The sequence below is a fragment of the Solanum lycopersicum genome, chromosome 10 (genome assembly GCF_036512215.1).
Source record: "Solanum lycopersicum chromosome 10, SLM_r2.1".
Classification (NCBI taxonomy): Eukaryota; Viridiplantae; Streptophyta; class Magnoliopsida; order Solanales; family Solanaceae; genus Solanum; species Solanum lycopersicum.
Window position 1 is genome coordinate 20657603 of NC_090809.1, and position 72089 is coordinate 20729691.

General features: G+C 36.7%; 1 protein-coding gene and 1 long non-coding RNA gene across 26 annotated transcripts; both read right to left on the bottom strand.

Annotated features, from left to right (window-relative positions):
• Positions 1 to 7265: 7265 nt before the first annotated feature.
• LOC138339011 (uncharacterized) lies at positions 7266 to 9635 on the bottom strand. Its single transcript, XR_011211979.1, has 2 exons — positions 9497 to 9635; positions 7266 to 7557 (listed from the first exon to the last, which is right to left on the bottom strand). It is a non-coding gene; the product is annotated as an uncharacterized lncRNA (long non-coding RNA).
• A 4714-nt stretch (positions 9636 to 14349) lies between these two features.
• LOC101253835 (uncharacterized) lies at positions 14350 to 58777 on the bottom strand. 25 transcript variants are annotated; one of them, XM_069290582.1, is made up of 21 exons: positions 58637 to 58777; positions 58195 to 58376; positions 57901 to 57960; positions 57746 to 57827; positions 57581 to 57658; positions 57410 to 57469; positions 57222 to 57326; positions 56817 to 56927; positions 55765 to 55806; positions 46762 to 46875; positions 46463 to 46647; positions 42824 to 42960; positions 42643 to 42752; positions 42495 to 42537; positions 42253 to 42344; positions 36423 to 36471; positions 36232 to 36302; positions 25618 to 25737; positions 21649 to 21737; positions 20657 to 20702; positions 14350 to 14715 (listed from the first exon to the last, which is right to left on the bottom strand). In XM_069290582.1, the coding sequence occupies exons 4-21, from the start codon at positions 57812 to 57814 to the stop codon at positions 14683 to 14685; spliced, it is 1554 nt and encodes a 517-aa protein (XP_069146683.1). In that variant the 5' UTR covers positions 57815 to 57827; positions 57901 to 57960; positions 58195 to 58376; positions 58637 to 58777; the 3' UTR covers positions 14350 to 14682. The 25 variants fall into 25 exon arrangements, with proteins under 25 accessions (XP_069146683.1, XP_069146685.1, XP_069146676.1 ...); XM_069290584.1 differs by having other exon boundaries at positions 20623 to 20702; XM_069290575.1 differs by having other exon boundaries at positions 57901 to 58101.
• Between the last annotated feature and the right edge of the window lie 13312 nt (positions 58778 to 72089).

The window sequence follows — 72089 nt, forward strand, 5'->3', positions numbered from 1 at the left end:
GACATTTGGCAACGAAATCAACAATGTCGCGCTTCATTCTACTCCACCAAAAGTGTTGCTTTAGGTCACGGTACATCTTGGTTGCACCAGGATGTATACACGGGGCACACATACCCTTCCCTTAATTCTCAAAACACCTTCTTCATCCATTATTGCTTCTTTAGCCTCTCCTCGCAACACCATATCCCGAATTCCGCTTAGTTTCTCATCGTCGAACTGTTTTCCCTTGATCTTGTCAAGAAAAGAAGATCTCGCCTCCACACTGGCCAGAAATCCTCCCTTCTCATTTACTTCTAACCTCATAAAGTCGTTAGCCAGAGTCTGAATCTCTCTAGCCAATGGGCGCCTAGAAACTTGTAAGTGGGCTAAACTACCCATACTCCCCGCTTTTCTACTTAAGGCGTCTGCCACAACATTAGCCTTTCCCGGATGATACAAAATAGTGATGTCGTAGTCCTTCAGTAGTTCCATCCATCTCCTCTGTCTCAAGTTCAAATCTTTCTGAGTAAAGGCGTACTCTAGGCTACGATGATCCGTGTAGACTTTACACTTAACCCCATATAAATAATGTCTCCATTGCTTTAATGCAAACACTACCGCAGCCAACTCCAAATCATGGGTCGGATAGTTACGTTCATGCACCTTTAATTGCCTCGAAGCATAAGCAATTACATTCTTCTCTTGCATTAGTACTGCACCTAAACCCGAATAGGATGCATCACAATAGACAATGAAATTCTTACCTTCCACGGGCAAGGTGAGAATTGGTGCAGTAGTCAACAAAGTCTTGAGCTTCTGAAAGCTTTCTTCACACTCGTCCGACCATACGAATGGAACATTCTGTTTAGTCAAGCTTGTCAATTGGGAAGCAATAGAAGAGAACCCCTTGACAAATCGGCGGTAGTAGCTAGCTAAACCAACAAAGCTCCTTACTTCTGACACATTAGTAGGTCTTACCCAACTCCTCACTGTTTCAATCTTAGATGGATCCACCATCACTCCATCCTTAGAAACCACGTGTCCCAAGAAGGACACTGAATCTAGCCAAAACTCACACTTGGAGAATTTGGCATAAAGCTTTTTCTCCTTCAACATTTCCAACACAATTCTCAAATGCTCCTCATGTTCCTTCTTACTCTTGGAGCATATCAGTATATCATAAATAAATACGATCACAAAGAGGTCCAAATACGGCTTAAAAATCCCATTCATCAAGCTCATGAAAGCAGCAGGGGCATTCATAAGCCCAAAAGACATCACTAAGAACTCATAATGTCCATACCTGGTCCGGAAAGCAGTCTTGGGCACATCCGTTGCCCGTATTTTCAATTGATGGTAACCGGACCTCAAATCAATTTTTGAGAAGGTACAAGCACCTTGTAACTGATCGAATAAGTCATCAATGCGAGGAAGAGGATACTTGTTCTTAACAGTTACCTTGTTCAACTGCCGGTAGTCTATGCACATCCGAAAACTCCCATCCTTCTTCTTCACAAATAACACCGGAGCACCCCAAGGAGATGCACTTGGCCTAATGAAGCCCTTTCCTAACAATTCTTAAAGTTGAGCCTTTAACTCTCTCAACTCCGCAGGAGCCATTCTATAAGGGGGTATAGAAATGGGGCGAGTACCCGGTTCAAGATCAATGCAGAAGTCAATATCTCTATCCGGTGGCATACCAGGAAGGTCTGCGGGAAACACATCTAGAAACTCACGAACTATCAAAACCTACTCGATTGAAGGTACCTGGGTAGTGTCATCCCTGAGATGTGCCAAGAAAGCTAAACACCCCTTACTAACCATTCTCTTAGCACGAAGAAAGGAGAAGATACGAACCGGAGTGGAAGTGTAGTCGCCCTCCCACACTAACGGATCTGCCCCAGGCTTGGCTAACGTCACAATTTTAGCATTACAATCCAAGATCGCAAAATTCAGAGAAAGCCAAGTCATACCCAGAATTACATCAAAATCAACCATTTCTAAGATAACCAAGTCTACATAAGTATTGCTCCCCACAAAAGTCACCGGACCAGACCTATATACTTTTTCAACTATCACAGACTCACCCACCGGAGTAGAAACACGAATAGGCATGTCAAGCAATTCACAATGTAAATTAAGACCATTAGCAAATGAGGAAGATACATAAGAAAATGTGGATTCAGGATCAAACAATACAGAAGTCATACAATCACAAACCAAAATATTACCTGTGATAACAGCATCTGATGTCTCCGCTTCCGACCGCCCAGGAAAAGCATAACAATGGGCCCTATCACCTGTCTGCCCGTTGCCCCTACCATGTTGTGCTGTAGTGGCTCTAGTTTGCCCGTTACCCCGACCGTTTAGGTAACCACCATTACCTCGGCCACCGCGTTCTCCAGAATAACGGCCTCTACCATGACCGTCTCTACCTCTAGCTATTGGGGGTCTATAACTCTGTTTTGGACAATTCCTCCTAATATGTCCAGTCTCCTCACATCCATAACACTCCCTGGAGTCAAGCATAGGTCTCTCAGAGAAGTGTTGACTGGTCTGAGGTGGACCCCCAACTACAGTCTGTAGTGAAGACTGAATTGGTCGGACTGATTAACCTCCTAAACCCTGTCCTCTAGAGTAAGAACCATTAAACTCACCTCCCTTTCGAAACCTTTTTGATGTCGATGCCATGGTGAAGTCATTTGGCTTCACTCCTTCCACCTCTATCACGAAGTCTACCACTTCTTGAAAGGATTTTGCCGTAGCCGCTACCTGTAAGGCTGAAATCCGCAATTCTGACCTCAACCCCTTCACAAAACGGCGAATCCGCTCTTGTGGACTGAAACAAAGTTGGGTGGCATACCTGGATAAGGCACGAAACATTGCCTCATATGCCGTAACCGACATCCTACCTTGCTCTAGGCTCAAGAATTCATCTCTTTTCCTATCCCTCAAAGTCCGGGAAATATACTTCTCCATAAACAAGCTAGAGAATGATGCCCAAGTCATAGGTGGTGCCTCTGTTGGTTGACACTCAACATGTGACCGCCACCACATTTTGGCGTTCCCTTGAAACTGATAAGTCACAAACTCAACACCAAACCGTTCTACTATACCCATCTTGTGTAGTAGCTCATGACAGTCAACCAGAAAATTGTAGGCATCCTCAGATTCAGCACCCTTGAAGACTGGAGGTTTCAATTTCAAGAACTTACTGAAAAGTTCATGCTGATCATTTGTCATTATAGGTCCTGTAGTCAGACGAGGAAACGTGCCTATTTCCAATGAGGCATCCATGCGGGGAGCCACAGTAGTCGCATGTTGTACCTCCGGAACCTGAGGTGGAGCTTGGCCTTGATCAGATAACCCGCTAAGATAAGCAAGAACCTGATTGATCATCTCTGGGGTAGGTTGGGGTGGTAATTCCTCATTCTGTACTTGCTCATCTTCCCCATCCTCCCCTTCTCTTACTACTTCCTCAGTCGGTGGAGGAGTCACCGCCCTAGTACTAGATGGGCCAGGCGTTCGTCCTCTTCCTCTAGAGGACGTCCTCCCGCGACCTCTACCGCGGCCTCTTGCCACTGCTCCTCTTTTAGCTACAGTCTCAGTGGCAAGCTCAGATGCATCTTGTCTTGCCGATGTTGATGTTGGCATGGCTGTTGCTCTAGTTCTAACCATCTGCGAAATAGAGTGAAGATGGTCAGATACCAATTTGTATCACCTAGATACCAATTGGATCCAAGTAATAGCACGAAAGAAAGAATGAAAGAATGGAATTTTCCTAAAGTCTTATAGACTCTCAAAGAAAAGTAAAGGCGTCCCCCTACCGTTCCTTAAGACTCTACTAGACTCGTTCTTGTGTGATGAGACCAGCGAACCTAATGCTCTGATACCAAGTTTGTCACGACCCAAATCGAGCCGTGAGTGGCACCCACATTTATCCTCCTATGTGAGCGAACCAACCAATCTAAACCCCATCATTTCAAACATAATGAACTAAATACATTGCGGAAGACTTAAAACTCATTAACAAAATAAATCAAATAACTTCTAAAAACTCAAACACTTATTATTATCCCCAAAATCTGGAAGTCATCTTCACAAGAACATCTATCCTCAAATTACTAATCTAAGAGTATCGAAGAAGCTAAAATAAGTAAAAAGCTAGTCCATGCCGGAAGTTCAAGGCATCAAGACATGAAGAGGAAGATCCAGTCCAAGCTAGAAGCATTAGCTCACCCTAAAATCCGGTGTAATGAAGACTGGTTAGAGTTGCGGTTGAGTTGAAGACGACGGCACATTTGCTGCACTCCACAATTAAATCAAGAAAACAAATACAAGTAGGGGTCAGTACAAGGCACAAGTACTGAGTAGGTATCATCGGCCAACTCAAAATAGAAAATAGTATATATCAGATCATATCATAAATCAACTACAATACTCAATCTATAGCATCAACATGTACAAGAATCATTGATAAATAACGTCAAGTACACTCATGAGGACTCAAGCCTCCATATCATACTCATTTGGGAAATAGGTTCTTTTCATTCGAATTTATTAACATAATTTCAAGATTCATTATCTTTATTCCTCTTGTGTCGGCACGTGACACTCCACTCCCCTACTACTATGTGTCGGAACGTGACACTCCGATCCCCTAATTCTACGTGTTGGTTCGTGACACCCGATCCCCTAATTCTACGTATCGGTTCGTGACACCCGATCCCCTAATTCTACGTATCGGTTCGTGACACCCGATCCCCTAATTCTACGTGTTGGTTCGTGACACCCGCTCCACTAATCTCATCTGTTAATTCATCAATCCTTCTTTTATACCAAGGCATCATCAATCTCATTACTTTAGTTCATCAAGCCTTCTCTTATACTAAGGCATCATCAATGTCATTACTTTAGTTCATCAAGCCTTTTTTTATACCAAGGCATCATCATTAACAAGAGGTTTTCAAGATTTAGATTCAATAGCTTCATCATGCTTATTTCATCACAATTATATCATCACATCATGCAAACACACAATTAAGCATATAGAAGGGTTTTACAATACTACCCAATACATATCATTCGCTATTAAGAGTTTACTATGAAAAGCATAAAAACCATAACCTACCTCCACCGAAGAATTTTGATCAAGCAAGCAATTTCCCAAACCTTTGTTCTTCTTCTCGTTTCTCCTCTTTCTTGTTCGACTCTCTCTCTCTCTTTGTTCTTTCTATTTTTCTTATTCCAAACCCTCTTTCTTTTACCCTAATTAGCATATAATTGAGTATAAAAGATGGCAATAGTAACCCACTAATTAACTCAGGGCTACCTCTTTTAACCCCCAAGTAATTGAGTTATTAATACTAAACCACTAACTTTATAATTAAAAGCCGGAAGAGTCCAAAACGCCCCTTAAAATAATTACAGAAATCCGACCCAGCCTGGGATTACGCAGCCTGTGACGGCCCGTCGTGCCTGCGACGGTCCGTCCTGCTGCTCCGTCACACAGTTCAGAGACTCCATTTCATTAAAGGGTCTGTGACGGTCCGTCGTGCCCACGACGGTTCGTCCTGCCATTCCGTTACGAAATTCAGAGAGTCGATTTCAGTACCCAAATTTTCAGAATTCTAAGTGTTTTGGAACGAGACCCCCTCGACGGTCCGTCGTGCCCATGACGGTCCGTCGTGCCCAAGACGGTCCGTCGTGGGATCCATCGTCTCATCCAGTTTTTCCAGAAATAAAATCTGCTGCTCAAAACGACTAAACAGGTCGTTACAGAATGAGACCTTTTAGTGATTTTGGCTTTACTACATGTCTCACACTTTTCAAATTCGTTTTAATCGTTGAGATTAATCTTAAACTACTCATTGTTCCAATATAACTATCATTACTATGAAACAAATGAGCATGCCAAAAATTAGTAGAAGAAAGCATCTAAATAGAAGTAGAAGTTTTATCACTTATACATTCAATTTGAACATCCCATCACAAGCATACCCCTTTCCCACAAAAATATCCTTCTTCACAATTACATATTGATCAGATTCAATAATTTGTTTAAAGCCTGTTTTATTAAGAAGAAAATTACACATAAAAATTTTTTTCTCATGGAAGGAGTATAGAGTACATATTCCAAAGTTAATACCCTTCCAGAAGTAAAACACAATTTGATATCTCCCGTTCCAAGCACTTGATTTTATGAGAATCACCAAGCATGATGGTTTTGGGATCCTCAAAATAATTATATTTTTTAAATCAGTCTTTGTCATAATAGACATGACTGTGTGCACCAAAATCAACCCACCATCCATCAACACTTTCAACCATGTTAATGTTAGTAATCACCGTCACAAAAGGTTCTTCGACAACGTTTGTCTAAGGGTTAGAACCACATTCGGAATCTGTAAATTCAAGCAATATGTCCACTCTTGCCACAACAAAGCATATTCCCTTAACCTCAACTTGTTGATTTTGTGCTTGGTTATTTTCACCATTATTTTTCTTACATTCTTTCTTCTTAGGCTTCAAAGAAGTATTTTTTTGAGCTATAAGAGTAGAATTATTTGAAGTAATTAAATTTACACAATGTTCTTCACCATTGTACTTTTCCACTTTTTCATGATGAGAAATAAGTTCATCCTCATCCATGGAGGTGTCATCAATTTTATTAGGATTCTTCTCAGTTAACACATAAGAAACATTGAGAAGACTTAAGTAGAAAAGTATTTTACCCTTCCATCTTTTGAAATGGTTGCCATTGAACCGAAATGGCTTGTTAAGTTCTCCCATCTTGACATCCCAGGTTTTTTCAACTGTAGTCATTCTGATTCTCTTTAAAATTGTTAGTGAAAAACTTATTACAAGATAATAAAATTACAAGATTACAATTGAAAATAAAAGTGAAGAAGTAAAATCTAAGGCTGAGAAGCGGATATCTCACTCTCTTCAAAGAGATTCAAGCCCACTGCAGCAAATGTTTTTCACGGCTCCAACAGTAGTCCTCTTGACTTGTTCCCTTCATAATACAACAACCTAATCACAAAATATAACTCAACAACTCTGGACAAGAGTTGTGTCACGATCGAGGAGCACCCCTAGGCGTAACCGACATCGTCGTCTTCAAAGAGGTCTTGGACAAGCCCTTAGCATTCGTTATAACATATCATAGGTCAAATGCGAAAAATTTAAAACTTTTACATAGTGAGATATACATAGACCTCTCACATATCATATATGGAGTTTACATAGACTCCTCGCTTAGTGAAGCTTACATAGACTTCTCGTTTAGACAACATAATCAATACATAAAAATTATTTTGATAACATCGTCTCACATTAAACCACCTAAAAGGAGTAGAACATTGGACATAACCGTTAGAAATTCAATATGCCATTATAGGCTTACATAAATGATCTCAAATAATGAAGGAATGAAATAGTGTCTTAGACATAACAACTTCATAGATAGAATAGAGAAATAGTAACATCTCTGAACATTGACTACCTACGAATAACTTGGAGAAAAGTGTCCAAGTCTTCTTGCAATTAGTCTCAAAGTACTTCAACGGCCCGAACCTACATTATTTGGGAAAAGAAAAAGAATATGGTTTAGTAAAACCACTTGTACAATGTATGGATACATGCAAATAAACCATTAGAAGACATGCATAAAAAGGACCATTTCTTTAGAAATATGCTAAGTCATTTGAAAAGCCTTTACGCACTCACAAAAGAGCATATACAGGACAAGTATCACAACAACATAAGACATATTTATAAACAGGGACAACATCATCATAAAATCATATTAATATATCATGTTCATTAGTTCATATCATCAACATACAAGACCCTTACCAGTAACCCCATCCCAAGCCTACAAGTGCAATGCTAATGTGAAGCATCATAACTCCATATAATTAAGTAAACAAGAACAGGAATTATAAGTTATTCCTTGCTTTATATAACATAATAATCATGTGTAAACATATCCATATGTAGAATATTACACCATTATCATATTCATCAATGTAACCAACATCATATAAGAGCAATATCATATAGAACGAGCATTTATACATTTCATGATATCGTAAGAGCATAATATTATAGGAACAACCTCCTAGGATTTCTGTCAAGGAAAACTTGTGAAATGTATAGATAGAGTCCCATATCCCTAACTTTACTAACTAAAACCCCTTAAGTCACCCTAGTTAGTGTTCAACTTCATTCATTCATTTTTACTGTTGAAAATAATTGTCTTAATTGACATAGACCATGTGAGCTAAACATAGAATTCGGTGTGATGAAATCCTACACCGAAAGAAGGTGCTCTACTTGTCAAGGTAGAACTAAAACATGAACATAGATTTCTAGGTGGATCCACTAGCTAGTCTTCCTATGGGGACAACATACTTAAGGAACTAGGATATATATCTAGAACCATCTACACGCCCATTAACATTGGATTCCTCATATAATGAGAAACCATAGGGTGAATCTCCCTCCAAGGGGACTCAACACCTCATGTGGAACTATAGGGTGAATCTCCCTTTAAGGGAGTCAACACCTCTCATTGTCAAGTTTACTCGGTGTTAAGCTAAAGTCCCTTTTTGAAATGTCTTTAAGCCTTTCTGAATCATCATATCTTAGTATAGGCCATAGGATACTAACACCTTGTATATTCATAGTCATTAGATCATTAGGTATTGCATGAGAATTTCCTTTCATAACAACCCTTCATTCGTGAGATCAACATATCATAGTCATATCATAAGTGATTCATATTCAACATTGTATCATCAACCATTAACATGATCTCACAATCCACATAGTCTAGACATTTCATCACATTCATCATATCATCATTTCGTTAATCTAATCACATATAATACTTCAATTGAATATCATCATCAAGAATACACCATCATTATTGAAGTAGAGAGCTCATAGTCACAAGAAGTCTTACCAATAGCTTCCAAGACCTTCTTCAAGATCATACCCTCAATTCATCACAATTATGCAATGATCCACTCATCATCATAATATCGTGAATTTAACAATATCATAATCAATTATAACAACCCTAATCATGTACAAGTCCAATTCATAGCTAGGGTTAGGGAAAAGGGTTCAATCATGAATTCTTCAAGACATAGATCCAATCCCAACAATACATCACCCTAGACAATCCATTAATGAACTACAATAGTTAAAACAAGTCTAACAATCAATACATTCATCAATTCCCGTCAATTCATATGCAAGATCCAAGATTTAGGGAAATTCGGGAAAGGACATGAACCACACAAAAATCCCATTGATAAACATCAATTACTCAATAATCTACACTTAATTATCCATAGATAATCATAATTCGTCATAATCAATCATCAATTTCAAGTTTAGAAGAAAACCCATTTTGTAGAGAAAAATCCTTGAAATTGGGTAATTTAGAAATCAACTTTGAATGACCACTTGGGGAAAGGGATCTCAAGAGTAAAAAAATTCATACCTTATGAAATCTTAATCGATAAAATTTGAGTAGAAACTTGGGGAATTAGATTTTCTTCAATGGAGGTTGAATATAAAGAGAAAGTAGAGAGAGGTGAGAGCTTTTGGGTTTTGATTTGGTTATTTGATTTGAGTGAGTGAATGTGAGGTAAAACTGATTGAAAATCAATATGTAACCCTCCCATAAATACCCAAAAGACCCCTCACTTAATTTGACCTTCTAGTAAAGTCAAACTCGATTTCTAAATTTCAGATTTTCATCGGGAAATAAGTTCGCATCACGGAGCTGTTATCGCAAGATTTCCGAATTTAATTTTGGAGACAGTGGACGTTTTCACCCTATAAACATGATTTTACCTATTTAAAGTGATTTTACAAGTTTTAGACTTCATACAATACTCCCAAACCTTCACAAAACCTAAGGACGTTTACTAGTTCAAATGCACTAGTTTTCGGACGTCTTGGTCGTCTCATAACGTTTAAGCTCTACTTCCTACTTAGTTTCAATACATTAGTTTAGATTAGAAACATTGTTTTAAGGTTTGGTTCATCATGTGAGGCTCTAGACTAAGTCATGAACTTTTGAAGTGTTACAAGTTGAGTCCAAAACTCTACAAAAAGAACACATCTCTTCAACTAATAAGAACTTTCTTTTTTGAATAACTTTTATGCACTCTTGTGTGTAGTAAAACTAAATGAAGATCACCACTATTTATACTAGAAAAAGTCTTCCTAACAATAAATAGAAAGATAATAGTGTAATAAATAGTGAAGATAATGATCTTATGAACTACATAGGTTACATGAATAATGGAGTAAAGAATGAAATAAAGTTGAGGACACTACATGCAGATGCCAACGTTCCATTGACAACGTTCAGAAAGCAATATGCCTTATGCCTCTGGTCATTAATTGACCATGAGTAATTAGACACAAATGCCATACATTTTAGCAAAGACTTATATGAATATGTACAATATATTTGTATAATATTAAAATGGTCACACCAACATAATATCAACAGAAAATATAAACTTCTAATCAAAAACAAAAATGTATGGTTTAATATTTTATTTTAATTTTTCACTCACTATATTAGTTTGACTAAATTTAAATTCACATTTAAAAGTTTCACATCTAAGGTAAAGAGCTTCTTAACACATCTAAAAGTTTCACATTGAGGATAAAGAGCTTCCTCACAAAGACAACTTCATATCCTAACATTTTGATAATCGATTAGTAGACATTGTACTCTTCTTTTAATTAGAGTATATATTTTTGGTCAAAATTTGGATTAAGAAATAACATTTCCATGTCCCTTTTTAGGTACAAAATGTAAGCAAAAGTGTATCTTTGATGAACAAGCCAAAAACTTTTCTTTTAAGTAAGAATATAAGAGAAACTAAAAAACTCTTTTCTCCTCATTTTCGAAGTTCTTTTTCTAGGTGAAACTTTTATTTTATTTATATTCTTGTTTTTATTATGAAATTATAAAAGGTATAAGAATATTAGAGCATATAAGACACAATTATTTTTTATTTTATTTTATTCTAACTTTTTGATAAGTCGTCATTTCTTATCTTGTGGAATTAATTTTTATTTATTATTTTTTATTACAAAATTGAGACTGCACTTAAATTTGTGATAATTTCTAAGTTCTTTGATAACTGGATGTTAATACAAACTCATATTTCTAAAGTTAATTCTTATGAAAGTATTCTTATTTTTTATTAAATTCATTTATAGAATTCAATTTGTATGTACAAACATGAAAAATCATTAATTCCCTTCTATCTAAACTAAATCTATAATAACAAAAAGAATATTTCAATAATTAACTTATGTTATTTATGCAGAGTATGAAGCATGAAAATATATAAGCTAATTTAAGAATAGGTTGATCTAAGAGCAGGTCAATTGAGTAAATTAAAAGACGTCATATATGTGATGTGACTTATTTGATAGAATATTCTCCGATGGATGTAACATATGATCTAATTTCTCAATTTTAAAAATTGAATTTGCATACTCAACAACTTTTTCTCTTTTATTAGGTATAATGTAATAAATATATATGCATTTTGTAAGTGCTCTTTTTTGTTTGGTTTTAACTTTGGGAGTTTAAAAATTTGTAAGTACTAAATCGATATACCCTAAATTAGTTACTTTAAATTATTCGTCCACTCTCTCTATCTCTTAAATACAAATCTTTTAAGTAATTTGTAAATCTATTAACTTCAAAAACATATTTTTAAATTTTAATTAATTTTATCAAGTACAGTTAATAATAAGATGCACAAATGATAACATTTTTATTGATATTTTGATAATTAAATTTTGAATAACGTATATTTATTTATAAGAAATAAAAACATAATTAACTTTTAATAGGTTAGTTAACTCATTCATTTTGAAACTTGTGGGATGTTTCACGTATAAAAATCATACTATAACAATCAAAGTGACTTGAAATTTTCATATTAATTTTGTAAGTAGAATTATGAATTTTTTTTATTTAAATTGAATAGATATGGTGAGTTAAGAATATATACCAAAAGTAGTTAATAGCATTTATATATTACTATAAAGTCCAGTAAATACTATTTTAGTGCTTGCATTGAATATTTTTTTTCCTCATAAATTTGTTTAGTTTGTATATCTAAAATGAGATAAAAAGACAATAAAAAGGAGAAATATTAATGCCGGTGACCTCACCTCTTTTATTTCTAGCTATACTATTATATAAAGATTTTATAGAAATTAAGTTTTAGGTTTTTGAAATTTTTGAGGAAATTATAGAATCATTAAATGTTAAATAAAATGAATGAAGAGTTAAAATTAAATATATTTTCAATTTTCACGTATAAAAATTATTTTGTAAATTTATTGAGATATCTCGTAACAGCTTTCGCGCAACCTTTTTCACTAGTTATATTGATAAGGTTAGGTTAGTCGATATTGTTGAGTACACATTTTTCATACTCACTTTATTACACCTTTTAAGAGCAGGTTTTGTTTTAAGTGGCTATAGTAATTAGTAGGTGAGTTACAGTTTGTTGGATCTTTATTGGAGTGTTTGAGATAACTGGCTCTTTATTGGAGTGTTTGAGATAACTGGCTCCAAACTCCTTTCTATCTTTTATATATTTATGTTTTTTTCGACCGTTATTGTATTACTCCAATACTTATAGTGGTATTCTAGAAGCTATTAGATTTTTGACGCCTTATTTTGAAATTATTGCTTAATATATTCGAAGTTCAAATGGGGTGAGTGGAAAGGATGAATTAAGGGGAAGGCGTGGGTGCTCCAACTCCTAAAAAGGTGTGATCACACACCCCTTATAATAAAATTGTTAACATGTCGTCAACTTTCTATTGTTAGGCGTGGTGCACCCAACACCTTTACCCATTTTGGTTTCTTTCTAATTTTTGTTATCTTTTTGGAAATTTTGATTAAAAATATGCAACTTTAGGCTTCGGAGTCTCAAAACCACACATTTTTTAAAACAAAAACCTGAATTCTTTACCGCTATACGATATACAAGATGAGTCATAAGTGAACTACTTTTCTAACGTAGATAATATATATATATATATATATATATATATATATTAGATCATAGTAGTCAAGTATTTCTTTTATGCTTTTCTTTTTCACTCCACAAATGCTCTACACCATGCTTAGGGGAACCATGACATTAATAACTCATTTCATTTGCGAAACAAAGCAATACAAATATGATCCGATATTAGGGGCGTCAAATGAAATGATTGGATTGAAATTAAAGATACTAAAATGGATTGAAATACAAAATCAGGTTGAGTTTTGACACATCCATACTTATTTTGGGCTCAAATGAGCTTTAAAATGAGTTGCATCCTCACCAGCCGAACTGGACTAGCTTAATTTCAATAATTTAATATATTTTTGTTTAAATTTTATAGCCACAATTGAATTTTAAATAGATAAGTTTTAAAGTAGATAGCAATTCATATATTCATTATATGAACATACATTACATCATTGCAAATAAAGATTTTTAAATGGGTAGAAATTGAATTTAATTGATGGTTCTTTTAAAATGAATTAACGCTTGAATGTGTTAAAATTGACCCCAATTCAAATTATCTTAAGTCATCTATCTTAAGTCAACCCGAGCGACTTTAAGACATGCTTTGTCACTTTTCCCAACATGCAAAGTGAACAAATCATGTAGGTAGACCACCCCACCTCCACAAATTCATAGACTATTCACCAGTACAACTGTGTCTACAAAAGTTTAGTTTAATCAAATGGTATGTACTCTTTGAATGTTGCACTCCTATTTGCCTAAAACGATTTCAAAAGGGCTCATTTTTATTGCAGACGACTTGTGCAGATTGTAACAAAACTGCATAATATCTAACAATGCAACCCAATTCTGTTGACTTGCTGACACGTAGGGCCTCAAATATTCTTTCAACAAGTGATTAATCCTTTCCATTTGTCCATCTGTTTTCTGCCGCATAGTGTCACTCAGCCTATTTCACTCACGTTTTTTACCAAGTATAGAAAGACTTAAAGACAACAAACTTGAACAATGAACAAACGCTTTACAGGAACTCTTCCTAACCTTTATTAATCATAAAATCATTACAAGGAAAAATACCAGAATTTCAACTCAGGCATTAGTTAGTTTGTCTTCACCAGATGACCACTTATACAGGAGAACAACATAATCATATTTTCTTGGAATCAATAGCATAGAGCCTCTTGAGTGCTCATGATGGGTGAAAATTTTCAAATCTACATGGTTGTATAAATTCAACAATGCCCTCACATTAAACATTCATTAGTAACTTTGACAAAAGATATTAGCACAACTATTGATTTTGATATGATTGATTTAATTAATTAATAAAATCAACCAGCCACTGATTTTGATTTCTCACAAGTACAACAACGGATACAATTCACGACAAAGGGGCAAATATAATACAATGATACAACACATTGTGCAAAGATAAGCACCGTATAGAGTTACAAGTTTACAACTACAAAATTTAGAAAGGAAAAAAAAACAGAGTATCTTTCTTCCTAGTTGCTCAAAAACTTGCTGCTTATTGTTAACTTTTTTATTGGTTCGTACTAAAGAGAATGTCAATGGCCATAAATAATGCACCTATAGCGAAAGTAAAGGTTTATATTTATATTTTTCCCTTTCTCTTCTCATCCAATGCCTGCAAAAAAGTGGGGTACAACTTAGGCATCAATTTCATGAATCTGTAGCACCATATACAAGTCACTAAGAAAGTTAGGTTCACCTTAACCTATAAAATTGTAAGAAAAATATCAGACATCTTTTCTATGGTAAAGTAATCAATATATCAAATTTTATTACTTCAAGCTGAATCATAAGAGTAAAATATGATCACCACACTATAAAATCTTGGTCAGTCAATACTCATGTTTTTTATGTATGCAAGCTTTTATATAGTACTTCCTCCCTTCCCTTTACTTTTTACATTATGCTAACTACTCCTTCAGTCCCTAATTATTTGTCAACTTTTCAATTGACACACCTATTAAGCAAACAATAATTGACATAGTGAGTTTACCATATTACCCGCATTAATTATCAAGTAGGTGAACTAAAAATTTAAGATTTTCAAGAAGTTCTACCTTTTTCAAAATAATTAATTGATGGTATAATAGGTAAAAAAAAATGTCCTTTCTTGGTTTATCAAAATGGGACAAGTAATTAGGGACAACTAAAAAACAAAAAGTGGACAAGTAATTAGGAACAGAGTGGGAATAAAAAATTTCTTGTTACTTGTCCATTTTAGTAAACCAAGAGACAACAAATTATACTTCTAATTTTACCCTTATCTTTAAGTGACTATTTCACAAATTTATTGGAGTACTAGTAGTCAAATTTAATTTTCAAAGAATAGTTAATACTGCCTCCATTCACTCTTACTTGTCACTTTTGATATATCAAGAAAAAACAATAATTTTTTCCATGTTTTAACTCAACATTAGATACTTATTTTCCAAATCATTTTTTTAAGACGTCATTTTATATGGGGGTTATTTGATAAAATACCTATATCATAAATATTTTCTTAATGAGTGTGCCAAGTAAAACTGTGACAAGTACAGTAAACACAAGAAGTAAGAGTAACTTAATAAAACAAAAAGTTAATTAATAACTTTTTTAAAGGAATGCAAAATGCATACGAAGCAAGTAAAACGGAACTAGGAGAGTACAATCCAATAGAAAAAACACACTTAAAACATTCGGTGCATGCTTTAGACATAATTTATCAAAGTTTGTTGAATTTTGCAACAATTCTATCTATAAGCTTAAATTGATGAGAGAGAACACTTATATTTTACTTGAAATGTAATGATCCGAAAGGTAATTTTTGGAAGTTTTCTAAAACAATTACCATTTCCCCATCCTGATAGTTTCCCTGACTCATTTCTGATCAGTTTGTGAAGTTGATTTTCAAATTTGAGTAAAAGATTGTTATTTTTGCAGTTTTGAAGTAATCGATTTCAAATTTGTATTTTTTCATAGACTTAAATTGGAAGTTGATGTGATTTTAGTCCTTTAGTTGACTTTGGTCAACATTTGGAGTTCGGATGCTCAGATCAGATTTTCGACGGTTCAATTGGATGCGGAGGATGATTTTAGGCGTAAGAGAGATCTTGGTTGAATTTTCAGAGGTCTCAAATTTTAGGCGTTATGCCAGTTATCTGCAACAGTCTTCTCAAATTTTAGGCATTATGATCCCTCGCCTCGCCTCGTCGTCAAAGGCGAAAGGTGAGTGCCTTTCATAACATTGGTTGAATACAACTCTGTTTTCGAAATGGTTTTCACCCGTAGTTTCCAAATGTTTCGGTTAACAAAATTTTATATTAAATTTTGTATTTACCCCTCATTTTCAAAATCGTGTTTTTGGGTCAATTTTACCTGGTTTTCCAAAGTAATTGATATGGGTGTTGTTGGATTCAAATTCTTATTTTGATTCCATTATTGAATAAACTTTATTGATTTGGAAACCCAATGAAGAGCAAAGGATCAAATGCCATAGTGATTGTTTGACTAAATTGAGGCAAGTGTTCTTCTAAACTTTTGTTAAGTATGTAGAATCTTGTATTTCCTTATTATGTGTATTGGGGAATAATAGGAATTGGCTATGAGTTTGACTTTTTCATATTGAATGATCCTAATGATTATAAAAGGGGTGATAAAAAGGCCATTTGATTACATATATTGATGTGTGTAGTGTTGTTGATGATTTGATTGGTGATATTGACTCATTATAGACAATGTGTCATGATTGTGTTGATATGAATTGTGTGTTGCTATGGACATCATACTCTCATGAATTGTGTGAACATGCCTCTTTTGCATTGGTCTAGAGCGTTGAGATGAGATCTATTCTGATAATTATATGGCAAGGGGAAATGGTTCCGACTGATATATGGGTTGTGTGCATCCGACATGGGTTTCAATCTGAGCCTCAACAAATATGTATCGTTAGGAAAGACTTGCATCACCTTACTTGGCATTTCATTGCACATCATTTATCATTTCTGAACTTATGAGTACTCCTTTTGTTACCTTGTGATTGATGAACTTCAGGTTGATGTTAATGATTTGTACCATTGGAGTGTTGCTATTGGGCTATGGGTTACGTGCATTGTGAACTATTAGGTTGGGCAAATATATGTGTAGGTTGTAGTTTCAAAGGTTTGGTTGGATAGGAGTACATGCATTCGATATTGCTTTACCTGGTGTTTCGTAGTTTGCTTGCAGTATCATGTTCTGGTACTCACTCCTTGTTCCTACACTAGTGTCAGATTACAAGCGCTGATTTTATTCTACTCAACAAACAATGTCATTTAAGACTTGCATATTCTTCACCTTTATTGCAATACATTAGTGACTTGTTCACGTGACGAACATGTTTTTTTGGGAATACTATTAGTTTGATTAAGTTATATGCATGTTTTGTTATATTGAGATTTCATTTTGCTTTATTTCTGAGTTTATTTATTTAATCAGGGTTTAGGCAAACTTGACTTGGCAGCACAAGGCAAGTGCAATCACATCCATTTTTGGGTCGTGACAAATGGTATCAAAACCCATGTTTGTAGGTCTCACGTGTATATGAGTCATGTCTAAATAGAGTCTCGAGGATCAATACAGAGACATTTGTACTTATCTTTGGGAGGCTATGAAGGTTGTTTGGAAACTTCCTTTTTATTCATTCTTTCTTATCGTGTGCTTAGCTATTTCTGAGGTGTGGCACATTCTTTCGGCATATGGTGAGGACTAGAGCTACTATTGCTGGTGGTAAAGGGGAGGAATGTTGAGACCCCAACAAGGTTGGGGTTAGGTACTGGTGTTTATTTAAAAATAGGACAGCTAAAAGAATTGATTGAAATATCTCAAAATGGATTGAAATGACTTTCAACAGTTTTCAAAAAACTTAGTTAGCATCTAGGGGCTTTAAATAGCCAAACATAAAACACATAATTTGCATAATTTAAAACTTAAAACAATATAAAATATCTCAACAACTGAAACAACCTAACTAAAATTCAAAATTTAAATTATCTTAAACTAAACAACTGATTTTGATAAAAACAATTACAGTAACTTAAAGAGAATCTCAACCCTCCTCCTTTGCTTTAGTTACTGCAATTTTTAAAACTGCTCCTCAATTTTTGATCTAGCAATTGATGCTGAATTTCTCTTGAATAGTATTGAACTTGCATATTTTCTGGATATCGATGATCTTTCTCTCTTTCTTTTTTCTTCTTTTCATTTTGATCTTCAAAAACAACTTCCATGACATTGTGGTTTTATTTGGACAATTGTAGGATTCTCAAAGTATTATTGTTAACCTATTTTTCTTCCACAACAACACATAAGATATAGGCTATAAAATATGATTTCATTTTCATTAACCAAATCTTATAGTTTGTCCGTGAAACTTCTTTGGGCATTCAAAGAAAGACTACTGCTTGCCCTTTTTTTAGGTTAAAAAAACCTTGCGCTAGAAAAGAATACCAATTGAAAATGGTAGCCCTACAGGTTAAAATGGGTAGCCCTAACTAGTTAAAAAGATAGCCTTTGCAGGTTAAAGGAGTAGTCCTTACGCGTTGAAAATTTGGTAGTTCTTTGGAAGATTTCACAAATCCAGTAAGATCATGGGGAAGCAAAAAGAATTGATTGAAATCTCTCAATGGGTTGAAATGACTTTTGATTTCAATAATTTTATTAAGCATTCAAGGTCTTTAAATAGCCAACATAAAACACTTCCTCTCTATCCAGTCTTCATTTAGCGTCGAGAGGTAAGCCCGTATCAACATTCGTGAGGTGGTTCGTCTTCATGGTGTGCCGATTTCCATTTTATCAAATAAGGGTGCTTAGTTTACTTCTAGCTTCTAGACGACTTTCTAGGATGAGTTGGGCACTCGCCTTGACTTTAGCACACTCTCACCCGTAGACTAATGGTCAGTTGAAGCGTACTATCCAGGTCCTTGAGGACATGTTGCGGGCTTGTGTCCTAGAGTTTTGAGGTCAGCTGGACCAATTCTTTCCTTTTGCGAAGTTTGCGTACAACAACTATGATTCTAGCATCTAGATTGCCTCATTTGAGGCTTTATATGGTAGGCGTTATCGCTCTCTAATTAGTCGGTTTGATTCTACAAAGACTAGACCGTATGGTACAAACTTTAATCAGAAGGCTTAAGAGCGGGTGAGGGTGATTCATGATAGACTTCGAACAACTTAGAGCAAGCACAAAAGTTATGTTTGTCATAGGTGACAACCTTTGAGATTTGCAGTTGGTGTTAAGAGTGTTTCTTCAAAAGTCACCCGAGGCGGGGCAAGCTTTCTTGCTTGGTCGGCCTGTGATGCCTATTGAGTACCTTTGTTTTGGTACTTATACTACACTCTACATCTTTTCGTGATGCATGTCCTATTACCATCTACCAGCGGTGATTGTTCGTGCCTTCTTTTGTAGCTTGTGGATATGCTCGACCAGTCTGCCTCCTTCTGTTCATATGTTAGCTTGTCTTTTGCCTTTGAGACAACTTGTTGTGGTCCACTTTTGGGACTTGTATTTATTTTGTTAGACAGCTCTGTACTCGTGAATTCCAGATCTGGGATGGGAGGATATCTACTCGTCGTTCTAGGTATGGGTTAACTCACCTACTAGTGGGTTTATGTGCCATCATGACTAGAGGGATCGGGTCGTGACACAAAATTCGAAAAGATAAAAAAAGTGACCATATTGGTCAAAAGGTGCAAATAGCACAGGTTGAAGATAAACAAGGGAAGATTGCTTCACATGATTTTGTCATGTACAACTTCTCCACTTGTCTATAAATATGATACCATGGCGAGTGAAGATGTTAAAAGAAGACGATGTAGACCTAAAATAAGATGAAGGAAGTCATCTTGGAAGACCTATAGTTTCTTCGAATCCATGCAGCGTTAAGCCACAACTAGAAAAAATATATACATGTGATACCAATTACTTCAGGAAATGGTTATCATGTCAGTACATTCACTTCAAGTCCTAGTGCTTTCTAGTTGTTCTTTTAACCTTATCTCAGAACTTTGTGGCGATCAGCAATATACAACTTCTAATATGATTTTTCTTTATTTTGTATCAAGTTGGTCTAAAATGAATTTATATGGAGAACATGATCATTAGCATTCATATAGAAAACACCAACTTGTGTGGGATTTAAGTGTAATTGTACTTGTATACATTAGAGAAAAAGCTTTAGCAAATAATAAAAAGGGTAGTAGTTTAGTGCAGTCTAGGAAAGCAACACAAGTTTCCATGGACAACAAAGGTTCTAGACTTAAGTAGATTTATGCTAAAAACTGTCAAATTGATGTCAGCATCGGAATACAGTAAGACTCAAACATGTTAACAAAGATTCGATGCCCAATTCCCACACTTCCTAGAATTTTGCCAAGTATCAATATAGAGGAAGCTTCGTAGTTTAAGTTGTACGATACAATTTAGATGTGAAAAATGATTAGTAAATCGAGAAATAGTAGTAAATCATATGAGATAGCTAATTAAAAAGAAAGAATTTAAGTTTCAAACCTCATATTTCAGAATATCGTAAGGAAAACAATACCTTGCTCTGGAAAATTCTCATCGTCAGCACAAGAGAGTCACGCATTCTACAGAGCAATAAGAAAGAAGCAATTTAAATTTCAATAATCAAAGAACAAAGAGAATTAAAATCTGATTCAACAGTAATATAGTAACTAAGGAATATGTTCCCCATACCAAATTCTTAAGTAACAAAAAATAACCCAAGAACGCAGCACCAAAAGTGATAACAGCTGAATCCGCCTTTTTTTTTAAAAAAAAAATGATAAATGAAAAACTGCCTCTCCATGAAGTTTACAACTCAATATACCTTATCCAAAAATAAAAAATAGAGTACACAACTTAATATCAAGAAATTACTAACTATTAGATGAAACCTAGGTGTTTCTAATACTCTAGCTACAGATTATAAGAGAAGGAACAATTAGGTTAAGTGCAGTAGGATTATACATATAGCCGCTGACAAACAACTTACAACCGGAACAATCATTGCAGAGAACCAGATCTGGAACAGCACTTGCAGAATAATTAATAAATGATTATACGGTATGAATATGAGAATTTTTTTTCATTCATTTACATTATACAGAACATATAGGGGGTGCAATTTTACCTACATATTATGTGGGATAAATTATACAGAACATATAGGGGGTGCCATTTTACCTAACATATTATGTGATCCCAAAGCACCTTTAGAAAAGTAACTTAGATGAGATGACAAAATCCTAATCTCTTCAACACAATCTATCAGTGTTCATATATGTTTTGATGTGGATATTACCCCTGAATTAGAAATTCTCCTAAACCAAGAATTTACGATTCAATACCATTTCAATGGCTTTCTTACAACTTACGTTTTGTGTGACTAAGTTGAACCTATTAAGCAAAAAACTTACAAGAAGTTATATGCCCTGTGTCTGATTACATTGTTATAGGACAACAGACAATTTTTAATCTCATGTGATTTCAACCCCCAAAAAAATGGTAAGTTAAAAGGAATAGGTTTAGTACCTTATATCGTTATTTGTACTGAAGGGATGTGAAGACCCATCAGAACATGTGATAACAAACTGTGTTGATAGCCCACTTGGAATTTTGATCTGCACATAGAATATTCTGAATTACACTTAAATGTTTGACAATAGATCAAGTAAATAGTACAAATTTCAACTCTGTAGATTCAAGAACTTTACCACCAAACAGTAAAGCCTGTATTCAATATATTTGCTTCAATTTGTAAGAATTGATCCCCCTCACACCCACCTACTCTAAGAACGAGAAACTTACCCATCCTTTGATCAATAATGGTGTCTTAAACATTTTTAAATTACTAATTATTGCTTCATATGATTTTCACTAGGAAATTCAAGAACAATATGACTCAACCACCATAAATGAGCTTATTACGCTTGCTTCTACTATTATTACTACAGATTCTTCCATTCCTCTTTTTAGTATGAGCCATATTAACTTATCAATTATTAGTTAATGTCCCACAGAACATAATTAGTTGGTTACATCCTCTACAACAAGAAATCATAATATAATGTGTTAATCGCTCCAACTAATGGAATATCACGACACAGCTCGTTGGTTACATCTCCTTCCTCCCTACAACTACAAATCATAAACTAATGGTTAAACGCTCCAACTAATGGACTGGTACGACAGTCAACATCATTGAGCCCCAGCAGGTTATATGATGATTCAATTACTAAAGCTGAGCTTAATTGTGTTATTACATCTTTTCAAGATGTATGAAAGAGAATTAAATTCAGGATGCAACCAATAGCTTCTTTCCAATGGAAATTCGGTGAGCTAACCGGAAGTCAAATGCCAAGATAACAGTCTACCAAGTCTAGAGCTTCACATCTTAAGCCAGTCCCTTTTTTTCCCTATAAGAAAGAAAAAGCCCATTTTGTCTTCCAAAGCTGACAGTGATCACTTCAACAGTATTTGTAAATCTCACTTAGATGAGGCAAAATTAACCCATAAAATATAACCAATAACACTAATTAAAGAATTCTAGATGTTTTTGTTGAATGAGTTGGCAGATTTAGTCATAAACTGCTCCACCATGAGCTGGCAGAATTGATTGTAATCTGCTCTAAATATGTGATTCAAATATATTATTCTAGGAAAATAGTTTAGAATCCCTTGATTCAAGGATTTCCTAAGAATTAGGGATTGTTTAGTTTGTTTGGTCATTGCTTGTTCTTATAAATATTGTACAAACACAACGAATAAAATATACTTTTGCAGTACCTAAACTTCGATGGTATCAGAGCGGGACTTTTTCCCCTAATATCATAGGGATAAAATAGCCTTTCATAGAGAGCATCTTTCTAACTTTCTTCGCTGGAAGCTCCTGCAGAAAATCTCATGACCCAAGGAGGCAATGCTTCTCACATGCCGTTCCAGTTAACTTCTTTTTTGATAAGGAAAAAAAAAGTAGTTAATGGGAAGAACTATCTGGAATGGGCACACAGTCCGTAAAACTGGCAATCGATGGCCGTGGAAACTTGGGGCATCTGACCGAAGAGACGAAAAAGCCAGGAGTTGGAGACCCAAAGATGAACTCCTGGAGATCAGAGAATTCATTCGTGATTGCTTGGTCAATAAGATCCATGAAAGCAGTCATAGCTAAATCTTTTCTCTTTTTGCCACGGCTAAGGATGTGTGGGAAGCACTTAGGGAGACATATTCTAATGTAGAAAACGCCTCTCAAATTTTTGAGTTAAAAATTAAACTATGGCAAGCTAAGGGGGGTGAGAATGAAGTCACTACTTATCATAATGAAATAATGTCCTTGTGGCAGGAGTTAGACCAATGTTACAATGATGAATGAGAGTGCTCTGTGGATAGTGTGGAAGCAAAAAAAAAAAAGGGAAATTTTCTTTTTTGCACTTCCAGACTTGGCAGATTGAAGTATTTTTAGGTATTGAGGTTGCTCAATCTAAATTAGGAATTGTTATTTCTCAACGCAAGTATGCCTTAGATATTCTTGAGGAGACAGGAATGTTGAAATATAGACCTATTGACACTCCTATGGATCCGAATGTCGAACTCCTCCACGGACAAGGGGAGCCACTTAAGTAATTTCGACATCTCTTTCGGTGTGAGTGTTGTTAGTTAGTTTATGACTTCCCCTTGTGATAGTCATTAGGAAGTAGTTGTTTGTATTCAGTGATATACAAAGTCAGTTCCCGGTAAAGGACTACTCTTTGAGGATCAAGGTCATTGGATATACAGACGCTGATTGACAGGATCACCCTATGATAGACGTTCGACATCCGGATATTGTGTTTTAGTAGGAGATAATGTGGTGTCATGGAAGAGTAAGAAACAAAGTATTGTTGCTCGATCTACAAATCAAAATATCGAGCAATGGGGGCATCAACTTGTGAGCTAGTCTGGATCAAACAATTGCTAGGAGAACTAAGCAAAATTGATCAGATGGAACTTGTGTGTGATAATCAATAGACTCTTCATATCGCATCAAATCCAGTGTTTCATGAAAGGACTAAGCACATTGAGATTGATTATCACTTTGTTAGAGAAAAGATACTCTCAGGAGATATTGTTACGAAATTTGTGAAATCAAATGATCAATTTGCAGATATCTTCACCAAGTCCCTCACAAATCCTCGTATTAATTGCATCTGTAACACGCTAGGTACATAGATTTGTATGCACCAGCTTAAGGGGGAGTGTTATAATAGAAATTAGTGTATACATTCCCACTTAGAATAGAAATAGGAATACGAATAAGAATAGGAATAGGAATAGGAATCCTAGTTGGAAAAGGATTCTTATATAGTATCTCCGAATAGGGTCTCAATATAACAATTTAGATACACAATTCAATAATATTTTTCTCATCTATTTCTCACTAAAACCCTACCCTCATTTCCATCCAAAACCACAGCCCAAAAATTCCCCGAACTTGAAGTATCTCTCTCGCACCCAACTAGTCCAGTTCCTGCCATCCTCAAGAAGGGCTAACGGTGTTACGTCAACTCCATGGATATCATTAGAGCCAATAGTTGAACCCAAAATCAACTAAAGAGTGGTATAATTATGAAAATCAGCTCCTTCCCCCATAGAAAAGTTTACATGGAGATATTGCAAGTCCCTGACCATTACCTAGTCCAAAGATACTGATTTTTAGAACAAAAGGCATCATCTGGCTTTTTCGATGTTGCCCAGAGACTTTTCTGGTTGACAGCATGGCTGCCAGAGCATTTCCATCCATATTACTTTTCTGGTGCTGGCATCTTCCTCCTAGGTCCAAGTTGTCCATGGTAAAGCTTTCAAAAAAGACATCTCCCTCTTCCTAGATTCTACAGAAAAGTAGGAGCATCTCTCTAGAAGCCATATTTATAATCTCAATTAGGGGTCATCTGGTAAGGTGTATAAGAATCACGATGATTTGAGTGTATTAGTAATGCATGCATTAGTAATGCTTTCATTAGTTATGTTGAGATTATTTCTTGTACATTGCGATGGTGTATTAAAAAAATGTATTGCATAACTAGTATGAAAATATTTATTTACAAAAACACCCTCCACTCTCTTTAGCTTTGGAATGAGAAATGCCTTGAGAGGTATTTGAGGGGCGTTACGCCATTAATCGATCTACTTCATGTGTTAAAACCTTTGTATTACTAATACATGGAAATCCATGGTATTAGTAATACACACCTCAATACCCAATAGAGTATAACTAATACATAGGCTAAAAAAGAGTACCAAGTACTAACAATACATAAAGCTAATGCATGCATTATTTTTTTTCAAACGCTACCAAATGACCATAGTGTTTAAGACTATGGCTGCATACCTTCACATTATCATATATTTGTATGAAAATGATGAACTCAGCTTCTCTAGACCTATACTAGATGAGTACCAATTACTAAATTCTATTAATAAATAACCGGATTTTAAGTAATTAATCCATCAAAGGTAAGCACATACCGACAATTCTTTGGAAAAATTTTCCACTATAACAACAGCTTGTGTTCTATGAACCTTTACTTGGAAGCTTGATCGCAGCAAAAATATAGTCACTGGTTCCCAGTTCTCAGAAGAGTCGACCTGTTAAGAAAAACCAAAGAAATAGAAGAGATTTTCCTGAGAAATCTCACATCATATTGACAACCATGATGTCTAAGCAAATAATAACATAGTTGACTCAAAATAAAACACTAAACAACACATACATGAATTCCATCCTAACGAAACATTTTATGAATTCAAGTATATCAAAAAAGTCCAAATCATGTTATGCAATTTTATGATATCTTATTCAACCCCTTTAAAAAATCTCCAATTTTTCTATATCCCTGTAACCAACATAATGGCTAATGGAGAAACAATCCACGCTCGTGGACTCCTCTTCTGCGATCTGAGAGCCCAACTTTGAAAAGCGCCTCCTTCAGTGTGCCGGCATTACAATTATACTCCAATCAGTTAAGGGCCAGAAACCACAATTAAGTAGCCACTTTACAATGCAATAGGATATGATTAACATCTCCGCTTGAACATCTGCCCATGAAGAACCAACTAATATAGGTGATCCTCCGATTCCATAGATTTTCGATGGCCAAAATCACTCCCATAGTTGCCAACCACACAAAGAAATGCACCTTCCTAGACACCCTGGAGACCCAATAGAGCAATGAGAAAAAGAAGATTCCGCCCTCCCTAGTAACTTTGGCAATTGGGTTTGATAGTGAACAATTCATCCCTACTAACGACCAGGCTCTGAAGTTCTCCCATCTCCCAATCCCAAATGGACTTCCCCTTAATGATACCTCCAATTGGACTATCAATTCCTTTTGGATGAGTGATGCGACTTTGTATAAATGGGAAAAGTTTTTTTCAACTTGCTCTTCCCACATCATGTGTCTCCTAAAACAAATCCATCTATCATCCTCAAAGTCAAAACTAAAGTAAATATATCCCCTTAAGTCTTCTCACTGCATCTAATACTCCTCTATAAACAACATCTGTACCTATAATGGTACTGATCCTCCATTCCCTCCAAGATATCATATTCCTCTGCTATCACTTCCTTCCACGGAGCATTCTCCTCCACCCAAAGCCTCCAAAATTCACTTCCCTAATTTTGTTGAAAACTCTGAAATCTTTTTTTTAGACAAGTAGCAATTCTATTCAATAAAACCTTAACCACCCTAGAAAATGGTGCAAAGTTGGAGAATTTACATTCATCGAAAAGGTACTAAACCCCTGCCCAAAACCCTATACAATCATATATTGACAATTTAATATACTAACTCTCCTCTTCCCCCCACATATTATGTTTATACTAAAAAAGAACAAGCTAAGACAATTCATCCTAATTTTCTCGATAAAACTGCTAGTGCCTTCAAAATGTCTACCATTCCTTTCGTTCCACACTGTCCAGCAAATGCAAGCAGGAATGATCTTCCAACAATCCGCCTCCCCACCTCTATTCCCAATACTCCACCAATTGTTCAACAATACCAAAGTAGAACCAGGTATTACCCAAGTTATTCCCAAAATACAAAAGAACATGTGCCGCAGATTTAAAGTTGTTCTGCAATGTAGGAATAACTGTTCATTGTTTTCACCCTCCTGTTCATACAAAAAGCATTTTGAACAAATCTGAAGAGCTCTTCTTTGTAGCTTATCTTGAGTTAGGCAAGCTTTCCTAATCACCAACCAGACAAAGAATGACACCTTCATAGGGATATTTACTTTCAAGACTTGTTTCCAAGGCCAATTCACAAGACCTCTTTGATTCAACTACCAGTATACTTATTCCTAAGAAAGCCCCTTTACTGTTTAGTTTCCACTTGAGCCTGACAGTAGAATCTATGCATCCACCAAAAGTTCCCAATATCTGAAGCATTTTCTCTACTTCCCAGTCATTTAGAGCTCTTCTAAAGATTAGATTCCACCCTTGTTGACTCCGCATTTTGTTGATCATGTCATGTTGTTGGAAACATATAGAATAAAGAAGTGGAAACATAGACTTCAGATTTCTTAACCCAATCTAGTGATCGATCCAAAAATCAGTTGTTTTCCCATCACCCACAATAATCCACATTTTCCCAAAAGTCTTGCCATTGGTTTCTGATAGTTCTCCACACACTGCTACCACATTCCTTTGGTGAAGTAACAACTTTTCAATTTACCAGTTGAAACTTTCTTCTTCCCTCCCTAACATTTCCATGGAAGACTTTCCACCTTTATGTCACGCTATCAGGAACCTACAATAGTGACATGAAATGGTAGGTATGCTAAACAGGGTACTTTTTATTAACACTTTCTTTCCCTCCATTCAACAGATACCTCTTTTACAACCCTACTAGCCTCTTTTGATTTCTGTCAATCACTAGATTCCGCACAACAAGATCTTTGTTTGAAGCATGCAAAGGTAAACCCAAATAGGTTGTAGGTAAAGTTCCTACCTTAAAATTAAACACCAATACAAGCTCTTGAATATTATCAACTATGCCTACCAATATACTTTCACATTTCATGAGGTTAATCTTGATGCTAGAGTTAATCTGGAACCACACAAGAGTCTGCTTCAAGTACGACAGATGAGAAGCTTTCGCATCACAGAATATCAAAGTGTCATCTCAAACAAAAGATAAGTGATCGATACTACACCCTCTTAATGAGGCAGCAGAACCTGTAAAAGACCTTCAACAACCGTGTCCATCATTTTACTCAAGACTTCGATCAGCAAAATAAAAAAGCATGGAAGTGGGCCTCAATGTTCAAACCACCTCGAGCTACTGAAGTATCAGCAAGGACTACCATTTCACCATAGTAGAGAATCTAGCGATGGAAATGCACCAATTGATCCATGTACTCCACTTGTCCAAGCGTATTTATCCTATTCCGGAGCAAAGATTTAAAACCTGAATTGTGAGCCACGGGCCAAGACTCCAACTGGAAAGTCATCTTCATCATAAATAAATCAAGAAACCCTCAATTTACATGGTCGTAAATTTTCTTAAGACCCAACTTACATAAACTTACCTTTCTTCTTTAGAGAATCCACCACTTTGTTTGCCACAAGATCCGCATCCAGAATGTGTCTTCCTTCCACAAACGTGTTTTGGGAAGTGGAGACTGTCTCAACCAACACTTTAGGGATTATATCATATATTCCTTAATGTTTGTCGGACCTTCCTTATTCGGTATATGGCAATAAAGGACCCATTAAGGTTTCTCGATCTCCTTGGTTTCTTGGAATACTACAATAGTTTCCTTCAACTCTCCCTTCATTGTCCTCCAATACTGCTAGAATAAAGCTAGACGAGAGTATTGTCTTTGTCATACCCACTGGACTACTTTATTGATAGAACTTAATTTGGAGTAGAATGTATCATTCGCAATGGCATCTAGAGGAGAATTTTGTTGTGCTCACATAACTAGGAGAATTTTCTATTTGGATGATGATGTCCACGTGTTTTATAAGGTTTTTTTTTTATAAGATAAGTGGTATTAATAACAGCATCAAGAAGATGCAAGATTTACAAGACATGGCATTTGAGCTTACAAAAAAATCCCTGGCTAACTATACAAACTATTTAAGCCAATACTAATGAGTTAGTAAGATCCTGAAGTTGTTCTGCATTAACACAGCGGGATACAAGTTGGACCAACTAAACAAATTTGCAATGCACCTAGTCTTCAAAATGCCTAAGGCAGTTGACTCTCCACCAAACCATCTCTTGTTCCTCTCCAACCAAATACACCAAAAAATACAAGCATGTATCATAATCCAAATCTTCTTGATGGCTTTGTCAACTGTCCATAGACTCCAACTCTCATATGCATCCTTTACTGTTAGGGTTGTGGTCCAATTGATGCTAGAGAGACAAAAAAGCATACTCCATAATTTGGAGGCCACCTCACAATGATGAAGAAGATGTCTCGAGGTTTCAGCCTCTTTTTCGCACATACAGCATTTGTTTGGGAACTGGATTTTTCTTTTCTTTATGTTGTCTTGGGTGAGACATGCCTCAGATAGAGTTGTCCAGGCAAGAGAAACTACCTAAGGTGGTAGCTTGGTCCTCCAAATGAGTTTACATGGTCAGTTATCTATCACGGGGTTTCTGTTAGAATAGGAATAAGTATTTCTTACTTAGAATAGGAATTAGAATAGGAATAAGAATAGGAATTCTAGTTGGATAAGGTCTCCAATGTAGTGTCTATAAATAGGTCTTCATGTAACAATTTAGATGTGCAATTCAATAATATTTTCTCCAATATTTCTCACATGGTATCAGAGCAACTGTGAGAAAAAATAATTAAAAAATAATATTTTCCGGTAACGTAGTTGCTGTCCGGATAATTATTATTTTCCGTCACTATTTTCATAAAATTGACGCCACCACTAGCTGCGGAATTTCCCGACGAGCAAAGCCCAATCATCCCCACCAGAAACCAGTGCTACACGGGCCGCCGATAGGATTTTTGAAGGCGAACTGTCAGACCCATGCGCCGGCTCGTGTGACTTTTTCCGACCAGGCTTTTCAACAATTTTTTATCTATCTGAGTCGCCTCTTCATTCCGAGGCTGACTATGTAACTTTTTTTTCTGATTCCGACCAAATTTGATCGCCAGAATTAGGGTTCCGACTACTTTCAGGCTATTTCCGGCAATTTTTTTTCGAGATTTGAATTTTCCGACATTCAGATCTCAATAATCAAGATTTTTTGGTTGTTCCCAAGAAAAATTTAGCATAATGTCTTTTGTATGTGATGTTTTTGGTTCTAAAAATATAGGGATCGGAAATTCTAGCCCTATAATCACTTCAGAACTTCTATTGGGAAGTTCAAGCTATTTATCTTGGGCTTCATCAGTTGAATTGTGGTGCAAGGGTCAAGGTGTGAACGATCACTTAACGAACAAGACTTATGTGGTAGATGTAAAGGCTAAGACTTGTGAGGAAGATGCAAAAGTCAAAGCACATTGGGAGAAAGTAGATGCTCAATTATGTAGTCTCCTATGGCGTTCGATTGATTCCAAATTGATGCCCTTGTTTCACCCATTCCAAACATCTTATACAGTTTGGGAAAAGGCACGTGCTTTATACACTAATGACATCTCTCAATTCTATGATGTGATATCTCAATTGACCAACTTTCAGAAACAAGAATCCAATATGTCTACTTACTTGGGACAGGGATAGGCAATCAAGGAGGAATTCAACACGTTGATGCCAGTAACTACGGATGTGGAAAAACAACAAGAACATAGACAAAAATTGTTTCTAGTTCTTACTCTTGTTGGACTTCCTCCTGATAATGATTCTGTGCGTGATCAGATTTTAGCTAGCCCTACAGTTTCTACAATCGATGAATTATTCTCTCGCCTCCTTCATCTTGCGACACCTACTAGTCACAGAGTCGTTTCATCACCCACTGTTGACTCCTCTATTCTCGCATCTCAAACCTTTAAAAAGCGTACATATCAGTCTACGGAGAATCGGCGAGGCGGAGGACGTTTTGGAAAACCTCGATCAAAGTGTAGTCATTGTCATACACTCGTGACATACGTCATATTTTGCATAGTCCACCACCTAGTTATGATCCTCTTGTTCTAAAGGAATATAATGAGTTCCTTCGACATCGCGCAAGTAAACAATCATCTCCACCAGTAGCATATGGTGCTCAACCTAATCAACCATCCAATAATGCTCATATTGCTCAAATAGAATATGAGTTCTTTCAGTATCGTGCAAATAAGAAAACGTCTCCACAAATAGTTTCAGTTGCACAACCTGATGTGTTTGTCACGAGTAATTCTTTTGATTGTGTGTCGCAATATAGTACTGTTAGAACATTGGTCGTGAACTCTGGGGCTTCTGATCATATTTCTGATAATAAATCATTTTTATCCGATATTGTTTATTCGCAATCTCTTCCAGCTATTACTTTAGCCAATGGGACCAGACAAAACCAAAAGGGGTTGGAAAAGCCAAACCCCTATCTTCTGACACCCTAGACTCTGTTTTTTATGTTCCTATTTCTCCTTTTAATCTAGCATTTGTTAGTCGTTTGACGAAATCCCTACATTGTAGCATAACTTTTTTCGATGATTTTTTTCTCATACAGGACTGCAATACGGGACAGATGATTGGAACAGAACATGAATCACAAGGCCTTTACTATCTTACCTCTTCAAATTCCCTGACAGCATGCTCCATTACAGATTCCCCAAATCTAATTCACAAACTTATGGACATCCGAGTCTATCCAAACTGCAAAAGATGGTGCCTAGTTTGTTTTGTTTATCTACATTAGATTGTGAGTCGTGTCAACTTGGGAAACACACAAGTGCTAAATTTTCTCATAGTATTGAGGGTCATTAAGAGTATATTTTTCATTTGTTCATTCTGATATTTGGGGTCCTAGTAGAGTCAATTCCACCTTAGGATTTCGTTATTTTGTTTGTTTCATTGATGATTATTCAACATGTACTTTATTTTTTCATTAGTTCATTCTGATATTAGGGGTCCTAGTAGAGGCAGTTCCACCTTAGGATTTCGTTGTTTTGTTTGTTTCATTGATGATTATTCAAGATCTACTTTGGTTTTTTTTAAAGAAAGATCGTTCTGAGTTATTTTCTATTTTCAAAAGTTTCTTTGCTGAAATACAAAATCAGTTTCGTGTTTCTATTCGTACTTCCCATAGTGATAATGCCTTAGAATACTTATCATCCCAATTTCAACAATTTATGTCTCACCACGGAATCAATCACCAAACATCTTGTCCATACACTCCTCAACAAAATGGTGTTGCAGAAAGAATAGGCATCTCATAGAGACTGCTCGCACTTTCCTCATTGAATCCCATGATCCGCTGCACTTTTAGGGCGATGCAGTCCTTTCAGCTTGTTATTTAATTAACAGAATGCCCTCTTCGTCTATTCAGAATGAAGTTCCACATTTCATACTGTTTCCTCAGTCACATCTCTATCCTATTCCCCCTCGTGTCTTTGGGAGCACATGATTTGTTCATAATTTAGCCCCAGGGAAAGATAAATTAGCTCCTCGTGCCTTCAAATGTGTCTTTCTTGGTTACTCTAGAGTTCAAAAAAGGTATCATTGTTATTCACATGATCTTCATCGATACGTTATGTCCGCTGATGTTACAGTTTTTGAGTCTCAGCCTTACGATACATCTTCTGATCATACTGACGTCTCTATGGTCTTTACCCATACCTCAGGTTTTACCTGTGCCAACCTTTGAGGGATCTACAATTACGTCTACATCTCCAGTTGCAGTGCCACCACTACTAACTTATCATCGCCGTCCACGTCCAACCCTAGTCCCAGATGATTCATGTCATGCGCCAGACCCTGCTCTTAATGCGGAGTTGCCTCTACCTAAACCACCGCTTGCACTTCAAAAAGGTATACGATCTACTCGAAATACTAACCCGCATTATACCTTCTTAAGTTATCATCGTCTATCATCACCCCATTATGCCTTTGTGTCGTCTTTGTCCTCTGTTTCCATTCCTAAGACTACAGGTGAAACACTTTCTCATTCTGGATGGAGGCAGGCTATGGTTGATGAGATGTCTGCTTTACATAAGAGTGGTACTTGGGAGCTTGTCTCCCTTCCTGCAGGTAAATCTACTGTTGGTTGTCGTTGGGTTTATGCAGTCAAAATCGGTCTAGATGGTCAGGTTGATCGACTTAAGGCTCGCCTTGTCGCCAAAGGGTATACTCAGATATTTGGGCTAGATTATAGTGACACTTTCTCTCCTGTGTCTAAAATAGCATATCTTCGTCTTTTTCTATCTATGGTTGTCGTTCATCATTGGCCTCTTTATCAGTTGGACATAAAGAATGCTTTTTTGCATGGTGATCTTGATGGAGAAGTCTTTATGGTTTTGTTGCTCAGGGGAAGTCTAGTAGCCTTGTATGTCAATTGTGTGGTCACTCTATGGTCTGAAACAGTCTCCTCGAGCTTGGTTTGGGAAGTTTAGCACAGTAATTCAGGAGTTTGGCATGACTCGTAGTGGAGCTGATCACTCTGTGTTCTATCGACATTCTGCACCAAGTCGATGTACTATTTGGTTGTTTATGTTGATGATATTGTTATCACGGGTAACGATCAAGATGGTATCACCGATTTAAAGCAACATCTTTTTAAGCACTTACAGACTAAAGACCTTGGCAGATTCAAGTATTTTCTAGGTATTGAGGTTGCTCAATCTAGATCAGGCATTGTTATCTCTTAACGCAAGTATGCCTTAGACATTCTTGAGGAGACAAGAATGATGGGATATAGACCTATTGACACTCCGATGGATCCGAATATTAAATTTCTTCCGGGACAGAGGGAGAACTTAGTAATCTTGAAAGGTATAGACGACTTGTTGAAAAATTGAATTATCTCACAGTGACTAGGCCTGACATCTCTTTTCCCAGGAGTGTTGTAAGTCAGTTTATGACTTCCCATTGTGATAGTCATTGGGAAGCAGTTGTTCGTATTCTTCGATATATAAAGTCAGCCCCCGACAAACGACTACTCTTTGAGGATCAAGGTTATGAGCATATCACTGGATATACAAACGCTGATTGGGCAGGATCAACCTCTGAAAGACGTTCGACAGCCGGATATTGTGTTTTAGTTGGAGGTCATTTGGTGTCGTGGAAGAGTATGAAACAAAATGTGGTTGCTCAATCTAATGCAGAATCAGAACATCAAGCAATGGCGACAGCAACTTGTGAGTTAGTTTGGCTCAAACAGTTACTGGGAGAACTAAAATTTGGCAAAATTGATCAGATGGAACTTGTGTGTGATAATCAAGCGGCTCTTCATATTGCATCAAATTCAGTGTTTCATGAAAAGACTAAGCACATTGAGATTGACTGTCACTTTGTCAGAGAAAAGATACTCTCAGGAGATATAGTTACAAAATTTTGAAGTCAAATGATCAGCTTGCAGATATGTTCATCAAGTCTCTCACATGACCTCGTATTAATTAGATTTGTAACAAGCTAGGTGCATATGATTTGTATGCACCAGCTTGAGAAGGAGTGTTAGAATAGGAATAAGTATTTCTTATTTAGAATAGGAATTAGAATAGGAATTCTAGTTGGAAAAGGTTTCCAATGTAGTGTAGAAATAGGGTCTTCATGTAACAATTTAGATGCGCAATTCAATAATATTTTCTCCAATATTTCTCATGGTTTCTAGAGCACAACTATTGATACACTTCCTTGATTGTATAAACTCCTTTCTGGTGTCAGTTGTCTGAAGATTAATGTGTCACTGTTGTGGTCTAGCAAGAAGGTCTACCAGATCATTCACTTTCCAATCATGCATATTCCTTCTAAATCTCAGATCCCAATTGATCCCTTCTCTATTAGCAGCAATAACATGATTGGGATCTTGAGCAATTCTAAACAGATATGGGAAATCCGCCTGAAGAGTGTTATTTCCAAAACATTTGTCTGTCCAAAATTTTAGGAGTAAACCATTGCCCAATTCAAAGTAAGCGTTCCAATCAAATGTACCCACAACATCCTAATACTCTTCCACAGTCCCAATCCTTAAGTAAGTTTAGTAACATTTGTGCACCATTGATTTCAGCCTTCCATGCTTAGCTATGATAACCTAGAACTTATGATGTGTCATTCATTATGCATGCTCTGGGTGTTATGGAAAGTGAAGAATAACACATTGATGGTGAAGAAAATCCAGTGCACCAGCTATAGTACTTTCTCCCAATCAGTTTTTGTTCTCATGGTAAGCAAGTGGATGTAAGTGATATGGACCAGATACAAGACCTTATCAATTCCCCATATATCCACAAAGAGGACTTCTGTAACTTTTACGCATTCTCATGGGGGGCAGATCAAAATTTTTGAGTTTACGAGTTCTGGGTTCTTGATAAAATGTATACATATTAAATGCATTTCTTAAAACAAACACGGGGTATTGGCCAAACCTATTCGGTTCTGCCAAACCCATAGTTAGAACTCTAGATCCGCCCCTAATTCTCATGACAATTTTCTTGGTGTTGGCAATTAATGAAGTACAGTATTCTACTAATTTGGTGTGTTGTTAATATTTTGATCAAAAAGAATATTAACTTAGTATGTTCTCTACTAAGCTAGGGTAAGGTTTGCGTAGACTTCTTTGCTTTGCACCGAATTGAACCACATGCTACCCTCCCCACTATACTGGATTCTATTGTTGTTTGTCTGTCAAAACCCTCTTCTTTTTTTATAACTGTGGTGTATGGGTTAGCTTGCACACACCTCGACTAATTCCCAAGATACTTGCTTCCTCCCACAAACAATAGATACCAAGTAACTCTGTCCACCAAGATTAGGAAGAACGGAAAGAAATCAAGGTTTTTGTCTCCACTAGGATTAGAACAAGAGAGTACATGATTCTCGACTTGCTTCATTGACCACTTGGGTGTCTATCAAACACCCTTTTTAAGGAACCCACATAGTTATTTCCCGAGCATGATTGTGTAGCAATTTAACAAATAGAAAAAAACATGCAAGTTCATGTCTGTTAGCAAATAGTAATTTACATAAAATCAACCTACAAGCATTAGAACATTAAATGTGGCCTGGCCTTCAGAAATATGGGTATCTATCTCTGACTGCATGTCTGGGTCTGCAAATACCAAAACATTCATCAAAACGAGTTGAAAGAGCACACAAGAAGCAAGAAGAGAAACATGTTATTATTCAAAGTGGACAACAGAATCACATGCTGACAGTGAAAGATAATTACCACATGTTATATTGTTTTGATCATTGGCAAAAAGCCTGACAAGCTCCCCCTGACAATAACAAAAATTAATACAAGATCTACAAGATAATATGCATTAAAAATTATTATACGAACACTTAAAACTAAGAACATATAGAAAACAACTAAGATCAATTAGAAGATCATCATTCTGTAATGACCGTCCCGTCATTACGAAAGTACAAAAAGAAATTGGGTGAAAAAAAAGGTAGTCGGTCCGGACCGATATAGCGAGATTGGGGTCTGATTGGGGCCACTATAACGGGGTAAATTGTTGTAAATCTAGGGAAAACCCCCCAAATCGCCAATTATCCCCCAAAAACCGTTTTGGAGAAGAAAAAGGCGACCTAGGGAAAATTTCAACAGTTTTTCATCAAAATATTCATAAAGGTCAGCAATCAAATCCTCTACTTTTGTAGTTTGATTACTAGATCTTAGAAAATATAATTATGGCCTTATGAATGATTTGAATTCATTCTAAGGTGGGGAAAATCAGGGTTTGTGAGGATTCTAGGGTGAAAATCAAGAGTGGTTACAAAGGGGTTTTGAGGAGGAGGAAGTCTGGGAGAGCATCACGTCTTTTGCAGTTGACAAGGCTCCAGGCCCATCAAAATTTTCAGGCCACAATGGGCAGATTCAGGCAAGATTCTGGCAAAATCATAATTTTCAGGCCACTGTGGGCAGATTCCGACAGCTTCCAATATTTTCAGACTACTGTAGCACTTCCGGCAGTTTCCGGCATACATACCACAGTCTATGTACAATAGACGAGGGAGAGAACGTTTTGGAAAACCTCAATCCAGGTGTAGTCATTGTCATAAACACACACTCGTGACATATTATATTTTGCATGGTCCACCACCCTGTTATGATCCTGTTGTTTTGAAGGAATATAGAGAGTTCCTTCGGTATCGTGCAAATAAACAAACGTCTCCACAAGCAGCTTCGGTTGCACAACCTTATGTTTCTGTTGCAGGTAATTCTTTTACTTGCACTCTTGGATCATGGGTAATAGACTCAGGAGCTTCTGATCATATCTTTGGTAATAAATCACTTGTCTGATATAGTTTATTCACAATCTCTTCCAGCTATTACTTTAGTCAATGGGATCCAAACAAAACCAAAAGGGGTTGGAAAAGCCAAACCCGTATCTTCTGTCACCCTAAGACTCTGTTCTTTATGTCCCTGGTTCTCCTTTTAATCTAGCATCGGTTAGTCGTTTGACGAAATCACTACATTGTAGCATAACTTTTTTTGATGATTTTTTTCTCATTCAGGATAGCAATACAGGACAGACGATTGGAACAGGGCATGAATCACAAGGCCTTTACTATATTACCTCTTTCTAATCCCTAAAGCATGCTCCGGTACAGATTCCCCAGATCTAATTCACAAACGTTTGGGACATCCAATTCTATCCAAACTGCAAAAGACGGTGTCTAGTTTGTCTAGTTTATCCACATTAGATTGTGAGTCGTGTCAACTTGGGAAACACACTCGTGCTACATTTTCACATAGTACTGAGAGTCGTTTAGAGTTTATTTTTTCATTAGTTCATTCTGATATTTGGGGTCCTAGTATAGTAAGTTCCACCTTAGGATTTCGTTATTTTGTTAGTTTTATTGATGATTATTCGAGATGCACTTAGGTTTTCTAAATGAAAGATCGTTCTGAGTTATGTTCTATATCCAAAGGTTTCTTTGCTGAAATACAAAATCAGTTTGGTGTTTCTATGCGTACTTCCCGTAGTGATAATGCCTTAGAATACTTATCATCCCATTTTCAGGATTTATTTCTCACCACGGAATTATTCACCAAACATCTTGTCCATACACTCAACAAAATGGTGCCGCAGAAATAACGAAGAGGCATCTCATAGAGATTGCTCGCACACTCCTTATTGAATCCCATGTTTTGCTGCATTTTTGGGGCGATGCAGCCCTTTCATCTTGTTTTTAATTAACAAAATGCCCTTTTCTTCTATTCAAAACCAGGTTCCATATTCCATCCTATCCCCCCTCGTGTCGTTGGGAGCAAATGCTTTGTTCATAATTTAGCCCCAGGGAAAGATAAATTAGCTCCTCGTTCCCTCAAATGTGTCTTTCTTGGTTACTCTGGGTTCAAAAAGGGTATCGTTGTTATTCACAATGTTACATTTTTTGAGTCACATCCTTATTATACATCTTCTGATCATCCTGATGTATCTATGGTCTTACCCATACCTCAAGTTTTACATGTGCCAACCTTTGAAGAATCTACTGTTACTTCTACATCTCCGGTTGTAGTGCCACCACTACTAACTTATCATCGTCGTCCACGTCCAGCCCTAGTCCCAGATAATTCATGTCATGCGCCAGACCCAGCTCCTACTGCGGACTTGCCTCCTCCTAGCCAACCACTTGCACTTCAAAAAGGTATACGATCCACTCGAAATAGTAACCCACATTATACCTTCTTAAGTTATCATCATCTATCATCACCTCATTATGCCTTTGTGTCGTCTTTGTCATTTATTTCCATCCCTAAAACTACAGGTGAGGCATTTTCTCATTCTGGATGGAGACAGGCTATGGTTGATGAGATGTCTGCTTTGCATAAAAGTGGTACTTGGGAGCTTGTCTCCCTTCCTGCAGGTAAATCTACGGTTGGTAGTCGTTGGGTTTACGCGGTCAAAATTGGCCCAGACGGTCAGGTTGATCGACTTAAGGCTCGCCTTGTTGCCAAAGTGTATACTCAGATATTTGGGCTAGATTATACTGACACTTCCGCTCCCGTGGCTAAAACAGCATATGTCCACCTTTTTCTATCTATGGTTGTCGTTCGTCATGGCCACTTCATCAGTTGGACATTAAGAATGTTTTTTTGCATGGTGATCTTGAGGAAGAAGTCTATATGGAGCAACCACTTGGTTTTGTTGCTTAGGGGGAGTCTAGTAGCCTTGTATGTCGATTGTGTAGGTCACTCTATAGTCTGAAATCTCCTCGAGCTTGGTTTGGGAAGTTCAGCACAGTACTTCAGCAGTTTGGCATGACTCGTAGTGGAGCTGATCACTCGGTCTTTTATCGGCATTATGCACAAAGTCGATGTATCTATTTGGTTGTTTACGTTGATGATATGTTATCACCGGTAATGATCAAGATGGTATCACTGATTTGAAGCAACATCTCTTTAAGCATTTCCAGACTAAAGACCTTGGCAAATTGAAGTATCTTCTAGGTATTGAGGTTGCTCAATCTAGTTTAGGTATAGTTATTTCATAACGCAAGTATGCCTTGGACATTCTTGAGGAGACAAGAATGATGGGATGTAGACTTATTGACACTCCTATGGATCCCAATGCTAAACTCCTTCCAGGACGAGGGGAGCCATTTAGTAATAATGAAAGGTATAGACGGCTAGCTGGAAAGTTGAATTATCTCACAGTGACTAGACCTAACATCTCTTTTCCTGTGAGTGTTGTAAGTCAGCTTATGACTTCCCCTAGTCAAAGTCATTGGGAAGCAGTGGTTCATATTCTGCGATATATAAAGTCAGCTCTTGGGAAAGGACTACTCTTTGAGGATCAAGGCCATGAGCATATCATTGGATATACAGACGCTGATTGGGCAGGATCACCCTCTGCTAGACTTTCAACATCCGGATATTGTGTTTTAGTGGGAGGCAATTTGGTGTCGTGGAAGAGTAAGAAACAGAATGTGGTTGCTCAATCTAGTGCGGAATCAGAATATCGAGCAATGGCGACAGCAACTTGTGAGCTAGTTTGGATCAAACAGTTACTGGGAGAACTAAAATTTGGCAAAATTGATCAGATGGAACTCGTATGTGATAATCAAGTGGCTCTTCATATCGCATCAAATCCAGTGTTTCATGCAAGGACTAAGCAAGATTGACTGTCACTTTGTTAAAGAAAAAATACTCTCAGGAGATATTGTTGCAAACTCCGTAAAGTCAAATGATCAGCTTGCAGATACCTTCACCAAGTCCCTCATAGGTCCTCGTATTAATTACATTTGTAACAAGCTAGGTACATATGATTTGTATGCACCAGCTTGAGAGGGAGTCTTAGAATAGAATAAGTATTTTTCTACTTGAAATAGGAATAGGAATAGGAATACGAATAAGAATAAGATTCCTAGTCGGAAAAGGACTCTAATGTAGTGTCTATAAATAGGATCTCAATGTAAATTTAGATACAGAATTCAATAATATGTTTTTCCCATATATTTCTCACAGAACTCATAGATGAGCATACGGACGGTCCAAAAAGGCAATTAAGGACGCCAGTCTAGATACCCTAGAAGGCAATCGACGGCTAGCTTAAAGACAATCTACTAGCCGCAAGTCAATCAACAGTCGTGGATTGGGTCACAGCTCATGTCAGCAGAACAGATCGTTATTTTTAGGATTCCAACTTTGTGGGTAACTATAAATACACATTTTAGGCTTCTTTTTAAAATAGTTGACAATTTAGTTTCGTTTAGCTTTAGTTTTTGTCGCACGTTTTTGGACAAGTTCCAAGGTTTTTCTCTTTATAGTTTCTTGAACGAAGAACATCATTATTTTAAATTTTTTGACAAAGGTAACAAAGAATATCGTTATTCTTTCAAGCTATTAATATTCGAAGTAAGTTTATAAATTCTTTTTTACTTATACTCTTGTTGTTTTACTTTCAGTATGAGTAGCCAAACTATCTATTGAGGTTGTGTGTTCTATGATATTACGGTTTTAAGATTTCCAACTTTTTCTCGTTCTTAATTAATTGGTTGGTGGTTGCAAACATTAACATACACCATAATATCTTAGTTTTGCTTAGGAAAGTCGATAAGGATTTGTTGCTCCTGGGAGAAATTGAGAGATGGTGCAGGAAATAAGTGTATATGGGTAAAAAAACAATTCCTATGCAATAGCTCGCAAACCATACAGGAAGATAACCCGCAAAAGGCAAGTCTAGTGCGACGAGCTCGACCTAAAAGGCAAACCACACAGGAGAGGACACCCGCACAAGGAAAGTCTGGTGGGATGAGCTCGACCCACTGTCGCTGGCAAAGGGGTTTCGAACTTGAGACCTCCAACATGGAAGTCCCAAGCCCAAACCACTGGGCCACCCCAAAGGGTGGAACTAAGAGGATATCTAGAACCTGAATATCTAAAATTGCATGAAAGTCGATAAGAAAAGTTTCTCATTGTGGGGACACAACCTTAGCATCTTCATATCATAAGCTTACAATCTTATTACTTACTGCAATCTTAACTTAGTTATACAAAATCTCGTAAACTTTACGGAATAGAAATCGACTCTTAATTTTGTATTCGTCCGAATAGTAATAAGTTTTCTCCCTATACCTTAGAGGATTCAACCCTGGGTTACTATATTTGCATACAACCGTGTTACATCACCTGAAGGTGTATCTTCAGCGTATCGAAAAACATCCCACATTAATACAGCACAATGGTATGCTCTTTATTGTTACAAGTATACTAGCATACCATAGATCAGATTTTCTTGTAACTAGATACAGTAAACTTGAAAATCATTTAGTGGTCCACAATCCTATGAAAGCGTGCTAGAATAGAATGTAAGAGGCAGCCCATGATTTTGGGTTAATAGCTTAGTGGAAGTATTTAATTTCAAATTGAAAGCCACTTGTAATTTGTGGACCAAGCAGTTTCAACAGTCAAATATTTTCTAGAGAGAGATATAGTATAGCAAAGAGGTTGCATGATTTCTCCACTTTAAGTTGGCAGCATACAACTTGCTTTTAGTATAAATAAAGTTGAAAAGATTTAAGGACAGAAGAGCAAGATCAACTACCTGATGTCCCTGATCATCCATTGGTATGCATTCGACAGCTATAAGCTTATCAATATCATCAGCAGTAACTACATATTCAGGATTTGTGGCACCTGAAGATAATGAAAGATGATAGTCGAGTAGGTGTTGAAGCTAAACAAGGATGGAGTTTAAGGCGATCTCTTTAATGATGTACAATAAGACACGTAAAATAAATAATAAAAACGAGGCATGAGAACCACTGCATAAAGGTTTAGACTTACCCTCAATATACTGCCTTGTACCATCAGGATAATGACGGACCCACTGACATTTGGAAATGTAAGATCGGAACAATATACTTTAGATATCAGTGGGCAAAGTTCCTTTTAGGAATTAAATTGCAAACTGAATAGCATTTAGACTCGCTACCTGGAACATGCAAAGAGAAGTTCCACGTACAGGAAACCCACAACCCAAAAGTTTACATCCTGGTTTAGCTTCTCCGATTATTTGAAATACTTCTATTCCAGGACTTTCCCCTGTGATAGGATTTAGCATTAGGATCCCTACAAGTTTATGTACCAACTTTAAAGACAGATAATTATATTACCTTCTGAACTAAAAGAACCACCAATATCATTTCCCACTGTAGGAGGATTATGACGGTTTTCATTGTTGCTCTCTTCAAATCTCTCATTCACCCCATTTATAGCAAACAAGTTATCTTTAGCGGGACCTGAAACATCCCTGCAGTGTCAAACTGTCAGAGCAAGAAAAAATTGTGAACTGCGGTAATAGAAAATACTCCAATCACAAACTCATCAACCCTCACTTAGCCATTGATCAACTAAAGTTCATCCCAGCCTGTCACTTCAACTATGGTCTTAAAGAGGGGTGTTGTATGGGTACTATTTAATACGTAGGGCTGAAGGAACTAGTACATGGATACCTCTAAATCCACATGCCGGTTTCTTTGGGCCAACCAGTTATTGAGAAATGCAGCAGAGAGTTATCACTTGCAAGAACGGGTTGTATATGAAAGTTCAATTAGCAATGTAAGAGAAGAACCTTCTTTTCCTTCTTATAATGTTAACGAGTGCAAGCCCTAATAGGGTGTCTATAGGGAGATTGCTAGGAAGGGATAGCATTCTTTTGAGAATTATCTGCTTCCTAGAAGATGATAGCAGAAAAATAGAATTTAGGAAACATCAATGTTAGATGTGCAGGCCATCAGGGTTTACAAAGAATGCTCATGACAAAAAAATGGACCAAATAACTTAATTTTTTTTTGACAAAATGACCAAATGACTTAATTCTTTCCATTGCTTTATTTCCTCTATCTAAAACTGGGGTGCATACTATAGTTTTGCAACATGGAGCAGTTGGCTTTTCATGTGATTACCAGTACCAGACTACCAGTTATCCATTTAAAATGAGTTACAATTTCAAGAAAAAAGGCCTGGAACTGGAAAGTGATCACTCTAATAAACCACATATTTTTTTTATCCTATTAGTTTTTTATTTATTTCCTTCCAGGTTGTTCTTGTGGGAGATGATATGAGGATGAGAAGGACAACCAACAAAAATGGCTGTTCAATTTGCTCATTTGCAGAAAAAACTTTTAGCACATCATGCACCAATGGACGGAAAAAAGGCTGCTGAACCCTACTTTTGTTGCTAAGAGAGGTGTTAATTGGATATGCATTAATCAATAAGTTATTTTTAAGGTGGTTTTTGGTAGGATGGAAGTTCTGGATATTGAGTTTAATGCCTGTTATCAGCATGGGTCCAAGGAGATATATATGATTCATAGTTTAATCCACTTTATAGAAGAACCCCTGTTATGGTCTTAAGGATGTTATCCTTGAATGACAGATCTTTGATACTGTACATCTATTTTGCATTAGGAGGACCATGATTACAAATGTAAAAACAGATCCCTTGTCCTTGTAAATGAACGTAGACAGTGATTGCCTAAGAAAGAGGATGTAAATGGTTTCATTCTTAGTCAAATCCTTGTTCGTCTATTAGCTTTCGGGTCTTATATTTGGCGCAGTGTAGAACAGTTTGGTACCGCAGAAGGCTCATAAACTTGAGTTCATCAATTCAAATCCTCTCCAACAACATGTTCTATTTCGATTAGCATATGAATCTTATAGTACAGACTAAGACGAAAACTGAAGTCTCTCAGAAAGAGACAAATTTAGACTTCTCCAAGTAAATGAAGACCCATCCTTCCAGATTCAAAGATGTCATTGTTCCACTCACATTGATCAGTTTTTTATCCCTGTGAAATATCCAAAATATTATACTCTCTCCGTCCCATTTCTTTGAAGGTATTAGAGTGGGCACGGTGAAAAGAGTTTTTATGCTACCAATGTGGCTTTAATCCCTAATAAGGTTGGCGCAGTAGAGTTAGGGACTTCAAGCCCGTTAGTCTCATAGCTTATGTTGCTCGGACTCTTCAGATATGCCCCCTGGTGCGTGTCGGATCTTCCAAATGTAGTGCATTTTTTGAGGATCTGACACAGGTGAAGCAACATTTTTGGAGTGTTCTAGCGACATATAAGGCATAGGCGGTGCGTACAAAGATTATTTCCAAGATGCTGATAGAGAGACTTAAGGTAATACACAAGAAGCTAGTCACCCAACAAATAGCCCCATACATCCATAAAGGTTGACAGGCTTCAATGGGAAATTAAAAATATGCTTATCATGGAAGACGAGTACAAGAATTAGTCCAAGAATTATGGCCAAAATTCAGCAAAGTGCCACATGTATTTCATGGTCTAAGTCCAAGAATAGGAAGATTGGCGCCACATGGGGCCCACGTTGAGGGACCCACATGGAAGGACCCAAGAGGAGCCCAAAAAGGGATGCATAACATGTGAGGAAAAAGTCCAACAAGAGTTAAATCATACGCCCAAAAATGGGCTGAAAACATACCAACAATTGGCAAGTAATTTTGGTAGCAAATTTGCCACATCTCTCTTATACTTATTACCGAGTTTTTGACATTAATTTCTATTTGTTTTCCTAGTTTGAAGTTCCCTAGTTTAAATGTTTCCAATTTGATTTTCATATTTATTATTTTCATAGAAGTAGGTTTAGAAACTCATGCTATTTGGGAAAGATTTCATCTATATATAGGGGTAGATTTTAATATTTTTAATTACAACATATTTTAATATTATTAGACAGGTTTCTCTTCTTTACACTTTGTGTGTCTTCGTGTGCGGTGACTTTGAATTTATCTTGCAACATTATCAGAAACATTCTTTAGGAGGAAAGATTATCTTTTAACTTGATATATTTGGTTTCTAGTAAAGTAAATTAAAGAAGGTAATTAGTGTCTCTAATTTCTTTGAAATAGGGATCTAGATCACCTTTTGATCTAAGTTCTTGAATTCACTCTATTAGTATTACCATTATCCAAGTTTATGAAGATCAAAAATGTGTGAAAGAAACAATGAAAATTTTGAAAGAGAAGAATGAGGGGAGTAAGGGGTGCATGTTGACATCCCAAGAGAGGAAAAAGGAGAGGTTGTATACTGTGGAGGGAATGGGATGTAAAGTGAGAATGTGAGATAAGAGGAAAAGAAAGGACATGACCAGGAGAGTAAAACGGAGAGGGATGATCGTGAAGTACAGAGACAAACAAGAGAGTTTGAGTGAGATTATTTTTTATTCTAACACTAAATTTCTACTTATTCTAGTTGTTCTCACTCTCGTGTAGGTACTCATGGGAAAATTTACATTGAAAACCCATCATTGGATGAACTTAATCCTAAGGTAGTCGAAACAAAACGTTCCATGTACATGTTGACGAGAAGGATAAAGGTAAAGAGAATTATTTTGGGCTTGTCCAAGATAGGAATCATGACAGGAAGTTCAAAAAGACAGTTGTGGATCTAACACCAATGAGCAAGGAAAAATGAGGTGATGTTGTTTCTTTGCTACATAAGATCAAGTACAGTATGTATAATTGGTTTATTCACATTCTTGGTAGTTCTACAACACCTGAAGTTTTTCTGTAGGTAATGAACTACAATTCTTATGTTGGTAACTTCATTAATTTTGAGGATGAAGAAATTTTGCCATAGTAAGTCATTCCATCCTAGCAGTGCGAATGCAAGCATTCTGTGATTTTAGTCCATACACAGCCAAAAAAAAAGAATTTCCACAGATATAGGGACATGGAAAGCAACATGAAACAACCATGAAAAGTTCGTCAATTTTGCAGCCTGACCTTTCAGTATTAGATGAGATTTCCAAATGACTCCCTATATTTGCTTGCTGATGCATCTCACGATTGAACAGCAAGCTTTCAGCTGGCAAATGTTTACTGGCTTGCACATCTCCTGATCCAGTTGCAGCTGCTTCATTATGTTGTCCATCAATGTACTGTTTAAAGGCTGGATATTCATTCATACCCTGAGAGAAGAAAACAAGACAATTCTTTTACCAAGAGGAAAGAAAAAAATGACTGCTTATTGTTGGAATAAGAAGCAAATCCATCTAAAAGATGAAACAGATTGTAAACAATACCATAGAACCACTTGGAAGTTGATTGTTTATGGAACTAGAATGAGGTGACTCCATATCAAAAGATCCACCTCTAGCATGATTAGTCACCATGGAATTTAATTGTGCAATTTTTGCCTGTTAACCAACATTGACTCATTGTCATTTTACTTAAAAATAGAATCTCCAGCATGTATGTTTTAAACTTCATAGCAGAAAAACAAAGTTAATAACCAAAGCAAGTTTTTCAGGTAAGTAGCAGTAAGGCATGCTTTTTTTTTATGACTGTGGTGCCCGGCCAGCTTTCGCACCTTGACTAATTTCACGGATACCTACCACCTCCCACCATCAGCAGGTACCAGGTAATTTTGTACACCAAGTCTAGGACCGACGGGAAGAATCTTTTAGTGTTTTTTGTCTCTACTGGGAATTGAACCTGAGACCTTATGGTTCTCAACCACTTCATTGACCCATACCCTTGGGTGCAGCACTAAGGCATCCTACCAAAAAATTTAAACCGAATAAAGCTCCCCCATTTACAAGAGCAGCTTTTAAAAGTGCTAGACCCAAAAGTTTATGGTATTTATCAGAAGGTGGTCTTAGATTTCAAAAGTTCAGTGTGGCTTCCAGTGTGCGGTCCCCATTAAGAAAGGATCTCGGCAAATATGAAGGTTTTTGTTGAAGAACTAGTTACACTTCTAATAATCTCATATGGAGACATGTATCTCTCTTATGGGGAAAGGATAACACACCACTACAGCAAATCATCTGTCATAGATAGCTAACAGGAAGTAACACAAAGATCAGTCATTTTACTGGGAAGGAATACATCAATATACCAAACTATCTGCCATAGATAGCAAATGGAAGGTAAACACAAAAGTCACTCACTTTATCAGGAAATGACATCATGGCAATGCAACAAACCGTCTCTGTCATACACTGCTGCTTAGTGCATTCTGCTTTGGCAAAAGAAGGATGTTGTGGATCCCTTTTAGTTAGAAATTTTTAAGACTGACTGAGTATTATTAGTTGGTATAATGGTGTTCTCTGCATGGGAACCTACATTAGCCTATATATCAATATATGCACAGGTTTTGCAGACGAACAGATTATATGCTAGGACATTCTTCTCACTGCTTCAGTTGAATGGTGAGCTCTGCATGCCTCCTATGGAAACTCCTCATTAGTTAATAGTTATCGCTTATTTTTATTCATTCATTATTTATTTATGTTGAGGATTAGCCAGTGAGCTAGTGTCATGTGCAATTCGATAGTTCTTCATACTTAGAGGCCTCATAGACATGTTTTAGCACCGGTTTTGTAGAGAGAAAGATGAAGTTGGAAAACCATATCTAGAGGTTGTTAGAATAAGAATAGGTATACTACACAATCCTACTTAGAATAGGAAAAGGAATAGGAATAGGAAAAGGAAATAGTATCCAACTTTTTAAAGGATCGTATTCCAGTGTCTGTAAATAGGGTCTTTGTATAATAATGTAGACACAAAATTCAATAATATTTTTCTCATATATTTCTCACATTGTATCAAGGCCTCAACGGACTTGGTAAGAGAATCAAAGATTTTCCCCGGTCGGTAGGTGGCTATTACCCATATATTGTTGCCTGTTTAGCCAACAATTATGTTAGCAAAAGTTCACCTTGTATCTTTCAAGTGACTTTCTCATATCTAATTTGTGTAGCACTGTGCCATCATTTTGATGATTACTTTCTTATATCTAACTTGCGTAGCACTGTGACATCTTTATGGTGACATCTTTTTCATATTTAATTTGTATAGCACCGTGCCATCTTTCCGGTCGCTACTTCTTCATATTTAATTTGTGTAGTAATATGTCATCTTTCTGGTGACTACTTTTTTTCATATCTAATTTATGTAGCACCGTGCATCATTCCGGTGACTATTTTCTCATATCTAATTTGAATAGCACTGTGACATCTTTCCGGTGAGTTATTTTTCATGTCTGACTTGCGTAGCACCGTTCTTTTTGGTGACAACTTTCTTATCTGTGTAGGGTCGTGCAATTATTCTGACCCACCAATATAGTTTTTTATTTATCAATAGGGTCTCATCATTCCGACCCATGATTTTATTTCATAGATTGTGACCACCTTTAGCCTTCAAATCTAATACTCTGATGTATGAGCATTTTCCAGCCAGTTTTTCAGTGATTTTCCTATTTAATTTCGGCTTATCTATTGATTCCAAAGGCGATCCATATACTTCATACCAGATTTTGAGCACTTTCAGGAGACCGTTGCATCATGAAGAACTCTATATGGAGCAACCACCTAATTTTGTTGCTCAGGCCAGTTACTTTTTTTTTTCGAGAAAAGGATAACTTAATATTCACACCAAACAATTCATCATCCAAAAAAATGATGAATTGGAAACTTACATAACCCAGGAGGGTATTTTTACAAGTTTTCTATAAAATCAACTAAATTTTCTATCTCCTCTACCAGTTTCTATTCACACCAAAAATACAAAAGGCTTATATGATTTATTCTAATATTTTGTAAGTTTCTGTTGCGACCATCAAAACACCTTCTTTCTTTCCGTAAGGTCTACCATATACTTTGATCGGATAGTTCTCCATCGATGCTCTTTTCTTCCTCTGTTCCCAATACCTTCCCAATTGCTTAGAAGTTCCATTGTTGTCTTAGGCATCACTCAATCAACTCCTAGCAGACACAAAAACATGTTCCATAAACTCATAGCTCATTGGCAAGCTTCAATACTGTAAAAAGCTTGCTCAGTTCATGCATTGTCCTAACCAAGATCACTGGAAGGTGGTTAAACGCTTGCTCAGGTAGCTCAATAAAACTTCCTCCTTGTAGTATTCAAGTGCCTAAGGAGCAAAGTCCAAGGTTGGTTGCTTATATTGACACTGACTGTGCAGGAGACCCTATTGATCACACCTCCACTACTGGTTAAGTGGTTTATCTTGGGAGCCCTTCTTGGTCCTCCAAGAAGTAGCGCTCAGCTTCACATTCTTCTACAGAGGCTGAATATCGTGTTGTAGCAGCTACTGCTACAGAAATTAATTGGCTAGACAATCTTTGTCAAGAACTTCAGTTTCCTCTCACTAAAATTCCCAAAATCATGTGTGACAATGTTAGTGCAACATACATTTGCCAGAACCCCGACATCCACAGCAAAATGAAACATATTGCGATTGATTCCACTTCGGGAACAAGTTCAGAACAACACTCTTGAAGTGAAACATTTACACTCTGCTAAGCAGGTTGCGGACATACTCACCAAGCCACTTCCGCGTGCTTCATTTGAACAAGTTTTCAACAAGTTGGGTGTTGTCAATGTCACCACCAACTTGCAGGGGCATAACAGCGAAACAGACCTATTGTAACTACTTTTTGTTATTTGTTCCTAGATCTTAGGGATCTTTTACTTCTTTTCTAATCATAGGACTTCGTTCATACAGAGAACAATTGAGACTTATTCTGATTGTAGTTAGGTATCATCCTTTATATACCCTATCATGTATCACAGAATAAACGACGATCATTCAATTAGCTATTCCTTTTTTGTCGAGCTCCCAGTAACAAGATTTCACTGTAAACACTCCCTTGTTGTGTAGTTTCCATCTAAGTTTGTCAGGCTTCGTGGATAAAGTAGGGTTTGAGTAGGGCACTTCCAGCAGATTGGCCACTTCTCCAATTTCCCAATCATTTAGTGCTCTTGTAAATACTAGGTCCCATCCTTGTTGGCTCCAAACATTGGATACTCTAGCATTCCATGTCAATTAGAAAAATCACTTATGGTCTGAAATTTCCAGCTTGTTTTGGAAAGTTCAACACTGTAATTTTATCACTCTTTGTTTGTCGGCATTATGCATCAAATTCAGTATTTCATCAGAAGACTAAGCAAATTGAGATTGACTGTCAATTTTGTGAAGTCGAGTTATCTGATATCTCACCAAGCCCCTCATCGGTATTTGTATTAATTACATTTGTAACACGTTAGGTACATACAATTTGTATGCACTAGCTTGAGGGGGAGTGTAAGAATAGGAATAGATATATACAATCCTTCATAGAATAGGAACACAAATAGGAATAGTACATAGTATCCTACTAGTTAAAGGATTATACTGTAGTGTCTATAAATAGGGTATTAGTGTAATAATGTAGACACAACAATTCAATAAATTTTAGGGTATTTGTGTAATAATGTAGACACAGCAATTCGATAAATTTTTTGAAACTTATAACAATTCAATATATTATCCTATATTTCTCACAGAGGCAATTTTAAGGACACGTAATATTATGTGGCAGCCAAATGGTTAAGCAAAAGATTTTGCGGCTGCGCGGTATAGTTTCCGAGGAGAAATTTCAATTGCAATAACTTGCCGCAAAAAAATCCGAAGTGTTATTTCTGCAAACTTTTTCTAGTTTTGTATTGGATTATAAATAGGTTCTTTCTTGTATTTTTTAGGTATCTTTGAATTAGAAAATTCTGGAAAGAGAATTCTGGTTACTTGGGATGTAAGCTACAGCGATTATGAAGGACTCCACCAAGCTTGTTTGTCATTCAACTTCAACTACTATCAAATATTCTTTACCCAATATGAGTTCTATCATAATTTCTTTTTTTATGCTTTATTATGAGTAGCTCGACTCATATCTAGGAGTGATCCAAATCTATTTTGTTTGATTAATGGGTGTTCAATTATTAGATTTATATTGATTAAGTCTATTATTTTCTAATTGAATCCATGCTTATACAAATTGTGTGGAAGTATAAACTTGATCACTCCCTACCACTTGATCTCACTCGAGGAAGTAGGTTTAAGTTAGGGTTTAATTCATTCAACGGATTGATCTAGTTACCTTGGGAATTGGTGTGTCGTCTTAATATAGATTGCTAGGAATAGTCAATCTCATCTCATATTTTCACAAGATTCATTCATAAATGCTTTCTCGGTAACTAAGAATAGCAACTAGGGACCCCATTAATGTAGGGATGTATTAGTGGATCATTACACTTGGACCATAATAATTTATTTTTTTTTGTGAGAAGGAATACCCGAAGCCGCTACCATTTGGGTGCGCAAAGGGTAAAAACCCCGTTCCTATGCAATAGGTCGCAAAGCACACAGAAGAGGTAATACGAACTAGACAAGCCCGGTGCGACGAGCTCAACCTAGAAGGTAAACTCCTCACTTTCACTGGCAAGTCGTTTAGAACTTGAGACTTCCAAATGGAAGTCCTACGCCCAAACCACTGGGTCATCCCTAAGGGTAGTTGGACCATAATAATTACCAAAATAAGTAGGCTAATTAGGCAAAAACCCATTAATTAGGCACGTAGAGGGGATGAAGAATCTAGGTTTTCCATAATTGAAGTAAATTACTAAAGTACTTCATTTAATATCCTCTAGTTTAATCATTAGTTTCCTTTTTCTTTTTCTTTTTTTTTTCTTTTTGAAACATTAAGGGGTCGTTTGTTGTGATGGATAAGAATAAATAGTCTTGGGAAAAAAAAATAGTCATGGGATAAAATTTTATTGTCTTGTTTGGTTGACATGTTTGGGATAACTTATCCCACTATTTATATCATAGTGATGGGATAAGTTATTCCATATGCATGGCGAGATAACTAATCCCGAGATAATTAATCTAGGGATAACTTGTTCCCAATAAACCGACTCCTAAGGGTATGTTGGTCACCTCCAAAAAGTTTCACAAAGAGGTAGGGCTCTAAATTTACAAAGCACCTATAAAATCTATAAGATCAACTACTTCTTGTATATAGTTCTCTTTACACCAAAAATATAGAGAAACTATACAATTTCATTTCAAATCATGAATGGAGTTAATTTTATCTACAAAGCATCTCTTTTTTACTTGATCTCACTTGAGGTAATTAAATCCTTCTTAAAACAAGATATTTGGCATTATACAAGACTCTAGTATATAGACTTAAACTTATCTACCTCGTACTCAATGTGGCTTATGACTTGGACATTCTCTAGGTATTGTGACAACCGTTTTTTTCTTTTAAGAGCTTGGTTGGGCATTATCACAATTGGTTGTCATTGTGGGAGCAATTGGTGACTTAGACATAGTCTATTACTTTTGTTGCATATTTTGGACCAATGTTTATTTTGTGCTCATGTGTTTTAAGTACAATGATTGCAAATTTAAATCCTTTTGGTATTTTTGCATAAGAAAATGTGATCCCGGTGAACTATGCAAATGTAATAGTCCCACGAAATTTGTACAGTGTCCAAGCGAAACGCTATCTCAAATGATCCTATACATTTAAGGTTATTTCCATTTTCCCTTGTGGAAAACATGGTTGAATGATCTACCTCCTAGGTCCATTTGAACTTGGGATGAGTTGCTTGAGAAGTCCTAATTGACACACTTGCTCTAATATCAGGTGAGAAATGAGAAAAGAAAATAGAGAATTGAAAGAAAACGCAAATGATTGTTTCTCTCAAGCTACTGATTTAAATAGTTAATGCGCAAGTGCTAAAATAGAAAAGAAGATTATCATTCTATATTTCTTCCACAAAAAAGTTAGTACACAAAAGCTTAAGCTTTGGTGACATTTTCCCTAATTTGCATGCGAAAATTTTAGGCCCATTAAATTAATTCACTTGCTACATGCTCAATAGATGCTCTTTTATATTTGCAAAAGTCAAGCCACGGTCGCACCCAAGGGTGTCGCCTAGTGGTCAATAAAGTGGTTGAGGGTCATGAGGTCTCAGGATCAAATCCCAGCAAAGGAAAAAAACACTAGGTGATTCTACTCATATGTTCGAGCCTAAGTGGACAGAGTTACCTGATACATGTTGGTGGGAGGTGGATGATACCCCGTGGAACTAGTTGAGGTATGCAAAACCTAGCCCTGACACCACGATCATCGAAAAAAAGCCATTGTGACAAAACTACCAAACGACGCATTAATGTGTCGCTAGAGGTGCATTTATTGCAATTAAGAAGTGTAATAAATGCATACACTTTGAAATCAAATTCACACACATCTAAAGATTTTTGAAGTGTATTTTTTTATCATCTTAACACAGTCAACCTTCTTTCCACAAAAAAAAGGGTAGGTACAACAGTACTGAGTACACATGTTAAAATGCAGCATTTCAAATAAGATTGAAATCTCTAAACAAGGAGAAACATGGCCCAACGTGTAAAATTTATACAAAGCTCAACCTAGCCTTTTAAGCAGTTGTAGCTTGTAGGTGATTGAGCTCCCATCCTCTCATGAGCCTCTTCAACCAAACTGCACTGATCAAACCTTACAAAGTTTGAACCTGGCTTGCTTATTCCTGAGTGAGTGGAGATGGAAAAGACGCTTAGTGCCATAAGGAAGTCGGAAGTTCACATTTGTCTTTGGAATCGAAACAACATCCTGGTAAATCCTATCTGTCCTTAACTTTCCCATCAATCATAACTTGCCATTGCATCAAGATAAGGATGACCTCATGGTATGTAAAAACATATTTCAACCTGTTCCTGATGATAGTAATCAATGTAATCATTCCCTTGATTTATGTGGACCAAAAGAAGGCTTGGGAGCAAAAGCACCTCCAAGCTTATCAAGCATCAATACTTCGGCCCATTGACTCTTCAAATGTTTCTTCAACCTTCTTGCCATTAAGGCTATGGACTATTAAAAAATGTCAACAGTTGCGTGTCATTCTCCAAAATTAGTGTATATTTGGAAATCGACACGGATTGGACAATCAAAAGTGAAGAGTCCACGCAACTTTGCATTTTTTTGGGAGAATCTGACATGGGTGCAGCATCGAAAGTAAAGACATTTAGGTATACAAAGCATTTTAACTCATCATATAAAACATTTAGGTTTGTGTTTGCTATGAAGGAAAATATTTTTCAATAATCCAATGATTGGTTGGTCAAAATGTTATAAAAGTTTCATTCCTTTTGAAAATGATAATTGGTATATGGGTTGTACGGCAACCATATTCACAAGTGAACTCAAGAAGATAACCTAATCTACATCTAATTTGACTCTAAACATCAAAATAGAATCAGTATCAAAACGGTAATAGACAATTCCACTTGATCTTTTGCACACAATTCTCTGTAACCTCAAAGCATCTGAAATTTCCTTCCTGATTGTTCACCAGATACTACAAAGGACAATTCTCCATCTACTATTATACTTTGTAGAGATTCTGCTTCCACCAAACACTGTAAAGCTTCTGTGATCTTACCAGGTATAATTCGGAATATGCCTTTATGATTAATGAAAATTCTCCAAAGTTGTTCCATTACCTAGCAGTGTAGAAATGGATGGCTAACTGTCTCAAGTTTAACTCCACATAAAAAGCATCTGGAACACATTGAGATCCCTCTTCTTATTAATTTGTTCTGGGTAAGGACAACTTCTTTTGTCAAAAGCCATTATCTCCTTCATTTCTCATTATGCACATGGTATCAGAGCCGAAGAGTGAGTCCCTCCTCTAAATTGTTCAATTCTTCCCTTCTTTGAGCTCCTTTTATTTGTGTCCAAAGAAAACCGAAGTCCAAATTAGGGAAATATTATACAGGCAAACCTATGGTTCAATTCTTTTCCAACTCCCCCTCCACTTCAATCTACTCCAGACAACTTTGACCAAATCTCTCGCTTGTTAATTAAGTTATTTCTAGTCATGCAAGCCAATTAATTTGTATTTCCTTTCTAGTGTATTTTCATAGATATATTAACTCAGGAACTGAGTACATAAAATAGTTCCTCAAACCTGAATTCGTGATGCTGGTCGTTCTTTGCATTTAAAGAATTCTGAATTTTGGAAAGCCTGCTTAAGTAAACATAGCACAATTTGCAAAACAAAAACAGTATTTGCTTTTTTTCATTTATATTAATCTGATAAGCTACTGAATAAAACATCCCACAGTTTGGCCCAAAAAAAACAGTATAAAGCATGATTGAAAAGGTTGCTCCGTATATACAAAATTGCAACTAATAAGGTTGTAAATGACAAAACCTTACATGTGAAGTTCTGATCTTCATCTCCAGTTGATCGTGCAAGTGCTGCAATACATGGAGAAAAATGTTGAATCGGAAGTGATACTCCAGGAAGGAAGACTACGTTGCAATATTCGTTGATGCTATAGGATTAGATTCGAAGTGGAAGGAAGAGGAGAAATTTGGTTAATTCAGACTAACAATAATGGTCCTTTGTATGTTGACTCTAAAGGAAGACACAAAGGATTCATAAAATTTCCTCAATGTCTAACTATGATGATCCTCTGAATATTGAAAATAGCATAATGACTACAAGGATAAAGGTTCCCTCAATTGGTTGTGACTAAGAAAAGTTGATTGATTCATCCATTTGTAGATTTTGCAACAACCAGACCTCCATAGTATAATAAACTCAATTAACTGAAAAAGTTCTAATAACATCAAACTCTGAACCAGGCAGATTCTAAGTAGAACAGAATTCAAAAAATTACAAATGATGTAAGTCTAATTTTCCTCAAAGCACGGAAAAGGTAACTGAAGATACAACATTCAGCCAGACCTTCAGATTAGTCGGGCATAAAAAGACCTCAAGCAATGACCCCCATCAACATATAGCAGTGCTACTAGCATGTCAAGCATGATTTACAGCAAAAGAATAGATAATGATGTTTTACAGAATGCTTTTGGGATTAGACATGTTTAAACGTTTATTGCATCTTTGCATACACGACTTAAAATTAATTTTCAGGATTTGAAAAATGATGACATTTTTGTGGGTAGCACTCTTGCCAAAGCAATGTTTTTCCGACCAAAGCAATGTGTCCAATACAAGTGTTGTGCCATATGCTTTACAGTTTTACTGAAGAACTGAACAAAGAAGAAGAAGAAACTCATAAGATACTAAAGATCCAAACAATATGCATGTAAATATTTAGATCAGTAAATATATGAAAAAACATACCGGACCTTTTAACTCCTCAGAGATTATTATATACCTCAAGGACTGTAAACAACATGATCTAGAGAGAGTCAGTACTTCTTACTAAAGCACTACCCTAATCCTTTGTAATCAATACCTTCACATTGTTGGTCAGATTAGAGGCACTGGCCACACGAGGAAAGACACCATATTCAGCCAATAATCCAATCATGGATGACATAAAAATATATTTGTCATCCTCCGTATCCTGAAAAAAGAATAAAACTTCCAATAAACGAGATCCTAGAGAAGATACAGATAGATGATACAACTACTATATCTCAATCACAAGCTAGCTGGGGGTGAGCAGTATATACAGTTCTCCCAAGAAATATATTTCTCACAGTGGCAACCAATATTGTGCAGTTACATCAAGAACCACAAGTAGAGAAATAATTTTTAAATATTGAAGCTTATATTCCCAATAAAAAAGGGACAAGAATTCACAGTCAACGTAGGTTGAATGCGACTCTACCAATACCTATCTCCTCTGATTTCTTACCTTTAACTCATTCACCAATCTTAAGTTTTCTTCAAGATCACCTTTCCTCCGAGTCAGTTCATTTGAGGCGGATATTATTGCTTCGTTCTGCTTCTCATCTAGTGCCTATGAGTGCAAAATAATAACTCTAAAATAATGTATAGAACAAAAATATTAAACAAGTAAATTCAGTCACAAGAAAGACAAACCATGCGTAGTTCAGAAAATTTCTTCTCAAGTCCATATTTCTCATTCAAGAGCTGTGATTCCTGATCCAACGGTGACAACAAAATGTTCTTAAGTTAAAAGTTGAACCATAAGTATATGAACTCTGAAGTGAAAGGCAAAAATGTGCAAAAGACCAAAGGGAAATGGCACACCCGAATACTGGCAAGAGCAATCTGTTCCCGAAGATATAGGATTTCTTCTTGTTGTGCTTTCGCACGTGAATACAGTTCCTGAACACAGATTTATACAGCAAATCAACGAACTGTAGTCTCCCTTCAAACTGAAAATTGTATTCTGTACAAATTTAGAGAAGCTACCATAACTTCAGGATCCTGAGAGTCATTGATGGTGTCATTTCCCTTCAAAATCTTCGGTAAAGAACTCATCCCAAAATTTTGCCTGCAACTGTGATGAATTAGTGGCCGTACACACTCGACCGAAAATTCCCACCATAATCTAGCTCATGGATTACCTGTTTGCCAAATCAGAGCTTTGCCCTTGAACTCTTACATCTTTTTGCCCATTAATAGAGCTAATAGGGGAATACATGTTAGACAACTATTTTCAGGAGAGGAAGTCAAATAAAAAGTAGTCAACTAGGTCCGACATCATCGACCAGTTCCTTGCATATCCCAACCTATTCTGATTCACAAAATGCTGAAGCACTTCCGCTCTTCCAGAAATAATAGCAAGATATAAAAGGCAGCAACTAAACTAAAGGAATACACAACTGATACATGTGATAGGTTGGGATAACGGTACTCACTGATACAGAGCCTTTTGGTCTTATAAAGCTATGCTGAAGGAATCTTCAACGAGTAAGAGTGATGGGGCTTGTGAGAAGTTTGAGCGTCCTAAATGTCTTCTATTTAGGCTAGCTTCCTCTTGGACCACGAGGTGATCAAGATCTGGAGTTACAGCTACCTCTTTCCTCCGATCGCCGCCGACCTTGTGAAGAAGACGAAGGAGGTGAAGTTAGTTTTGCCTATTTTATTATTTTTCATTTGAAGAAAGAAAGCAAAAAAAAGTTTAACTACCGCAGAAGTTTAAGGAAAACTGGCGCAAAGTAAAAGAATTACTCCTTATTAGTTAAAAAAACCTTCAAAAGAAAAATTCAGGCAAAATTATTTATATAATAATAAATATAAATTAGATTGAGAATCCCTTATTAATCACAACAAACCGAAATAGCAATTGGGTATGTTTACCTTTTTTTTAAAAAAATGTGGAAGAACGAGTCACCAAGGCTTTCAATCTCCTATTAATATGTAGGAACGAAAGAAAGAAGAAGTTCCTCAAGCGTTTTATTTTTCTACCAAATCAAATATAGGTTATTGCAAATTTTATTTATTATTATTAGTTTAACAATTTTTTTTGACTAATTCAAATTCATAGAAAGAAATAAATCGTGTGAATATAAAACTCCCTTCATTTCTCTTTTTTGACGAAAACTATTAAATATCTTCAAATTAAACAACAATTAAGGAGAATGATATTATTAAAAGGAAAATGATTAAATGTATTTGGTGTCATAGAAAATATTTATAAGATAACTTGATATTTTTTGCTGAAAATTATTTTATGTTTTTTTTTATTAGAGAGTAGAAAATGTTTTTTTCAAAAAAATATTGAAGATTGATTAAAAAATGGTAGCAAATTAAATAGGGTTCTTTAATGGAGTATTCAAATGTTTTATGTTTAATATTATGATGAGCTTTATAAATGGAGTATTCAAATGTTTTATGTTTAATATTATGATGAGCTTTATGTATATATACTAGTTTTGACGCACGTGCGTTGCACGTAAAAATCAAATCATGTCTCACATTATTTTTAAAAAATAATATGAATATTGCTAAATAAAAAATTAGGGACTCTTAAAATTTCTCAGTTACACCTTTTAAATAAACTTTCTACTTCCTTCCCCAATAATGCATTACTTTGTTATTATTATTTTGCATGTGTTTTTACTTTTGATCTAAGGGATAATGCACAAGTACTTTCTCAATCTGTGCCCGAAATCTCAGAGACACACTTATACTATACTAAGGTCCTATTACCCCCTGAACTTATTTTATTAATAATTTTCTATTCCTTTTCTGTCTACGTGGCACTATCTTGTGGGCCCAATGTTAATTGACTTTTTTCTTCAAACTAGTGTCACGTAGGCCGAAAATAAGTAGAAAAGTACTTATAAAATAAGTTCAGGGGGTAATAGGACCTCAGTATAGTATAAGTGTGTCTCTGGGATTTCGGACATAAGTTGAGGGGTACTTCTGCATTTTCCCTTGATATAATATAACATATAAAAATAATGATATAAAATATAGAAGATGTACTAAATTGGATGTTTTAGTTTAGTATTAGATTAATTTAATATTCATATTATGGAGTGTTTTAATTTTACTGAACTTTGAGATTGTCAACATTTTGTAAATAATACTTGAAGTTTTAAGAAGAGAAGAATAGAAAATATAAAAAATCGTAGTTAAAAATTGTGAGAAAACCCCTCCATTTATACTTAAAGTATTAGTATGTGCATATTGAATCTTATCATAGAAATATAAAAGATATACTAAATTGAGTGTTTTAAGAATAATAATAATTATTATTATTATTATTATTATATTTTTCTAAAATATAGTTTAAAATTTGATGAAGCCCTCTTTATATGGCCAACAAGGGTAGTGTACGAAAAACAACTTGTGGTGCCTCATCAAAAAGAAGTCACAACTCTTTAAAAAAGTCACAACCCTTCAGAAAGGTCAAAATTCATCAGATTAGTCATAACTCTTAGAAAAAGTCGCAAACCTTCGAAAAAGTCATAACTCTACGGAGTTGCAATCCTTCGAAAAAGTCACAACTTTTCAAAATGGTTGCAACCCTATAGAAAAGTCCCAACCCTTCAAAAAGGTGACAACTCATCAGAAAAGTTATAACTCTTCGAAAATGTCAAAACCCTTCAATGTGAAAAGTTATTTGTCATTAATATAATATAATACACATAAATAAATATAATGAAATATAAAATATTAGGTAATTTACCCGCGCTTTTGAACAATCTTTCCAATAATCATTGTTATAAGAAAAAATATGTAAATTTATGTAGGTTGTTAGCACATTTCTAGAAAAACTAAATAATTTGACATTATCTCATATCTCAAGAATTATAAATATATAATTAATGATTAAAAATATCTTGATATCTAATTATTTTTTATCTTTTACATATTGTATCATATTATATTTGATGATATAACCATCTTGTTAAAATTGAGTGATGTTTTTATGTCACGACCCAAATCCGGGCCGCGACTGGCACCCACACTTACCCTCCTATGTGAGCGAACCAACCAATCTAAACCTTATCATTTCGATGTAATATCAACATAAAGTAATGCGGAAGACTTAAACTCATTAATAAAATCAATAACTATTATTATTCCCAACATCTGGAAGTCATCATCACAAGAACATCTATAATCAAATTACTAAACTAAGAGTATTCTAAGAAGCTAAAAATACATAAGAAGCTAGTCCACGCCGAAAGTTCAAGGCATGGAGACTTGAAGAAGAAGATCCAGTCCAAGCTAGAAACATTAGCTCACCATGAATTTCCGATGTAGTAAGACTGGCTTGAATTACTGTTGAGTCGAAGATGACGGCACGTTTGCTGCACTCCACAAATAAACAAGAAGAAAACAATAAAAGTAGGGGTCAGTACAAAACACGGGTACTGAGTAGATATCATCGGCCAACTCAAAATAGAAAACAGTATGCATTAAGCAATATCATAAAATCAACTAATATCCTTAGCATGCAGCATTTACAGTTACCATAACCCTTGGTTACAACACCAAGCACATCAATGAGGACTCACACCTCCTCATCATACTCATTTGGGAATTTAGTTCATTAGATTGGATATATTAACGTATTTCAAGATTCATTATCTTTATTCCCCTCGTGTCGGTACGTGACACTCCGCTCCTCAATATACTATCCTGGTGTCAGAACGTGACACTCCGATCCTCATTCTATCCTGGTACCGGAACGTGGCACCTGATCCATATTCTATCCTGGTGTCGGAACGTGACACTCCGATCCTCATATACTATCCTGGTACCGGAACGTGGCACCCGATCCATATTCTATCCTGGTGTCGGAACGTGACCATACAAATAGAACATTCTGCTTAGTCAAGTTCGTCAATTGGGAAGCAATAGAAGAGAATCCCATGACAAATCGACGGTAGTAGCTAGCTAACCCAACAAAGCTCCTTATTTCTGACACATTAGTAGGTCTTACCCAATTCTTCACTGTCTCAATCTTAGAAGGATCCACCATCACTCCATCCTTAGAAACTACGTGCCCCAAGAAGGACACTGCATCTAGCCAAAACTCACACTTAGAAAACTTGGCATAAAGCTTTTTCTCCCTCAACATTTCCAATACCATTCTCAAATGCTCTTCATGTTCCTTCTTGCTCTTTGAGTATACCAATATATCATCAATAAATACGATCACGAAGAGGTCCAAATATGGCTTAAAAATCCCGTTCATCAAGCTCATGAACGCAGCAGGGGCATTCGTAAGACCAAAAGACATCACTACAAATTCGTAATGCACATACCTCGTTCGAAAAGCAGTCTTTGGCACATCCGTTGCCCGTATTTTTAATTGATGATAACCGGATCTCAAGTCAATCTTAGAGAAGACACAAGCACCTTGTAACTGATCGAACAAGTCATCAATGCGAGGAAGAGGATACTTGTTCTTTATGGTTACCTTGTTTAGTTGTCTGTAGTCTATACACATTCGAAAACTCCCATCCTTCTTCTTTACAAACAAAACCGGAGCACCCCAAGGAGATGCACTTGGTCTAATGAAGCCTTTGTTCAATAACTCTTGAAGTTGTGCCTTTAACTCTCTTAACTCTGCGGGAGCCATTCTATAAGGGGGTATAGAAATGGGGCGTGTGCCCGGTTCGAGATCGATACAGAAGTCAATATCCCTATCTGGTGGCATACCAGGAAGATCTGCAGGGAACACATCCAGAAACTCACGGACCACTGAAACCGACTCAATCGAAGGTACTTGGGTAGTGTCATCCTTGAGATGTGCCAAGAAAGATAAACACCCTTTACTAATCATTTTCTTAGCACGAAGAAAGGAGATGATACGAACCGGATTGGAAGTGTAGTCACCCTCCCAAACTAACGGATTTGTCCCAGGCTTGGCTAACGTCACCGTTTTAGCATTACAATCCAAAATTGCAAATTGCGGAGAAAGCCAAGTCATACCCAGAATTACATCAAAATCATCCATTTCTAAGATAACCAAATCTACATAAGTGTTGCTCCCCACAAAGTTCACCAAACAAGACCTATACACCTTTTCAACTACCACATACTCACCCACCGGAGTAGAAACACGAATAGGCATATCAAGTAATTCACAATGTAAAGTTAGACCATTAGCAAATGAGGAAGATACATAAGAAAATGTGGATCCAGGATCAAACAATACAGAATCCATGCAATCACAAACCAAAAGATTACCTGTGATGATAGCATCAGATGCCTCCGCTTCAGACCGCCCAGGGAAAGCATAACAATGGGCCCTACCGTTCGTCTGTCCATTGCCCCTACCATGTTGTGATGTAGTGGCTCCAGTTTGCCCATCACCTCGGCCGTTTTGGTGACCACCATTTCCTCGACCACCACGTCCTCCAGAATAACGGCCTCTGTCATGACCACCTCTACCTCTAACATTTGGAGGTTTGTAACTCTGTTTTGGACAATATCTCTTAATATGTCCAATCTCCCCACATCCATAGCACTCTCTGGGTTCATGCATAGGTCTCTCAGAGAAGTGTTGACGGGTCGGAGGTGGACCCCCAACTACAGTCTGTAGTGAAGACTGAATTGGTCGGACTGAGTAACTTCCCGAACCCTGTCCTCTAGTGTAAGCACCATTAAACTCACCTCCCTTTCGAAACCTTTTTGATGTCGATGTCGGGGTGAAGTCGTCTGGCTTCACTCCTTCCACTTCTATCACAAAGTCTACCACCTCTTGGAAGGATTTTGCCGTTGCCGCTATCTGTAAGGCCGAAATCCGCAATTCTGACCTCAACCCCTTCACAAACCGGCGAATTCGCTCTTGTGGACTGAAACACAGTTGGGTGGCATGCCGGGATAATGCACGAAACTTAGCCTCATATGCATTGCCCGACATCCTACCTTGCTCTAGGTTCAAGAACTCATCCCTTTTCCTATCCCTCAAAGTTCGGGGGATATACTTCTCCATAAACAAGCTAGAGAATGAGGCCCAAGTCATAGGTGGTGCCTCTGTTGGTTGACACTCAATATGTGACCGCCACCACATTTTGGCGTTCCCTTGAAACTGATAAGTCACAAACTCCACACCAAACCGTTCTACTATACCCATCTTGTGTAGTAGCTCGTGACAGTCAACCAGAAAATCATAAGCATCCTCTGATTCAGCACCCTTGAAGATCGGAGGTTTCAATTTCAAGAACTTACTGAAAAGTTCATGCTGATCATTTGTCATTATAGGCCCAGTAGTCAGACGTGGAAACGTGCCTATTTCCAATGGAACATCCATGCGGGGAGCCATAGTAGCCGCATGTTGTACCTCCGGAGCCTGAGGTGCTGGTGCAGAAAACACTAGGGGTGTCTGGCCCTGATCAGATAACCCGCTAAGATAAGCCAGAACCTGATTGATCATCTCTGGGTTAGGTTGGGGTGGCAATCCCTCATTCTGCACTTGTTCAGTTTCCCCATCCTCCCCTTCTCTTATTACTTCCTCAGTCGGTGGAGGAGTCACTGTCCTAGTATCAAATGGGCTAGGCGCTCGTCCTCTTCCCCTAGAGGACGTCCTTCCACGACCTCTACCACGGCCCCTTGCCACTGTTCTTCCTCGAGCCACAGCCCCAGTGGCTGGCTCAGTTGTTTCTTGTCTAGCCGGTGTTGGTGTTGGCGTAGTCGTTGCTCTAGTTCTAACCATCTGCGAAAGAGAGTGAAGATGGTCAGATACCAATTCGTATCGCCTAGATACCAATTGAGCTCAAGTAGTAGAACGAAAGAAAGAATGAAAGAGTGAAATTTTCCTAAAGTCTTATAGCCTCTCAAGGAAAAGTAAAGGCGTCCCCCTACCGTTCCTTAAGACTCTACTAGACCTGTTCTTGTGTGATGAGACCAACGAACCTAATGCTCTGATACCAAGTTTGTCACGACCCAAATCCGGGCCGCGACTGGCACCCACACTTACCCTCCTATGTGAGCGAACCAACAAATCTAAACCTTAACATTTCGATGTAATATCAACATAAAGTAATGCGGAAGACTTAAACTCATTAATAAAATCAATAACTATTATTATTCCCAAAATCTGGAAGCCATCATCACAAGAACATCTATAATCAAATTACTAAACTAAGAGTATTCTAAGAAGCTAAAAATACATAAGAAGCTAGTCCACGCCGGAAGTTCAAGGCATGGAGACTTGAAGAAGAAGATCCAGTCCAAGCTAGAAACATTAGCTAACCCTGAATTTTCGATGTAGTAAGACTGGCTTGAATTACTGTTGAGTCGAAGATGACGGCACGTTTGCTGCACTCCACAAATAAACAAGAAGAAAACAATAAAAGTAGGGGTCAGTACAAAACACGGGTACTGAGTAGATATCATCGGCCAACTCAAAATAGAAAACAGTATGAATTAAGCAATATCATAAAATCAACTAATATCCTTAGCATGCAGCATTTACAGTTACCATAACCCTTGGTTACAACACCAAGCACATCAATGAGGACTCACACCTCCTCATCATACTCATTTGGAAATTTAGTTCATTAGATTGGATATATTAACGTATTTCAAGATTCATTATCTTTATTCCCCTCGTGTCGGTACGTGACACTCCGCTCCTCAATATACTATCCTGGTGTCAGAACGTGACACTCCGATCCTCATTCTATCCTGGTACCGGAACGTGGCACCTGATCCATATTCTATCCTGGTGTCGGAACGTGACACTCCGATCCTCATATACTATCCTGGTACCGGAACGTGGCACCCGATCCATATTCTATCCTGGTGTCGGAACGTGACACCCGATCCATATTCTATCCTGGTACCGAAACGTGGCACCCGATCCATATTCTATCCTGGTGTCGGAACGTGACACCCGATCCATATTCTATCCTGGTACCGGAACGTGGCACCCGATCCATATTCTATCCTGGTACCGGAACGTGGCACCCGATCCATATTCTATCCTGGTACCGGAACGTGGCACCCGATCCATATTCTATCCTGGTGTCGGAACGTGACACTCGATCCATATTCTATCCTGGTACCGGAATGTGGCACCCGATCCCCTAATCTCACCATTTTCGTTCATCAAGCCTTCTTTTATACCAAGGCATCATCATTAACAAAGTAGATTAGGGTTTCTTTTCAAGATTTGGGATTCAATAGCTTCATCATGCTTATTTATTCACAATTACATAATCACATCATTCATGCAAGCATACAATTAAGCATATAGAAGGTTTACAATACTACTAACACATATCATTCGCTATTAAGAGTTTACTACGAATAGCATGAAAACCATAACCTACCTCCACCGAAGAATTGAAATCAAGCAAGTTAATCCTCAAAGCTTTGTGTTTTTCCTCTCGTTCGACTTTCTCTCTCTTTCTCTTGTTCTTTCTATTTTCTTTATTCAAACCCTCTTTCTTTTACCCTAATTAGTATATAATTAAGAATAAAAGATGGCAATAATACCCCACTAATTAACTTAAGGTTACCTCTTTTAACCCCCAAGTAATTAGACTTATTAACATTAACCCACTAACTTTATAATTAAGGCAAGAATAGTCAAAAACGTCCCTTAAAACGTATCAAGAAATCCGACCCAGACTTGGATTGCGCAACCTGCGACGGCCCGTCGTGCCTGCGACGGTCCGTCCTGCAGGTCGTCGCAAGGGTCAGAGACTCAATTTCCACTGAATAATCTGTGATGGTCCGTCACGCCTGTGACGGTCCGTCCTGCCATTCCGTTACGAAGTTCAGAGAGTCGATTTTCAGTACCCAATTTCAGATTTTCTAAGTGTTTTGAAACGAGACCCTGCAACGGTCCGTCGTGCCCATGACGGTCCGTCGTTGGGTGCATCGCCTCAGCCTGTTTTTCCAGAATAAAATCTGCTGCTCAAAACGACTAAACAGGTCGTTACATTTTATTTAGCGACTAAACATCACTTTTTCTACTTTTTTGTACATTAAAAATAAGAATCTTATAATTTTATGGTTAGAATAACTCCTTGTGCGAAAAAGTTTATGTGAAAATTTTTTACAATCAATATTATTTATAAATAAGTTAAGACCGTTATTAATGTACACTACAACAACATTAATAATTTTTTTTGAGATAATCGACTTGTCTAAGGTCAAATGTTCACCACTTTTCATTATTATTACTTTGCTACTCTAACAAAAACTTATAGAAGGAGAAAAATAAATTTGAAACAACAACAAAATAATATTGTTGACCCTTATAGAAATTCATTCTTCATTAAACTGCGGAATGCCCTTCCGGAGTCAATGAAACTTTATGACGTTTTCAGGAATATTTACGTATGATTTTTGCATTATGAAAGTAAAAATATATCAAAATGTTGGATTCTAGACTAATGTTAAAGAAATATTCTCGAACATTAAAAAATTAAAAATGAGTCGAACCTAGATAATTCCAACGCTCAGTAATGACTTGGGACATGAATGACAATAAATCTACGTTAATCGAATATCTTTTGTAGTTTAAGATATTACTTTTATTTAGAGTAGGTTTTGTTTCATATTCTTCAAATTAATCTTGACGAAAATAATCATAACTTACAAAATAATATATTTAGAAGAGCGGAATGAGAAGGAAAAGAAAAAGAAAAATTTAGAATGATGAAATTCTTTATCATAGTAAGATTATATGCATACCAAACAAAAAATAATCAATACAATTATAAGGAGACAACAAAACAACGAGAAAAATATATATATTAAAAGGAGTAAACTATGGAATATTCAATGATGATAACAAATCATTTTAACCAGAAAAGTTCTTATATTTTGAAATAAGATACCTCAAAAAATTGACTAACACTTCAATCCTTAAAGTACTCATAATAGCCGGTGATAAAATTTAGTAAAAATAGATAACAACATAAAAACCAAAAAATATAGACATGCAGAGTTATTAACTCTCGGGGATTTTATGAAGAATACAAAATCGCATCCTTGTATGTGAAGGAATAATGTTGTTGATGAAGAAATCTAATATTTGTTAGTATTTTTTAAAATGTACCTTCAACAATTTCAATAGAGAAAACTTGCTTGAATATTCAATCAATATTTGTTATTTAATCTGTCCTAAACAATACTTATGACAATAACTTTGCATAACCATAAACAACAAAGTTTAAAGTATATACTCAAAAACAACAATTAATAAAATAAGCATAAGCTAGTGATTGTAAAAAATATAATAGGATATGCAATATTAGAATGAAACGGAATGAAAAAAATTGAGCCCACTAAATTGTCACGACCCAAAAATGGGTGTGATGGCACTCGTCTTATCCCACCAAGACAAGTCAGCCTAAAACCCAATATCTAACAAAGTGCGGAAGTAAATGACAATCCAACAACAATTTCTATTACGAAACCAAGTCATATTAATTTAATCCCAAAACCAGGTTGTCACGTGCACAAGCCTCTAATGTAAATATTAGGATTGAAACAAAATAGAAGTCTAAAATGAAGTTGTCTTTCAAGTAAAAACAAAGTCATAAACTGGAGTAGGAAAGTTTGCTGAGATGACAAGCAGCTACCTCACAATCCTCCACAAGATGCCTCGGAAACAAAGAGAATGGAAGGTATCAAAATCCGGGCTCGTAACCTACAAAAATTTGTAGAAGCAAGGGGTGAGTACCAAACCACGCGGTACCCAACAAGCAAACCCCTAAACACAAGTTAAGTGAACAAAATACGGGTACTCCTTACGCCCTATCTAAACCTCCACGCTACAGCCTAACAGTTTACCAAACACACCACTCAATAACCACACTCTATCAGTTTACACATTCTCAATAACAACTCAATATTCAACAGTCACAAGCTTCACAGAGAAACAATCACAAGATCAGCAAAACACATGTTCAAGTTCATCAATAAAAAAAATGTGCAATGCCATGAGATGCAATGTCAAATATCGTGATGCATGTCTTTCTTAACGATACACACCCGCTGTCTCTCAGTCCGGGACCCTTGGGGGACATATCTGTCCATGCATCTGTCGCGGCGCACGACACGACCCTCGATAATAGTAACCTTCGCGGCGCGCGATACGTCCCTCGAAATATGATATTCATCGCGGTGCGCGATACGACCCTCGAAAATAGTACATCCTCTTACCACAACCATGTCTCAGATACAATGCAAATGACATGCTCAAATGAAAAGGAGGAGATAACCATTTGATAACAAAGCACAATTTGCAACAAGAAATACAACACCAACAATTAAGCAACAAGTCTCCAAATAATTCTCAACATCACACAAGGAATTACACGAATTTTGTACGCTTAACAAGGGTTTAGAAATCCACTTGCCTCAACCACTCGAATAATCACTCTGGGACTTGAGCCTTCCCTTTCCGTTGAACTTCCAACTCAAAGCAATCTATTAAAACAAATGACCATAATAAAGATTTCAAAACTAACAACCTCATATTATTATGCTTCTAGTATATACCCAAAACTCACTCCAATCTATACTCACATTCCTAATCTTGATGTCAATTAATACTTCAACTCTCACACTTCTCAAATTCAAGCCTAAGGTTAAAACTACAACCTTAAAAGCTTTCATATAATATAATTCATTTGATATTTAATTACCTATCTCAATATATCAAAACTTGAATTATAATGTAATGATTATACAATTTTTGAAATCAAACCGAGTTATAAAATCAACACTTAAATCGCAACTAATATATGCTCGTGGAATAATTTTAGAAAGAATATTATCAGTGCATCTATTCAATAATCACATCCCCTAATCACTAGTCATAATTTTCCTAATACATAGTCCTAGTTCTTGTTAGCGGTAACCCATAAAACAATATTTATACATTGATTTGAAACACCAATTTTTGGAAAAACATTAAATATCAATTCACTACACCATAGATACTCCCTATAATTTAACATATTATTTTTTTGCTATCTAAAACTTACAAATTATTAGCTATCAATATGTCAAAAGATTTTCCACTCAAACTTATCCTCTAAAGACCAAATTCCAGTGAAGTGCATAATTTAAATATTCAATTAATTTCCTCCCATCAGAACTAACGCCATACACATAAGTCATTATATGAACAAGACATATTACTGGTTTACCTGATGAAGATCGTGTGGCTGCCTTCGGCGTCTACAGGTAAGGTTCTCCGACTCTTTTCTCTTTTTATGTCTTTTATTTAATTAATAAAATAATTATGTATTAAATGTGACAAACCCTAAATAATTTAATTCATTTTAACCCATGATTTATAAAGTATTATTAAATGATTACTTTAGTCCATTAACTATCGATTTATTTACTCAAGTTACACTGATATTTAAAATTTCAAAAAAATGACTTTCTGAGTCGTTACATTATCCACCACTAAAAATAATGTTCGTCCTCGAACATAGAGTAAAAGAAAGTACCTGATGCTTCAAAAAGTTGAGGATATCTGGCACGCATGTCAGATTCAGTTTCACAAGTTGCCTCTCCCACTGATCGGTGCTTCCATTGCACCTTCACTGAAGCAATCTCCTTGGTCCTAAGCTTTCGAACCTGCCTATCCAAAATAGCTATAGGCTCCTCCTCAAATGTCAAGTCTGGACCCAACTCCACGGAATCAAGTGAAAGCACATGAGATTCATCCGGAATATACTTCCGAAGCATAGAGACATGGAAAATAGGATGAACTGCCGACAAACTAGGTGGCAAGGCCAACTTATAGGCCACCTCTCTCACTCGGCTCAAAATCTCAAAAGGTCCAATGAACCTAGGGCTAAGCTTGCCCTTCTTTCCAAACCTCATCACACCCTTCATGGGTGATACTCGGAGCCAAACATGATCACCCTCCATAAACACCAAGGCTCTAACTCTCCGATCTGCATAACTCTTCTGTCGACTCTGAGCTGTCAATAATCTATACTGAATCATACGAACTTGCTCCATAGCATCTCTAAGCAAGTCTGTATCCAAAGAGTCCATCTCTGCCGAATCAAACCAACCAATCGGAGTCCTACACCGTCTTCCATACAACGCCTCAAATGGGGCCATCTGGATACTAGAGTGATAACTATTATTATAGGCAAACTCCGCTAATGGTAAATGTTGATCCCATCTAGCACCAAAATCGATCACACACGCTCGAAGCATATCTTCCAATACCTGAATGGTCCACTCAGATTGACCATCTGTTTGAGGGTGAAATGCCGTACTCATATCTAACTGAGTACCCAGACCATGTTGTAATGCCTTCCAGAAGTGAGAAGTAAATAGTGAACCTCGATCTGATATGATAGAAATAGGAACTCCATGTAGTCGCACAATCTGACTGATATATAGTTCGGCTAACTTTTCTGCTGTATACTTTACCCGAACCGGGATGAAGTGGGCAGACTTGGTCAGCCTATCAACAACAACCCAAATAGAGTCATAACCACCCACTGTGGTAGGCAAACCCACAACAAAGTCCATAGTAATCCTCTCCCACTTCCAAGTAGGAATAGGCATCCTCTGAGATACACCCCCGGGCCGCTGGTGCTCACACTTGACGTGCTGGCAAGTCAAACACCTCGAAACAAAGTCTGAAATATCTCTCTTCATCCCACACCACCAGTAATGCTGACTCAGATCATGATACATCTTCGCCGCTCCCGGATGGATAAAATACCGAGTACAATGGGCCTCCTCAAGAATCAATCTAATCAAATCGCCTGTCCTGGGCACACAAATTCTGCCTCCGATCCGCAAGACACCATCAGAATCAAGGACAGCCTCCTTAGCTTCCCCTCTCAATACTTTGTCTCGAATGAGACATAATTTTTCATCATCAAATTGGTGTGCACGGATTTGCTCGACTAAAGAAGACCGAGCCTCAATAAAAGCAATCATCCCATCACTCTCTTCTGAAATCTGCAAGCGGACAAGACTGTTAGCTAATATCTGCACATCTCTAGCCAATGGTCTCTCCATAATACTAAGCGCTGCAAGACTCCCCATGCTAGGAGTCTTCCTACTCAGAGCATCGGCCACAACATTGGCCTTTCCTGGATGATACAGAATGGTCACATCATAGTCCTTCAGCAACTCAAGCCATCTCCGTTGCCTCAAGTTCAAATCCCTCTAGCTAAAGATGTATTGAAGACTCCGATGATCAGTGAAGATCTCACAATGCACCCCATACAAATAATGACGCCATAACTTAAGTACAAATACCACAGCCGCCAACTCCAAATCATGAGTAGGGTAGTTTTTCTCATGGGATTTCAATTGCCTAGAAGCATAAGCAATC

Bases quoted from the DNA above. Each gene is read 5' to 3' on its own strand.
- LOC101253835 (XM_069290564.1), bottom strand. From the start codon at position 57,977: ATGTATTCCCCTATTAGCTCTATTAATGGGCAAAAAGATGTAAGAGTT. The intron at 57,828-57,900 runs GTAATCCATGAG...TCACAGTTGCAG, and splicing joins AGCTCTGATTTGGCAAACAG to GCAAAATTTTGGGATGAGTT. The intron at 57,327-57,409 runs GTTTGTCTTTCT...TTGCACTCATAG, and splicing joins AATTTTCTGAACTACGCATG to GCACTAGATGAGAAGCAGAA.